Genomic DNA, 70632 nt, shown 5'->3' on the forward strand with positions numbered 1-70632 from the left:
TACAGAGAAAATAAAGAAACCTAAAGAGGCCATCCCTAAATCCGACGAAGATTATAAAACTGATATAACGATTCACATTTATATTTCCGGTGGGTAGTGACAGGTGGGTATATAGGCACCACCCGCTGTTTATAACGGGCTCGTATATATAGGCACCCACCGGGCCTGTTCCGTTGGGTGCGGTCGTGGGCGGGATGCCGGGTAGGCCTTCCTACACGAGCCCGCTCACTAGATTCCGTGGTGGTGGGCGGGGACTTCCACTCTTTGCGTGCGACCGTATCAGGTATAATTCCCAGCTCTAGTAGAATTACACCATATATAGAACAACAAATGAAATTGCTCACACATCGGAGACAATTTTCTCCCACTCATTCTATTTGTAAAAGATGAGATGCAAATACACCTCCATCTTGCATTCTAATGGGGAAGAAAACGAATTTAACCGTTGATTCTAATGAATAATAAAGGATTAGGATATAGACCCAACGGTGAGGATCGCGTGTGTTGTATACTTCGTGGGTTAGCTAAACACTTGATGCCGGACAACAAATAAAACGGTAGAACCCTAATTAAAACCCCAGTGGTTCTACTTTTATTCTTCCCGCGAGAGTGCAAAAATCCCAAATAGATCAAATTACAAAACCCTAAACCTCTCTCTCTCTCTCTCTCTCTCTCTCTCTCTCTCTCTCTCTCTCCCCGTCTCTAGACGAAAATGGGGAAGAAAACGAAGAAGCCCGGGAAAGGTAAGGAGAAGACAGAGAGAAAAACAGCCAAAGCAGAGGAGAAGAAAGCTCGCAGAGAGAACAAAAAGATCTCAGAGGAAGATGACATCGATGCCATCCTGGTAATATTATGATTCAAAAAGTTGTAACAAAAATTAAACTCTTAATTATTTGATTAAATTTTGGTATTAAACATCCAATTCAAACTAAAAACAGTTCATTTGGATCCAAATAGGGTTGTTGCCAATTATGCGCTTTTGGGTCATTTATCATTTGAACTGGTGGTTGTTGTTTGTTTTGTCCATAGATGAATATACAAAAAGAAGAATCTAAAAAGAAGGAAATTCACATTGAAGAAAATGTTCCTAGACCTTCTCCTCGATCAAACTGTTCGGTACGTGCATCATTACTTACCCATTATTCTCAATTGGTCATCCAACTCAAAACCAATTGGCAATGAGGGAAGAGGACCTAGACATTATAGTCTTGGTTGCTAGTTACCCCTTTCCCATGTGGGACTATTCTCACACGGATTAACATTGGTTGCTAATTATATGCTAAAATTGCTTAGATGAACATCAATCCACTGAAGGAGACAGAACTGATCATATATGGAGGTGAATTCTACAATGGAAACAAGGTGATGATTCTAGCTTATAGGAGGTGTTGATATTATTGTTTTTCTCTTTTGAGGATAATGGATTTTTGATTTTGATTGTTTTAGTACGTTTAATGACATTGAAAATGTTGATGCAGACTTTCGTATACGGTGATCTTTACCGTTATGACGTCGATAAGCAGGAGTGGAAGTTGATATCAAGTCCTAATAGTCCGCCGCCTCGTAGTGCTCACCAGGCTGTTGCTTGGAAAGACCATCTTTACATATTTGGTAAATAAAATGGAGTTCGTATATTGATGGGTTGTGTTAATCCCTTTGTAATTTGTATCAAGTTTGTAACTGCTGGACTTCGTTTCTCTGTCTAGGCGGAGAATTTACATCCCCAAATCAAGAAAGGTTCCATCACTACAAGGTAACAAATGAACCCTGTCTTCATCTCTGAGAGTATACATTCAATAGGTTCTCTTTTTTGCTTGCCAAGGTTCTGTGTTGTTAATTTTCAGATACTAGCTTACTAGACGTTCTAAGTTGCTTCTTGCTTATAATTGTTACAGGACTTTTGGACATTAGACCTGAAAACAAATCAGTGGGAACAACTAAATTTGAAAGGGTGTCCTAGTCCTCGTTCAGGTCATCGCATGGTATGTTATGAGCTTCATATAATCATGTGACTTTTTGAGCATTCGCTATCAATTTGAATATTGGTCTTCTTTGACTCCATTTCCTGTCCTTCACTCCTGATACTTTATTTTTTGTTGGGAGCTGCATGGCAATTATAATTAAAAGTTCCATTCTAATTTGTTTACTTCATCTTTGTCTGTTCCAGGTGCTTTACAAGCACAAGATAATAGTTTTTGGTGGCTTCTATGACACTCTTAGAGAAGTGAGGTTGTTCTTTTGCTCTTTGCAAGCATCGGTTTTTTTGAAGGTTCCTTTAAGTTATTTTTTCTTCTTCTAATACGGGTTGGTTTCTTATCCAGCAAACAACAGCAACACCCCGAAATCAGAATAAATTAATTGGTGTACAAAAGATAGCGGATCTAACCTGATGATGAATTTTCTTGTGCAGGTATTTTAATGATCTGCACGTATTTGATCTGGATCTATTTAAGGTGAGTTTGGAAGCTTTTAGTTGGTTCATTTTGGAGGTTTTTCTTTTTCAGTTAAATGTTAACAGAATGAGTTGTAGTGGCAAGAAATAAAGCCCCGGCCAGGATGCATGTGGCCAAGTGCTAGGAGTGGTTTCCAGTTTTTCGTTTTCCAAGATGAAGTGAGTTTGCAAGTAGTATATTGTTATTCTACTATTTATTTCTTACATTTAACTTCCTGGTTTATAATGCTTGTTGGAACAAGCTATTACATAATTTTTTTGTGTACATTATAGTGATCACTTTGTTGGTACAGATATTTTTATATGGAGGATACTCCAAAGAAGTAGCATCTGATAAGAATAGCTGCTCTGAGAAGGGAAATGTTCATGCCGATTTGTGGTCCCTTGATCCTAGGACTTGGGAATGGAACAAGGTTCGCACAATTCTTTTTTGATTTTAATCTGAAGAGTGCTACAATCTCCTACTATGAATCAAATTAAAGTTACCTCCTTTTCTTGTAGAATTTTTTAATCAGGGAAGTTAACAAAACCCAACTATGTAATCCACTGTGCGGATTTACAAGCATCTTAGTAAAGTTTCTTTTAAATTGTAAAATGAAAATACTAGGGCGATCTTAGTCCATATATCTTCTGATATTGAAAGTTATCTGTTTCTGTTTTGTTGGCTATTTCTCTTACGGACCATATTTTCCATTTTGAGTAGGTAAAGAAGAGTGGGATGCCTCCTGGACCTCGTGCCGGATTTTCTATGTCTGTGCATAAGAAAAGGGCCATATTTTTTGGGGGCGTCGTAGATATGGAAGTTGAAGGTATATTTCTTTGTGAGAGATTGGCATAGTGGATTTAGTTACTGCCTTTTTGTTGAAATGTTAGTTGTTTTAACTTACAAACATCTAGTTTTTATAAATTCCGGAAGTTAACAAATTGGTTTCTTCTAGCTGTATAGCTTCATAAAACTCAGAATTGGAAATAAATGCTTGTGATATCAAAAGATGTTATACTAGGAGAGGTTGCAACGAAACTGAATTCGTCATATTAAAGATACTTGTTTGAGAAGTTATAGTTTGCTAACGTAACGTGTACTCTTTCCTTTCGCAGGTGATGTCATGATGAGTTTGTTCTTGAATGAAATTTATGGATTCCAGATGGACAGCCATCGATGGTGTGCTTTATTCTTGTATTTATAAGTATCATGCTTTTTGAATTGAACTTACTAGTGGTGGTGATAATAATGTTAGATTTTCTGAGAGATCTATAAACTGATATAGGTACCCCAATGATATATCATCCAATGCCCATTTGTTACATCTAATGCAAAATCTCAATCTCACATTGTATTTAGGTACCCTTTGGAGTTGCGGAAGGAGAAATCAATAAAACAAAAGGTATTTTTATTAATATGTTTAATGTTCTTGTAGATTGTATTACTCAAAATTTAAATCTACGACACGGGTATAGATGTATAATTTTGTACTTTCATGTACATCTAGTGAAGAGGTATTTTTGTTGATTTTGCCTGACATGGACTCATATTCATTGGTTGCTTCTTGCTAAAATCTATTGATATGCTTGATCTAATCCTGTTAAAAGATCAGAATGAAACTGAAATTATCATTATTAGTTCTTCTATATCCGTATGGAAGAAGGCATATTCAACCATTTAGCTTCCTAGTTTTTTTCCTTAACTGGTGCTTAAATCTTCTAGTCTTCAACTTCAACACATGACTGCAGATAAGTGAATAACCTTCTCAAGATTTTCTATTTAGTTCTCCTTCACTTACCCTTTCTGCGTTCATACAAAGCGAAATGCTTGCTTGGCAACACCTTCTGGGTCAAAGAGTCTCCCTCTTTCTGTTCTACTGTTTCATCACATGATTAGAATTTGCAAGACATTATTGTCAAGGAATAACCACATGGAGAAAGAAATGCAGGTAAATGGATACATTGAGGATAAAATTGATTGGCAAACTTAGTTAGGTTTCGGTTTTGATAGAAATTTCTGTAACCATGGTGATGTAGGACAAGAAAAAGGGAAAGAGTACTAATGAAAATTTCAAACTTGATTATAAGATAGATAACCACTAGTATCACACTAGTAAAAGCCAGGAATCACTCCTAGAGCCCTTAGGCATCACACCTTTGGGTATATTTGCATCACAGTAATACACATAGCTTGAGTAGCTGCTAGAAGACAATATGTGTGTCCTCAAACATCAAGAATACAACCCTTATATAGGCATTAAACCAACCTTTGACATCCTATACTAGCTTTACTTCTAGACTTTTAAACTTCTAAACTGCTAGGACATTAAAAAGACATCATAAAAGACATTAAACACATTAAAGACACTTAACCATCCTAATTAATACTTAAAAACTAGTAGAATCTCCACAAAGACATGTGGATCAAGGCCCACATTATTCAAGCCTAAGTGGGCCATTCATGTAAGACATTCCAAATTAGAATTTGGGCATTGGAAGCTTTCTTTGGACATCTCCCATTCCATATGCACAGTTGCTGCCATTCATCTCTATCAATTCTCCTGGGCTTGAGAAAACTTGACATCGGTGAGTTAAATGCATAAAACTTCTCATAAAGGTCTTCGTCAAGTACTTTGAACTCGTCATCTCTAATCCATGTATAATCAGCAAGTGGGTGGCCCCTCCATTGAATCCAATATCTTTGATGGCCACCCTCGTCGATGAAATAACTTAGAGGATCGACAATGTTTTCAATCTCTTCTTTTATACTTTTAGAGATGTGGTAGTGAGTGTAACAACAGATACATGTGAACTATTTTCTTTATTCTCTTCTAGGTTATCTGAGTCACGGGCTCCATTATCAAGTACATTCTTATTTTCTTGAGATTTCTCATCATCATTTCCAGCTTGCTCATCGCTTCTCGCTGTTTCAGAACGTTTAGCAAGATGGTATGTTCGAGTTTCCATCTTAGCTAGTCTGGTTTGTATGTCATCAAGTTGTTCTATAATCTCAAAACGATATCGTCACGTTCATTGTCAGTTTATCTCCTTCTAAAACTTATTCCGGATCTAGTTTCCATTACGTAACCTCGCTCTGATACCAAACTGATGTAGGACAAGAAAAGGGAAAGAGAACTAATGAAGAAAAAAGTAACTTGATTGTTAGATAGATAACCACTAGTATCACAGTAGTAAAACCTAGGTTTTACTCCTAGAGCCCTTAGGCATCACACCTTTGGGCATATTTGTATCATACAAATAAATATAGCTGAATAGCGGCTGGAAAACTCTTTGTGTGTCCTCAAACAGCAGGAATACAGACTGCCCTTATATAGGCATAAAACCAACCCTTGACATCCCATACTAGCCTTACTTTTAGACTTTTAAACTGCTTGGACATTAAGAAGACATCACAAAAGACATTAAACACCTATTTAGTTGGACTCGCCCGAGAACCTCGGGTCTGGGCTCGGTCTCGGCCCTCTCCCGAGACGAGACTCGGCCGAGTCCCCGAGTTAGGGTTTGGACGAGAATCTCGGATGTCTCGACCGAGACCAAGCATCTTTTAGTTTTTTGGGACTTCATTTTGAAACTTTAAATCCTAATTGTATACTACTATGTTCCTAATCAATCTAAGATAAGTAGCAATAATATTTTGTAGATATTTTAAGTCTTTTGCCTTACAGAAGCTTTAAGTACTTATAAAGTATGAACTTCATTATTTACTTATAAAGTATGAACCTTATTATTTACTCATTTCATTGAAGTGAACTATGATAAGATTTTGTATACTATGAATGTTTGAAGTAATTTTATGGTTAAAGTCTGGAGAATTATAAGGTAATGAACAGTCAGGCAAGTAAACTTATTACTTAGTACTTATTGGCTATACATGTTGTCTCGGACTCTCTGCCGAGTTTCTCGGTCCGTCTCGGTCTCGGTATCGGTCCGACCGAGACCAACTATAGTTAAACACATTAAAGACACTTAACCATCCTAGTTAATACTTAGAAACTAGTAGAATCTCCACAAAGACATGTGGATCATGTCAAGGCCCACATTATTCAAGGTTAAGTGGGCCATTCATGTAAGACATGCCAAACCAGAATTTGGGCATTGGAATCTTTTTTTGGACGTCTCCTATTCCCGTATGCCTTTAACAGTTGTTGCCATTCAATATATCTGTCAACTCGGCCGAATATTTCAAAATTTAATTCCTTGGTCTTATTAAATATGCTTTTCCCATTTAGGTCTGGTTCTGTATCACTCTGTTTTTAAATGGTTTTTGAATGACTTTATAGACCCAGAAGAATTTGGACCAACAATTGGGTGGTTGCTCTCTTGAAACCAAAAATAGTAAAAGCGATCTTGATAAAGGAGAAGCAAATGAAAGGGATGTAAGCTTAAATTATGATGAAGACACCTTCGATCCTGCAAGTGCCAGTGGTGTTGTTGTTAGTAACAGTAACGGAAAAGAACATACTGATCCAGAAACCAGCATCTTACCTGAGGTTGGTTTCAGTACAGGGAACATGAACGTAATTCTGTATACCACTAATTTGTTTTCTTTTTAATAATTGACTCCATTAAATTTTTTAATTCAGGTAGTGAAACCTTGCGGACGTATTAATGCCTGCATGGTAGTGGGAAGAGATACATTATATATTTATGGAGGCATGATGGAGGTCAAAGATCAAGAAATAACTCTTGATGATTTATACACTCTAAATCTCAGCAAACTTGATGAGTGGAAGTGCCTTATACCGGTTCGTTAAATTCCACTTTCTGCTATGTTAAATATGCATATTGTTTTCCTTAATTTACTTGTAACATTTTACGATAAAGTGGCTAAGGAGTAAGAAAATCTTCTTTGCCTAAAACCTGCAATGTTGGTTTTGGTGTGTATTACTCTTTTGCTTCTCCAACCTCGAGTTCCTTTTCATTCAATTAACTGATACCTAGCCTTGTGTTCAAGGTTTATGAGTTTATTTTCTGTCTTCTCTGGTCTTTCGCACGACTTTCGGCTCTTCAGATTTACGAATCCACCTTTTTCTTTTCTTCTAGAAGGACATGTTTTAGTTGATCTTTCCATATATGAATTATTTGAAATAAATCAAAAGTGACTCTCGGATGTTATAGACTGATTTTCTGATTCACTGTTGCAACTTAGTACAATTTCTCTTGGAGTTTTTCTTTAGTTCTTTTAATTGTTGAGGATTCTGTTTTTGGAAGTTTTACTTTTTATTGTTGCTTTTTGGTAGTTCGAGTTTTCGTTTTCCTTTTTGCTGTCACTCGTGATTACTATTCATACGGGGTGTTGTTCCTCTCTTTCTGTTCTTTTCTATTGTTGAGAAAGGACAGTTTTGAGAAAATAACAAACAGAAGCCTAAAAGGGGAGAACACAGAAAGCTGACTTTTTCTTTAGAGTAGTTTTCACTATGTGAATTAACAGAATAAGTAGCAGAAGTAAATGGGTACGTGTTGGATTTGTAGGAACTATCTTTATTTATTTATTTTTTATTTTTATATACTTCCAGGCATCTGAATCTGAATGGCTCGAAGTCTCGGAGGATGAGGATGAGGATGAGGAAGATACTGACGATGATCAAACCAATAGCGAGACTGACAGTGATGAGACAGATGAAGATGATGATGTCGAGGTAAACAAATCAGGAAGTAGTATTTCTACATTTTTTTGTTGAAATGAGTTTAATTACTTGAAATAATCTGTCTTTTCTGTTGACTTGTCACTATTGTTTTCTCTTTCGTCACTTATCTACAGACTAAGAGTGGTAAAAAGTTACTTGAAACGGGAGATGCTGTTGCTATACTGAAGGGCGAGGGGAAGACTCTTCGCCGGAAGGAGAAACGAGCTAGGATAGAGCAGATCAGAGCAAACCTCGGTCTTTCAGATTCACAAAGGACTCCTGTGGTATTTTACAATATCTTCAAAGCTCACTCTGAACTCCATATAATTTTTTCTTGGCTATCCTATATTTTCATTGACTTATATCCCTTGTACATCTGTTGTGAAGCCTGGAGAATCTCTGAGGGATTTTTATAAACGTACAAACGTATACTGGCAAATGGCTGCTCATGAACACACCCAACACACTGGAAAGGTCCGTTTTGATGTTTTTATTGTGATTGATTGTGATTTCTAGAGGTCTTTTTCTAATCGCCAAATTTATATGTCGCCGGTGACCAAATTCCCTGCGTACAGTCATTTATATGCCTGTTTCCATCATGTTCTTATTGTGAACTGTTTGCTTGTCAGCCTGTGTTTAATTGTAAGCTATAAATCACTAGAAAGACCTCTTTATGAAACATTAAACGATCATCTTTTTGTAGAAATTTTGGAGGAGAAACATATATCTTTCTTGCTATTACAGTTTTCTCTTTTCACTCTTATAAGATGTTCTCTTTTCACTCTTATAAGATGTCTTCTCTTTTCACTCTTATAAGATGTCTTCTCTTTTCACTCTTATAAGATGTTTTCTCATTACTGTTTCATATGCAGGAGCTACGTAAAGACGGTTTTGATCTGGCTGAAAGTCGGTACAAAGAACTCAAACCAATCCTTGATGAGGTGATCTTCAACTCTAGTTTTGTATGGCATTAAAAGTTTTTTTTTTGTTGAAATATGCCATTAAAAGTTGGTGAATACTCTACATTTTTCTTACTTCCCGGAGGAGAAAAAAACCCAATTAATCCCTTATGCCAATCGAAGGAAAAAGGAAACCGACTAAACTAGTTTTAAGGAATTTGTCTTTTCTTCTTCTTCTTAGAAGGATGGAAATAATATGATGGTTTATATGTGGCTAGGCTCTTAGTCCCACATTTTTGCTTAGGAAGGCCTTTCGACCTGGGTTATAATGGACCAACTTTTCTTACATACCGGCATGCCCTTTTGGGTGCTTTTGGTGCCTATATTGGTCAAGTAGAGAAGCCTGGGATGGTCAAAGAAAAACCTTGTACCATATGAAAATGTGTTACCAGGCCTCCAAGCCTAGGAGGGGTCTAAATAAACGATAGCATGACTGGTATTAAGACGAGTTTTATATCATAATACCAACTCGTTGTTTCTGCTTTTACCAAAATAAGAAAGCTTTTGAAAGTGTGAAGGTGGAATATTTTGGAACTTTAATTTAATTGACATCGAGTAGGAATTTTAACGAAAAAGATCGAAGATTTCTATCTGAGGCTAGTTTTTCTCTGTGACTAAAAAAACAGTTGAAATACTATCCTTGTTGTTTCTTTTGAGCACTTCGATCTTTCATTGTTGAATATTGTATATGCTCTATGTATGTTCAGTTGGCAATACTGGAGGCAGAGCAAAAGGCAGAAGAGGCAGAAGGAGCTGAAACTAGTTTGAAAAAGAGAGGTAACAAGAAAAACAAAGCTCAAGCATCACACAAGTAGTGATTCAGCTTACCCATTATGGACTCAGTGTACCACATCGACAAGATTGGTTCGTGCTTTTTGGTCGAAAATCGTTTTGTATCTGCTGAATTATTCATTTGTAACTTCCATATTATATTTATATTATTAGTACACAGAACTGAAATAGACCATGTATTGCATTTTATCTCTACATGTCAGAGCTCTCTCTCTCTCTCTAAAAAACTTGCTGCTGAGATTCCTATATTTAATGAAGATATGGGTTTTCAATATGGAATATACTAGTTGCAATGATAATATATCAAGGATAAGATTTTTCTCTAAAATTAGAATTTGTTATGAATTTAATAGGTATATGGGGCCGACCGGACCCTAGAGGTGAGCGTACGATGAGTTATAAATGTAGTTCGTTGAGTTTATGTCAATGTTATTCAGTTCTAGAGAGAGCAATTGATGTTCATATTTATTTTCAAGCATTCTTAAAGAGTCTATGTTCGTTTATTTGTTTTAAGAAATGTTTTGAACTCTAGTTGAAGTTGTTATGTAGCAACGATAGCAAAACCTCCTTTGAAGCTCCAACGGACGAGTTTACATCACTTTGTCTAGAGCGGGGACTGTAGGCATGCTATGAGAAAGAGTAATAGCCAAACCCCCAACAAGTTGTGTTGCTTAAGAGAGTAATATTACTTACATTTATGATATTATGGAAGTGAAACATGAAAAATGTTTGATTATATCGTTCCAACGAGCTGATTAGATAAATCTCTGCAGCTTTCCACTCATTTGTTCTGTTCTCATTTATAAAGTACAAGACATAAACAATCTGAAACCCAAATTGAGCCAATTAAGACCTGGAGTCAGATGTCCGATCTGACTTGGAGGAAAAAAAAACCAAGACTACTTCGAATAGTATTGAAGATATAAGGCAATCATCAGTGTTCTTTTTCGCTTTTTGTTTGTATGCTCTGGGAAGTGAAATGGGGTGAGCATGAACACTCAGTACCTTAAAGTAATATCGGAATCTAACAGAAGTTCTCTAAGAGTTGGGGTTGTTTGTATGCTTCATTTTAAGACATCAAAATCTCATATTCTGACATGTTCAATAATATCTATATATATCTCTCACATCTCTACAAACTAGTGAGAAGGATGACAGACTTCCCTTTATTATGTAAGGAGGAATCGGCTACTGACAATCAGCTTCTTCCTCCACCGTCTCTCTCTGGCACGAAACTCACTCCGCTGAATGGTGGATCATGCTATAATGAGATGCTGATCCCTTATCGGACATTTTTATCATATAGGTGACTTGAAAGTTCAGTTATATTTTCTGGGTCATTCAAGCTTCCTCTGTTATTGAGCTCAACAGGACCGAAGTAATCGTAGTCCTGAAGTGACCATAGCTGCTGGTCTTCCTCCGAAGATGCAGAAGTTGAATCACTTCGCTTCATGAAGTTTTGTTGGTAAGATTCCAAAGGACCAAATAAGTTTTGATGGAAGCTGCTAGTTTTGATGCTCGATAACCTAGTGCACATATCACCAGAGGCTTGGGTACTGATATCAGATGAAACCGAGTTATCTTTGCATTCTGTTGGACATATATTTCCAAAATGCTCGAATGGCGGTCTAAGTTTAGGAGGAACTCCTGAAACTGTTTCTTCATTAGACGTTGCGGAAATCATGAAAGGAGCCGATTTGTTTACAGGTAGTGGTTGATTGGTGTACAAGTATTGTTCCTGCTCTTCTTCTAATAGTTCCGAAAACTGAAGAGTTGGAATTTCTGTACTACACCAAGAGATCTGCTCAAGAAAATTTGCTCTAAAAGATGTATAGTTTATGTCTTGACCTAATGATTCAAATGAATCCATCAGACTCATTCTAGAACTATTGCTTGCTTTCCGAGGATGAGCGATATCACCAGCTGAAAGTTCGGTCCTAGCTGAGAAAGGACCGGTGCATAAATCTTCAAGCACTTTTGGACTCATATCTTCCATAACGATTTTATTTGCAAAACTGCAGGTTGTCGAATTATCTCCGTTCACTGAGATGGGGCTCTGATAGCCGAAGCCTGATGGAGGATTCTTGAGATCCGGTTGCTTCGGCACACAAAAGGAATTCTTGGGTTCATTTTGCTTCTTCAATCTATCCAAGCACATACGGTATTTCTGCACAATGCAAATGTCTCTTAAAAATACTTCCCTAGATGTCCAATGATATCAAATCTGTTTCTTACGTTATTTGGTAGGATTTTCTTAGTATATTTATATGTATAAAAAGGAAAAATGTCGAATAAGTTCCTGTAGAAGATAACAAAAATAGGGAGAAATCGATAAGTAAAATTATCGGTTGAAGAAGAAAATTCGGGGAGAATGTCTACCTGCAGATGGCTAGCAACATTTTCTCTTGTCAACCATGGAACGTTCATCAAATCAAGTATTTTCTTAGGACCAACTTCTGCAACGAAAAGAAAAAAAATGTTCCTTAGTACGAGCGAACTACATAAATATCTTGAAAGATTTGGAAGTCTGAAACGAAACGGAAGGGCAAAAACTAAGAGTATGTCACCCATTCATTGTCTTTGCTTCTAATGCATTCAATCTCATTTTGATTTGCAGAAATTCATTCTAATATTAATGATCAAACTGGAAGTTAACTAAAACTCACTTTCAGATCCGCTTTGGTTCACGGCTTGAACGAATTTCTGGTGAAGATCCACTGACCATACTACTCTGGACTTCTTCGACGAAGAAGAATCCATAAACTCATAGTCATCATGTTCTTGATTTTCAATGTCCTTTCTTTTCTTTCTTGAGCTAAGATCACTTCCAGTTGCCAAGTAACTAGAATCAAATTCATTTAAGTAGTTTCTCATCTTATGAGCATCTTCATTGATTTCAATTTCCTTCATTTCATTCATCTTCTTTCTGAAAACATGTTGCCATATAATTCGAAGTTCTTTCATTCTAACTGGTTTAAGAAGATAATCACAAGCTCCATGTTGAACTCCTTTCATCACTCTACTCGTTTCTCCATCGACGGACATCACTAAAAGGATTAGGTAAATTTGTTTAAGTTCATAATTTCATTTCATAGAGTATAAGAGAATAAAGAATTAGAAAACTTACTGATAACAGGAAGGTCCATTTCGAGCCCGACAAGTTCAAGAAGTGTAAAACCATCCATATCAGGCATGTTTACATCGCTTATCACGATATCGAATTTATTTTTTCGTTCTCTAAGTATGTTCAGAGCTTCTGTTGCTAAACAACTAGTAGTGACTGAAAAAAGAATTTCAAGAACCCATAAGATTGTGTTGAAAGATGGGTCTCATTTGAGAATGAAACAATAGAAGGATATAAGAATTGAAAGACACATAAAGTTCACCTTCATAATGGCATTTTATAAGCATTTTTTCAAGAATTTTCAACCAAGTTAGATCATCATCAACAACAAGAACACGAAGACCGGCTGGGAAGACATTGAATCGAGACGAAACAGAGAGTTTCTCCATGAGTCAATCAACTAAATTGCTCAAGTTTCTCCAAGTGAGAAAGCAAAATTTGGTAGTAGTAGTAGCAGTAAGTACACAAAAACAAGTTATTTTTAGTTTTGTATGTGTGATGAGAGAGAGAGAGAGAGAGAGAGAGAGAGAGAGAGAGAGATGAATAATGGACAAGGGGGATTAGTTAATGGTGTCTATTGCTCATGCTACTCTATTTTATTTGTCACTAGAAATTTATAATGATTTTGGATGAAGTGGATTGGAGAATCTAAGGGGCCTAAAACAAAGAATTTATTAGGTACATAAATATTCCAAATTTGGAAAACAAAAACCTATACACAATACTATATACATATATACTTTATGGGACCTTCTCGAATTACGTGTTTAATTTTAGGATTCATGTTGAACACAAAAATTAGGCAAAGGTCTTGCACAAATTATGTGCAAATTTCTAAACATGGGCTCAAACCTTACGTGGAATAAGAAATCGATATTTTAAATGTTTAATTGGAACATGTAATTAAGTGTACACTTAACCTATAGGTCGTGGTATACTGTCTTTTATCTTATGTTGTATTTTTCGTTTAACATAAGAGATAATTTTAGATAAACTCTTTTTTTCTTCTTTCTACTAAAATCTTTTATTTTACCTAAAGCACCATTTTAAAAATGAAGGTAAAATTTAGAGAACTAATTATCTTTGTAGTTTGCTTTATTCTCCCTTTAAAACATGTATTTAGAGATGGGATGGGATAATGAATCTTTAACCTTCCATTCTCCAAAATTTATTAAATTTGTCTTGACCAATTCATTCTGTTACTTCCCTTTATTCTAATTTTATAGGGTTCTCTTAGATTTTTAGGAGGAATCTTAATATCAATACTGTGAATGTGGATGGTTTGGGGATTTAGGGATGGAAAAGGGGATTCTTTAGGAATTAAGAATGTACTCGATTGCCCAACAAAAGAGGGAATGTTATTTCTAAAGAAACACTAAAGTATTGGTTTATTTTTTAAACAACACTAAAATATTGGTAGTGGATGAACTTTTTTTATTTTCTTAACTTGCTCAATTTAAAAGTTCAACAAGTGTTTGATGTTTATTTGAATTTTAAGTGGATGTAGTTAGTTCAACAAAAAAAAAAAAAGTGGATGTAGTTACAAGATGAAGCCTTCGATTCAATTATTTTTATGGTTTTGTACCAATAAATGAAAGCTAAGAACTTAGGGTTTTGATTGTTTATTCAAATAACATTGCAAGTCATAATCATGAAAAGAAATTTATAATTTTAAGTGCCCTCACATGTCCTCTCAAAAAGTTTACTTATGCTCTTAATTAGTGCTTAATTATTAGTCGAACCAACTTTCTATACTGATTGTGGAAATTTACGTAAGAAAAATCGAGAGATTATGTCATTTAGGTTTATGTTTACCCAAATTAATTGAAGTGCATTTGCCCCTATTACGAGAACAATTTGTTTTTGGCTTTTAATTTTTTAAATCGTGAATCAACTATAACAACTAGCTATATCTTCAGTCAACTTTAACAACTGATATTTTTATGTAAGGATCATTTTTAAATTTATGATAATTAGGGAGCGAAAAAGAAAATAGTCTTTAATTTAATCTTTTATGATCTTGGCCTAAATATTTTTGTAACTACAAAATCAATCCCAAGTATGTTCATAAGAATTTGGGATTTAGAGCATCTCCACTACAAAACTCAAAAAAATCTCTATTCATTCTTTGTGTCATGTTCCAATTGAGATTCTCACTCCTAGGTGGCGTTAATAGAGATTCTTAAGTTTTGTATGTCTCCAATACAAAACTCTAAATTTATCTTATTTACTTATGTGGCATAGTTATTTTTGTAAATAAATAATTAGTTATTTTAGAAAATATAGAAGACTCGATTTCTATTGGTTGAAAATCAAATAATTGATAAGTTGGACAAATAGAGATATCTCAAGAGGACGCTCTAGAAATAGAGTGTCCTCTTGATATCTCTATTCCACCCTCGACACGTCATCATAGAGATCCAAGTAGAGTGTTGCATTGGAGAGGATTTTTAATCAAAAACTCAAAAAATCCTAGGTGACACTCGGAGTTTCTAAGATTGAGTGTTGCATTGGAGATGCTCTTATAGAGGTGAAGTCTATTGTACAGGGAACAACTTTTTTGTTGAAGAATCTTGATTTTTTTTAATTTGATATGAGTTAAATTTAACAGAAAATTGGGCCGAAGATTTAATTTTAAAATATTTTTAGTTAAAAAGACAAGATATATTTTCTTTTTTTGTTCAAAACCTAAAATTTAAATTTTTTTTGTTGCAAAGCGGTGCGAAGCTGTCTTAAGGCGTTGTAAGTTTAAAAAGTATGATGAAGCTAAAGACAAATAAAAATTGACTGATATTTTTTTCATCAAATCAAAAAAATTAATTTATGGGGAGTTTTGGTCAAATTTCCATAAATTTAGATCTCATAATTTTAGAAGACTTAAAGTTAAAACTTCTCATCTCCAAAAAAATTATGTTTTCTTTTCTTTTGTCCTATTCGAAAGCACTCAAGTCCACCGTATACCCTAAATTCTAAATCTTGGGGTTCATATGTTTCTTTAGGAGTTACAGAAAATTGTGTTACGTTGTTTCTTTTCTAAATTTCAAGAAAAATGATTTGGTTACGTTGTTTCTTTTTCAAATTTCTTTTTTTTTTTGTTGAACAGTTTTTCAAATTTCTTTAGCAGTTAGAGAAAATTCCCTAACATAAAAATATAGTTCATTACTTTTCCTCGACAAATCTTATTGTTCGAAAACATTTTACCAAATTTTCTACTCTTGTGAAGAAAGTTGTTGTCTATTTCTAGATGAAAAATTGTGAAGGGAAGGGTGAAAAATCTAAAACTTTACCTATAAATTCGTTGAAAGATAAACAGAAAATACTATTTATTAACCCCTCGAGAGACATCTTGACCTATAGTCATTATTGGACTTAAATGGTGGTTTTTTGTTAGATTGGAAGGCATCATCCTAAGTTAAAAAATCATCATCATTTCACCACTTGATGATTATATTACTAGAGTGTTAGGTTAATCCCACATTGATTGTGGAAGGGGCAGGGGGTGCGTTAATAAGTGTGGGAGAAGTCATACCTCTTGAGCTAGCTTTTGGGGTGAGAGAGGTAGTAGTGGTTTCAGGAGGAGTTAATTCTGAAGAAAAATGAGGTAACATTTATGGAGTTTGTAGGGCAGAAGAAGAAGAAGAAAACAAGAGTAAGAGGCACAACTATGAGATTTTTTTTTTTTTTTTTTTTTTTCCGTTTTTATAAATTTTTATAATTGTTTTTAAATTCTTCAATATAGCTCCTAACAATAAAAATTTGGTTAAGTTTGACTGATATTTGCTTAAGTTTTAAATTCTCAACTATTTAAACTTTAGAAAATTAGAATTAGCATATTAATTTAGGGTTTTATGATGAAGGGGTTAATCCTAATAGGATCACTCTATAATTATCAATTATTTAATGTATGTAAATAAGTCTAAATTTTTTATCTTTGTTTCAAAAATTGTGTTAGTTGAGGGGGCTTGCTCATGAAAGTGGTGTTGTAGAGGGAAAAAAAAGGCTTCAAAAGCATCAACAAGGGTCCAAAAGGAAATGCCCACTTCAAAATTCTTTTTGGTATAAAACTCCGTAAAGGTTTAATAGATGGAAAATCTAGTATGATTAGAAACAAAGAGATGAAAATGACAAGCAAGAAGTTCTACCTAAAATGACAGGGTGCTTTTTTTTTTTTTTTTTTAGTAGCAAGACAACTTCAAATTCACCGATAGATGTTCTGCTAAGTAGAATTTACTACTGGGAAATTCTACTTTTTTCGACAATTAACTTCTCATTTGAGAGATATTTGTCACTGAATCTTATTATTCCCCGTGTAGTTATTATCCCTAAACGACAATCTTTTTATGGCTATTTTTGTAATAGGATGGAAGTGAGATAACTCATTATTTCACGTCTGATGAATTTGTACTAGTGAAGAAAAAGTGTTGAAATGGACATATTTTCTACGTGTCTTTATAGGTTGAAGAGTTATGCACAATTGACGTGTCGAGTTTGAGGGGCTACTTTGAGTCACATTCATAATTCTCTTTTAATTTTCAAGAGGAATGAGAATATCAATGTTAATTGGGAGCTTAAAATGTGAATGGCTTAAAGACTTAGAAGGGCGAAAAAGATAGTTCAAATGGAATGTCGAATACTAATATGTACTAATTAAATAACTACACACCAAAAAAAAGGGAATATTGGAATTGGGAAACTTGAAAGATTCATCTTCTTAATTTGATCAATCTAAAAGTTGAATTAGAGGTTTGATGCTCATTTGAAATTAGAAAACTTCTCTCATGGATTTGCTTGAAATAGGAAGCTTTTGATATGACTAATTTTATAGTAGTGTTCCAATTAATGAAAACTTGAGAGCTTTACTACCTATAGTAAGGGAGATTTGAGATTCTCAATTTTCTTCTAAAATTTACTCATCTAATTTATACACTTGGTAGGGTTACATTCAATTTTCTTTTTTTTTAGGGTAATTGGGGTAAATAATTAATTGTTTAAGATCTAATAGACAAGTCAAAGTGCACTTGTACTCTTGCATGCTCTAAAAAATGTTTCTAATTAAGAGAGTAGTAATTGGTTAGTACTCTTTCTTTTTGTTGACATAATTGGTTAATACTTGAATGCCCTCCCTTATTTCTTTGGATATTTTGGATAATAAATATAAAACATTTGGGCCACTCTTGTCAGATATACCCATATGGATTAAATGTACAAACAATAATACAAATGGACTTACTATAAGGTTCTTCAATTATTTATAATTAGGTTTTAATGTTTTGAGGTCCCAAATTCAAAGAATAGTGTTGTGATGGAATTGCTTTTGAGAGTAGAGTTAAGTGGAAGAACTTCAAAAGCATCCTACTAGCTTCTAAAGGGATGCCCACTTTCAATTCTTTTTGGTTAAAAACCCTCCATTACTTTAATTGATGGACTTATATGATTGGAAACAAAAAAAAAAGTAACAACACAACACTCACATACACGCAGACAAATATATAGAGGCAACCCTGAAGTGTCGGAAGCACGAAGCTAAGTTTTAAGAATGTGACCCACATGCATGAAACTTTTTTTATGTTAGAGTTCTTTACATTTTCCTCACACCTAATATGGGATTTAAATATATAAAACATGTGTTCATAACTATTCTGTCAGACTCGGACGATCCGATTGAGTTACTCAGAATCAGTTTGGGTTCGGAACCCTTATTGGTCCTTAGTCAAACTCCTGTCCATGATTCTCTGGAAAGACTGAAGAACAAAAGACACATAACAATAAGATATAAGAAGTACAATTCAAGGAATTTTGTTTTTGCCTTGTGATTGAACTTGTGTTGATTGGTCTAACCTTCAACCAATTGAGCAAAAGTAGATATTTGTTGTCTTCAGTAATTTTGTCTATAGATAAGCCACATCGGGGGCCTTACTTTTTTCTTTGAAATCTTCCTCCCTCGAGGCCCTTCGGCAATGACCCGAAACAAGACTTCGCTCGCTTGGCCCTAGAACCGCCGTATATTTATTACTATTAGCTAATTCTTAAAAGCACGACAAAATCCAAATTTGCTATTGTGGTATATGATTTTCTCCTAAATTATTTCAATTATCCTACAAAAGTGGAATCTTCAAGCAGCAAGTTAATTTTTTTCTTTTATGGATTCAGCATTATGGACCAGGCGAGGCTGCCGTGATGGTGCTTAATGTACCCGTAGAGAACTAGAGATAGAGAGAAGGAATCTAGGCTGCCAATCGCGAGGAAATTCTATAATCACCCTCAGAATTGGTAAGAACAACTCCCACAATTTCAACAAAAAAAAAAAAAAGAACAACTCCCACAAGTTTTAGCAAATCTCTCAGTAAGCTACATGGGGTTGAGCATCGAGAAGTTTGACCATCAAACTGGATCAAATGACCATAGAGAGGTTCTGTAGACACCACAAGAACTGCAAAGCCCAATTACTGCTATGCTTTAAAATTCTTCACCAAATGGGTTGGGCTTTGAAATTAGAACTTCCCTGTGACTCACTAGACCAGTTCAAGACTTTAGGGAGTGGGCTGCTCGATGAATAAATAGGAGATTCGCGTGATATTACTAGACACCACTGAACGCATTTCACCCTCAAACTCAGGCCCGTGAAGTCGCAGGGGTTTGTTAGACAGAAAATGTGTCATAACTATATAAAATTGTCAGTCATTTGTCAACACTTGGTTTCTCAAGTGGTCTATAGTATAGACATAAACTCCAAAACTCTAGAAGTCTCAGGTTCGTTACCATAAGATCAATTGGAATCCATGGTTATTGATTTTGGTTTATTAAACGTCTAAATAATGTAATAAATTTATCGGGCTTTAGACCTCTTTCATGTTGTTGGGCTTTAGGCGTCTTTCATGTTGTTGGGGGTTTAGGCCACTTTCATTTCTTGGTTTAACCTAGGCGGTTATCGTGCTTATCACATCTTCATGATATATTAATGTCTTGTAAGGACTAACACAGATCGTACTCGATTTCTCAAAATTTTTTCAGTCATTTAAAATAATTTGACTAATTATCGGATCATTTTGTAAAAAAATCATTCCAAAAATACCCCCATCCCCTTCAATTTCACTTTTCTCTTTTCACCTTTACTTTCTCTATCTAGAATCAAAACTGATTCTAGCCTAAAGCGACTAAAACTGTCGTTTTGGACTCCAAGTTTCAAAGGGCCCTGATGGGCTAGCAGTAAATATGTACGTATGGGGGAAGGTTTACCTTTGGATGTCATAGAAGCTATAGCGGAGTGGTTTAGGTGCCGTTTGGCAACCAAAAGTAGAAGTACTTTTGCTTGTAGTAGAAGTTCTTTTGCTTTAAAAAAGTAAAAAAAATTTAAAAGTATATTTGGCAAAAATGTTACTTATAAGTAAAAAAAGTCAAAAAGTTAGTTTGGTAACTCAATTTGTTTTTGATAATTTTATTTTCTTTCTCATAGAGATACTTGATTTTAATTTGAATTTATTTATGATTTCCACGATTACTCTTGTATACGAAGTAGTGGTGATATTGGTAGTAGTGGTGGTGCCATGAAAGTATGGTTCTGGGGTCTGGTGGTGGTTGAGGTTTGATGGTAGTGGTGGTAGAGAGATATGATGGTGGCAGCGGTGGTGGTGGAGGTATGATGGTGGCGATGGTGGTGGAAGTATGGCGGTGGTGGAAGTACGATGGTGGTGATGGTGGAAATACGGTGGTGGTGGTGGATAAGGTATGTGAGTGATAGTGACGAAGTTATGGTGGTGGTGGTATGGTGATGGTGGTAAAGGTGGTGGATAATATATGTAGGCGGTAATGATGGAGGTATGGTGGTAATGATGGAGGTACCATGGTGGTGGTGAAGGTATCGTGGTGGTGGTGAAGGTATGGTGGTGGTGGCGGTGGTGGTGGCGTCACGGTGGTGGTGGTGGCGTTACGATGGTGGTGGTGAAGGTACGATGATGGTAGTGGTGGTGGAGCTACGAGGTGGTTGTTGCCGAGGTGTGGTGGTGTATGGTGGTGGTGAAGATATCGTGGTGGTGGTGAAGGTATGGTGGTGGTGGCGGTGGTGGTGGCGTCACGGTGGTGGTGGTGGTGTTACGATGGTGGTGGTGAAGGTACGATGATGGTAGTGGTGGTGGAGCTACGAGGTGGTTGTTGCCGAGGTGTGGTGGTGTATGGTGGTGGTGGTGGTTAAGATGTGGTGGTGGTAGTTGAGGTAGGGTGGTGGGGAAGGTGCAATGCTTGTTGTGGTGGTGGTGAGGGTAGAATGGTATGGTAGAAGTTTAGTTGTAGTAGTGGAGCGGAGATAGACAAAAAAAATTCGTCAAGAAAAATTCATGCATGACTAAAAGTAAAGTTACTTTACTTTGAAGTCAAAAGCTAAAATTTTTAACTTCAAAAGAAAGTCAAATTTTAACTTAAATGAAAAAATTTTAACTTAAATGAAGTCGATAATTTTTGCGTACCAAACTAACTTTTTGACTTTTCTATTTAAATATGTAAAAAAGTAACTTATTTTAGTATTGCCAAACAACACCTTAGTGTTTGTTTATTGTCCTATTAGACGTTGTTCGAGTCTTCCACCCTATTTTCCATTTTTTCTCCAACACCACTGCTGTGTTTGATAGGGGATTTTCCTAGGAAAAAAGAAATAGTTTCTCTAAAAATGCTATTTTCCGACTGTTTGGTGCAAATATTACGGAAAGTTTTAGTTTCCCTCACGTGATCAATTTTTCCAAAATTTCCTCAAAATTAGGGGAATTTTTTACCCACCTCCCACAAGGGAATATTTTTCTCCAGATAAATCTCGGGAATGCTAACTCGTCTAAACCGCCCAACTAACGATCCCTTATTTACTGCTTGTTCTTTGGCATTTAAAGATGAAGTAACTTGAGCTTAAAGCTTGCAACTCAACGAAGAAGAAACTGAAGCAGAGTCATAGAGATTCAACCCAAGGAGAAGATAATCAGGGAGATTGAAGATTCACACCAGGTATCTAATCTCCTTCTATCTCTCTCTTGAATCCAACTTATAGGGATATACAAAAAAAAAAAATCAATGAGTAAAAGTTGGTATTTCTCTGATTTTTAGATTCAAATATTTATTATTTAGATTGAATCCATGAAATCCTAGTCTAGTTCTTACTCTCCTTGCACTTGGTTATATTATACTCTAATTTAATCTCCATGTTGTTTGTAAAAGCTTCAAATCATGAAAAAAAAAATTCACAAATCCCTGGACAAATATATGCCCTATTCCGTAAGTGGCAAGATTCTTCATGAAACCCTAAGAGCTATAAAATGTTGATGACTTAAATAATCAACAGTAATATATTCTTAGAAAAAAGAAATTATAATAGACCAGTATCGAAAATGAATTTTCTCTAACTAGCATGATCAGGAATTATGAGTATACATGAAATTGGGAAAAAAAGTGCATGAACAAGAATCTGTTGATGAATAGTCAACTAGATGAAGAATTAATAACAAGAAGAACACATCTTTTGAAGCTAGACATAATCTACTTTTTTTTTCTTGCTTAACCTTCTGTCAATTGAAAGTGAGTTTATTTATATGGTGAAACTTTGAATGTTATTTGACTGTTATTTATTTGGTGAGAATTATCCACTATCCAAGCAACTCCTCACAATTATTTTTCTTGCTTTAATATGTCATGAAGGATTATCATCCATAAATCTTTAGTTTTCATCTCAAGATGATTAGAATCCCATGTGAACTTAATTTTTGAGATGAAATTGAAATTTAAAGTTACATTACCAACTAGTATAAGATTTTGGTGATCAGTGTGCATAATGTTTTAGAGATATGTGGGCTAAGAAATAGTTGGTATGTAAGCCATTTGATTATCTTCGTGAACCCAAAGATTTTGTGTGTTATTCAAGCGATCCCATGTAGGTATCGAGTCTTAGAAGGATGTATTCAAGCTGTTTTTTTTCTAGTAGGTTTTTTCTTATCCGTCCTACTGTTGATTGTATGTTTAACAATTTTTTGTTCATATTCATAATGTGATTGTAATAGGATACATTACATAAGACGGATCGAAAATAGGAGATCCGACGGTCAAAGATAAGTTGCAGAAATAATATACGTGTGTAACACGTGTATGTACGTGACAGATCGAGAAGACGAGATCCGACGATCAAGAAGAATTCAGAATATTGAAGATATTTGAAGATATATTGAAGATATGTGAAGATTTAGTTTCTTATATTCAGAATATCTCTTGTAACTATCTAATGGTAATATTAGATAGATTTTGTATTATTTCCTAGTTTAGTAATTAGAAACTAGGAAACCCTAAACCCTAAGTCATCTATAAATAGGAGAGGGTTCTAGGATTCAAAATCATCGAGTTATGTCTGACCAATGTAACCGATCAAACCCACATACAATTGTATGTGGTGAATTATAATAAACAAATTGTTCTCCGTGGATGTAGGTCTTGAGTATTCGACCGAACCACGTTAAATTATCGTGTCTTTTACTTCATGTTCATCTATCTCCGATTATTATATAATCGTGAATTTAACAGATTGGTTTCAAATTTATTTATATTATATTGTTTGCTTCAATTTTTATGTATGTTTATCGATATAGTGAAATTTATCTTATAGATTTTACTTCTCATTTTAGTTGACTGCTAAAGTATGTTGACACGACAACTACGATTACGTGTTGCATCTATGATGATGATAATCATTATTTATGCGTATTTACGTATTCGTCGTAGAAATAATGAAATTATTGATAGGAGACCTTACGTAAATCGAGATCAAGAGAGAAATAAGGTTTTACAAAGAATGTACTCTGAAAGTGATCGATATTGCCACGAACAACTTCGAATGAAACGAGGTCCTTTTCAACGGTTATGTGCACGTTTACGGATTTATGGTTTAGTAGATAATCGAAATGTCAAAGTAGAAGAGCAAGTTGCAATATTCTTAAACACTGTTGGGCATGATCAACGTAATCGTAATTCAGTTCTCCAGTTCATTCGGTAGGGGGAAACAGTGAGTAAGTATTTTCATATAGTGTTGTCAACAATACTTATGCTCTATAAAGATATTATTAAACCAGCAACAAGTGCTAACTCTCCATCTGATGGAAACCGACGACAAGCCTGGCACGAGTACTTTAAGGTTAGTTTAGGTTTACGAGCCCATAGTTTATTCAAATTTAAATTATGTGCATGCTTTAGTTTACATCCTATTATTTTATAGGATGCTGTTGGTGCCATTGATGGTACACACATTCGAGCAAAAGTTCCTATCAAAGACCAACCAAGATATTGTAATAGGAAAGCTTATATTTCCCAGAATGTTCTTGTCGCATGTGGATTTGATATGAAATTTCATTATGTACTTGCTGGGTGGGAAAGGTCCGCTCATGATGGTCGTTTATTACGATGTGCGGTCTCTCGTTCTGGACGCAAGTTAACCGTTCCACCTGGTATGTAATTGTATTTTACTATAACTATTGATATAAAGCAGTCAGATGTATAGTTGATATAATAAAAAGATCTACGTCCATGTAGGAAAATACTATCTCGCTGATGCTGGATTTCCACTTGTACTTGGATTTCTCACACCATATCGTGGCACACGTTATCATCTTCAAGATCATGCTGGTCGAAGACCTCAAAATCCTAAGGAACTATTTAACTATCGACATTCCTCATTACGTAATGTTGTCGAAAGGACTATTGGATTGTTAAAGAAAAGATTTGCGTATTTGAGAAATGCACCATTTCATGATATTGACACACAAGGCAAGATCGTAATTGCATGTTGTGCATTACATAATTTTTTACGAGATGGAGACCCTGATGATATAAGTAGTGGAGATGATAGTGATAGAGACGACGATGAAGTAAACGAGACGGTGTAAATCTCACAGTGCAAGATTCAGAAATCAATATGGTTCCGTCACAAGTTTGGACTGCCAATAGAGACCTCATAGCAGAAGAGATGTGGGCAGATAATCCAAATTTATAATTGTTATCTTATTTAAAGTTGAAGTCTGAAAATTTCACTCATTTTATATTATTTATCATCTTTCGACTATAAGTGTGATATTTTATTTTGTTAGTTTTTTAAATTAAATTATTTGAAATTCAATAACGTTATGATTTTTTTATGATTAAAGATGGCTTCTCAGTCTGACATCACCACTTCAAACAAAAAAAAGTAAGAGACCTACTGTAACATGGAGCAATTTAATGGATGAAATCTTAGTGAATACGTTGTACGAGTGCATTTTAGTTGGGGAGAAGAACGGAAATCAAAAAGTGATTAACGAAATATTTAAGAAGGCGGCGGTTGTTATTAGTGTCGAAAATATCAAGGCTCGCATGAAGACATTTAAAGTACATTATTCTGCAGCGAGAGACGCAATCAACTCTAGCGGATTTACCTTCAATTCTGAAACTTTTCGCATTGAAGCTGATGACGACGCCTGGGCTGATTACGTCGCAGTAAGTTGTATTTGATTTTTCAATTTTTTAGTCTTGAAATTTTAAAAGAAATGTAATTTTGTTTTTTATATCTGATGTTTGACAGGCACATCCTACTGCAAAAGGCTTGCGCACAAAGAGTTTTCCGTATCAGGAAAAATTAGGAGTCATAATTGACACTGAACAAGCCACTGGTAATAGGCAAGTAGAGGCGGACGACATTTTGCACGAAACTCGTGGTTAGAGAATCATCTTAATTATTTGACTTATAAACTATTAATTGTTTCTATGAATTTCACATTTATTCCACTCCCAATACAGGTGAAACTTCTAATACGGAGTCCATCAATTTGAATGAAGATGAAGGTCTTTGTTCTCCAACATCTAACAGTCGTAATCGATCCATAACACCAAAACGTAGGCGACGATCAGAATTTGATGATACATGTACTATGCTCGCGAAAGCTGCAAACAAGCTTGCTGAAGCATGTCAAGCTCCTTTAGTTCGTGGAGTAGAAGATGCTCTAAAGGCTATTCTAGATTTGAACGAAACTGAATTTTATGGTGCTTTGGATATGTTCTCAGAAAAACCTGAACTTGCGCAGTTGTTCTTTGAATTTTCAGAAACAACAAGGGTGACATGGCTTAGAATGAAACTAGCTAATTTTCAGAGACAACAAGGGCAACATGGTTAAACGAATGTTAAGGAGTTTAATTTCTTGTTTGAAGGTGAACGCTTTTATTCTTAATAATTCCCTGAAACTAATATTATATTATGACTTAATTAAATACTTGCAATAAATTTTTGAAGTGTGAGAAAAACATATAAAGTCTATTTGTGTTTTTTTTATGTTGAACAATACAAAATCAAGCATGAGAAATGATTATCTTGCGTGCGTCTCCTTCTAATCTTGTAAGGTCTTCGAGAAATTTTTGGTTTGAAAATATAAATTATCACAAATATATATATATTCCATGTAGGATAAGATCTTGTTTTATAACTGAAGTGGTTTTATAAAATTGGAAATCTAGAAACAAAAGGAATTTTCCCTTGGTAAAACAAACAGTAGAAATTTTTTTTTGGAAAATAGTTCTTTTTTTCGTTGGCAAGTCAAACATCAGAAAATGTGGAAAATAATTATGAAGAAAATGTTTTTAGGTGAAAATGTTTCTCGGTGCAAATATTTCTCTATTTTTTTCTTTCTCCTAAATCGCTATCAAACACAACCCACTATTAAAGTTTTTCTATCACATTTCTCTTATTTGAAGGAGCATCGATCATTCAACATTTTTTTTTGAATGAACTAGTTGTGAGTGGATTATTCTATACCCAGAACTATGCACGTCTAATTGACATAGATAACATTCCCAACTTCTACAAAATTGTTTTTTTTAGATTTGTTACACCATAAATCATGATTTTACATTACATCACATATTATAAGTTACTTCATACATTATAATTTACATTAAATAGTATGGATACATCAGATGTGTAATTTTTTTTCTATTTTCTTTATATTAAGCAAATCATGTTTCAAAATATTCATCCAAACAAATTGATACTAATGATGGGTTCTAACTATTTTCGATTTTTATTCTTTATTTTAGTTTATATTAGGGTATAACCCGTGCCCGTAGGTCACGAAAATTTCTTTATTTATGTTATACGGAATCATCAAATATTTTGGTCCTTTACAGATATTCAAGTAACAAAAATATATTAAAAATAATAAATTATACTTTCTGAGTTTTTGCAAAACCATCTAAGACAGAGAGAAACAAAGAGTTTGGAGGGAGAGATGATTGGGAGGGTGGGAGGAAGAGATTTAATTCTTTCATTCATATCATCTCTCTAAATTCTTCAGTATTTCAGTTTTCCAGCTTTGATTCAATCATTCAAATAATCAAAAATTAAAGTTGTTTTAGTTTCTTCTTTGTAAAATTGTTTTAGGGTTTTATTGTTTTTCTCTTTTAGTTAGTTTAGTCTTTGAACGATTGAACTTATGCAAATTAAATTCTAGATCTGTAATGTTATAGCTTATGGATTCTATCTCTAAATTGTTTTAGGATTTTTTGTTTCTCTCTCGAAATTTTTATTAATGAAATTTGATTAAAAAAAACTTGTATAAAAATCTATGCAAAACCTAGATAGTTCATAGTATAATAGTAGAATTTGACTCAAAACGGACTTTCACTTAAATTGGTCTCTCAAACCTTAAATCTAGATAAGTAAACAATTTGAAAAATACTCAAAGGGTTACCATTTGATTAATAGATTAATTTGTCTGGGGCTAATTCTACAAGTGTCTATAAAGACTATTGAACGGGCATTTTAAGCAATGAAATTTGTTAAAACAAAACATCACACCGAGATAAAGGATGACTTTCTTAGAGATTGCATGGTTATTATTAGGAGACACTGACCCGGCTTCCACTCGGCCAACCGAATGGACTAGGTCCATGTAATAATTAGGAAGTTATTTCTTGTAAATTTTAATTTAGATACTGTATCTCTTGATAAGGAAACCCTAAATCCCTATAAATAAAAGTTATGTACATTAGAATTATTCTCAATACAGAGAGAATCATTTTAACAGCTGTCTCTACCTTCTCTTTGTACTTGATCTCTCTCTCTCTCTCTCTCTCTCTCTCTCTCTCTATCTATCTCTTGATCTCCCTCTCTATCTCTCGGTCTCGCTTATTCTCTCTATTTTATTATCAAGAGATTCATCCCTTTTCACAATATTTCCTCGGTATAGAGGTTTCTCGATCCTCTAAAGGAATTTTTCTTTGTCAACGAAAATATGCCCTCGATATAGTCAAATATTCTGGATTCACTGCTTCCCGTCCCTCTGACTTTCCTATAGAACAAAAACAACGTCTCAGTCCTTCTAATGGGATTCCTTTACAAGACCCATCCATTTACTGCCAACTCATTGGCCGACTCATTTACCTCACGGTCACACGTCCCGACATCACTTATGAAGGTAGGTGATATATGCCAACGAGTGAAAGCTGAACATAAAAGTGAAGCGGGACTCCTCCAGTCACTTGAGGTACCAGAACGGAAATGGGAACGTATAATGATGGATTTTGCGACCAAAGTTATTGAAAGCTCAGAATATATTTCATGTCTCAGAACTAAGGAAGTATCAACCATCCCACCTCATGTGTTTAGTTGGTACGAGTTAGATATTAATGAAGATGCGATATATGAGGTCAGCCAAATTATTATGATTTAACACAAACTGCTAAAGGTACCAAGGAACAAGGAAATCCCGTTAGTGATAGTTCTATGGAGGCACAACAACATCAAAGAATCACCATGGGAGAAGGAAGCGGAAATGTGAGAACATCCAAAACTCTTCAGAGATTAAGATGCACGAGGAATGTAAGGGGAGGGTCAGAGATATGGTGTTTAAAGATCTGAGGTCTTAAGAGGGTAAAGGAGAATTGAGTATGTTATCTGAATAAGTTGATAAGCACTGGAACAAGAGACGCTCTTGGAAGGTCGTTAGATACAGTCAGAAGTTCACGATTAGAGTTATGGTGTGATTTGGTTAAGAAGCGATTGAAAGGAAGACAAATCGATTTGAGAGTTTCACTGGGAGAAAGTGCAAGTTAATCCAAATTTCGAGGACGAAATTTCTTTCAAGGGGGGAAGATTGTAACATCCCAAGTTTTCGGCTTAAATAAGATAATGTATAAGGTGTGATGAAGGACTATTTGACAATTGGGTCGGGTCAAAATAAGGGCTAAATTTGCAAAACGTGGAAGTTTGGGGGTGTTTTGCAATCTGAACAAATCGAGGGACTGGAGTTAAATTTCGGCTATTTTAGGGAAGAAATCAGAATCGACTTCTTTCTCTATTAAACTCGTTTTCACTTCTAGGGCTGGCTTTGGGAGAGAGAGAAAATCGATCAAACGGATAATTTCGAGTGCAATTTGAAGGGGAAATCTGATTTTTTGTTGAATTCAAGCTTCAATGAGTTGGTTCAAGCTAGGGTTTGTGGAATTTGGTAAGTAAAATCCTATTTCTCTCTCTAGACAGAATTTTTAGCTTTGTTTGATTTTAATGGAGTCTTGTTACTACGAATTTGTAGGATATTGGGTGGAATGGATGAAATTATGAAGAAGCAACCCAACACCATCTAAATCAAGGTAGTATTCATGTTTGATTAGCTTATTCTTAAATTTTAGGGTTTGGGGTAGAGGTGCTCAAAAGGCCGGGCCGGCCCGTTCCGTACAGGCCCGGACCGGCCTGGCCCGTACGGAAAACGGGCCAGGTCAACCCGGGTTCTATCCCGGGCCCGGGCTGGGCCTCTATTTTGGGCCCAACGGGCTAGGCCCGGCCCGGATTGAGCCCGGTAACTTTTTTTTTTTCCTTTTTCTTTCTTTCTTTAAATATTTCTATTCCTCCTAATCATTTATATCCTATTTAGAAAATATAGCAAACTTAAGTTGGAGAAGAAATTTTTGGTAAGCTTTAAAAAATCTTATCTAAAAATAAATTTAGGTAAGTTGTTGAGTTAGAAAGAAATATTTATATTTATGTTAAGGATTCATATCCTTATGTAAGTTTAGAAAATCTTTTCCTTTTTAAGTTAGTGAATATAAAAAGAATATAGGTAAGTTTCATTAAACCATCTTTGTGTAAGTTTTAGAAAATCTTTTCTTTTCGAGTAAGAGAAGAAACTTTTAGTAAATACTATAAATTTTTTAAGTAAGTTCCTTTTTGTTTTAATTTACTTTAGGTAAGTTCGATTTGTTTAGGTAAATAGTCATTACTTTAATACTACGTGATAAGTTTTATTTTCTTTTAAGTAAGTTTTATTACAAATAGTTTTATATTTGTAATATTACTTTTTAATTTAATTTTAGGATTAGTTAAGTTTTAATTGAGTTTCATATTAAAAAACAGGAAAAAAAAAAACAGATTAGCCTGGTCAAACCCGGGTTTGGCCCGGCCCGGCCCGGATAGGCCTGGCCTGGGTCCAGTCACGGTCCCGGGCTGGGCCATAGGTTTAGCCAACCCGGGACCGGCCCGGCCCGGGGCTATTCCAGCCCGGGTTGCTTGGGCCCGGCCCGCAACCCGGCCTGGACCGTTCTATAAAAGGCCGGCCCGGCCCGGCCCGGCCTTTTGAGCACCACTAGTTTGGGGTTTATGGAATTTAGGGATTTTCATGATTCATGTAGTTCCAGGGTCTATATGGTTGGGAATTAAGCAATTTTGGTATAAAAGCAACTTTAGAGTGATTATGTGATATATGTGATATAGCTTATCGATCGAACGACGACTTGAGGGACTGAATACAGCCTACTGTCCGAGCCATTATGGGATTGATATATTGCTCGTACGGACTTTTCTAAAACACGAAAGTCGTAGCTTAGGTTGTTAGCTTTCTGAAAAGGTATGGTACAAGTTATTCCGATCTCGGACGAGAGAGTTACGACTGTTATAGTGCGCAGCGTGCTGTTAGGAAATAAAGATTCGCTGCTGTTTGTATTTTGCTATTTTGAGGACCGTACACTTTAAGTTTGACCGAGATACTAAGTAATGAAATGTTAGAAATTGAATTAGCTTTCCATATATATATGGTATGACCGAAACCGATCAGAGTTAAAATGGGAATGAAGCTAAGACGTGATAGAGTCATTCGGGTTCTTCCGACGTTAATGCGAGTCAAGTCTTATTTGTATTTCTTTTTCTTATCGTTCTTTCGGAGTTATTTCTGTTATGTTAAGATTCTTCTCGAAGAATCTAAGGTTTATCTTTGTCTAGGGTGTCGGAAGGAAAGCCGAAATGAGTTGGGGGCGAGATGCTCGAAGCAAAGCGGATGAGGACGGAGTCCTGAATCGCTAGGTAGGGGATACCTCTTGTTTTCTTTTATACTATTGTCTAGATGCATGCTAGAAGTAGGAGATATGCATGCATCATTATATGTAGATGGTAGGTGATCATATATGCATGATTTAAACCCTGATTTCAATGAAAGTTGTATCGTTAGTTTGGATTATTGATTATTGATGAATTAACGATTTAGACTCAGATTTCAATGGAACTGTTATCGTGAACTTTCCTTATTAATGTGATGGTTTATATATGAAAAATATCTTACAAATAATTTCCAGAGAAATGGTTTTCTAAATGGATTGTATATCGATGTTTTGATAACGTAACGTTTTCGTATGTTGTATGTGATTGGTGAAGTGGACTGAGACGAGTCATGAGGGTCTTGGCAGTTGTAGTGCTCCACTCTCTGGTCAGGATTCTCGTTTAGGTTGGACTCTCAGGGCTCAGGGATTTGCTATACTTGACCGCTCGATTGGACTGTAAACCTGTTTGTTCTTACCCTCGGGGCTCAGAGGCTGTACACCTCTGACCGCCCGACTGGTTTGGTTATTGGGATCCCTCTGCAAGTTATGATATGACTCTTGGTTGTGCCACTTCTGTGTGTGATAAGATAAGTAATGTTTTAAAAAGCCTATCTCAGTCGAGGGAGTAACGGGCGAGTTCCGAATCTGCTGAGATTGTGGGTGAAGGATGTTTTCACAAGAAAAAAGTATTATTTCGACTGTTGACACAATAAACGCTTTCCCAAAACCAGAAGAAATAGTTGCATGCTAGGGTACCGATGAGAATATGTTTTTCGTCCCAACACGAATACTGGAGGGACGACCTGACTATTCAACTTCGGTGAAGCTAAAACGTATCTAGTTAAGCTAGGTGTATATATTTATCACGAGGTTAGCTTTTCAATGATTGTGGAGTCGCCTAGTGGGAGAGGGGCTTACCTACCTAGGGGTAAGTCACTTTCTCGAGAGAATTTGAGTACCTTGGTTAGTGCCGGTATGGGACGGTACTAGCCAAAGTACTATAGAATTTTCTGGGTAACTCCTTGTTAATTGAGAGGCATACCAAGGGTGGGCAGTTAAGTCTGCTATTGTATGCTAGTATTAGGATTGATATATATTTATATGTGTGCATGTTTTACTCGAGAAAAGGTTTATCGCAGTTTTATTTTGGGACTCCTCTACCAGTTTAACTCGTGTCGGTGAGTTACTGACCCCCTACCAGTTCTTAGTGTGTAGGTTCAAGTTATATTTTAGAGTTAATTCCTATATGGCCCCCTACTTTGTGACCAGCTTCCTTTATGGCCCCCTTTTTTTCGTAAATTCAAATATGGCCCCCTATTTTCAAGTAAATGTCATTACTACCCTTCTTAATTTTAAATTTAAAACATTTAAAAAACATTATTTCCACCTCACCCCTCTCTCTCTCTCCACCTCATCTCTTTCTACAACTCACCCATCTCTCTCTACAACTCACCCATCTCTCTCTCTCCAATTCACCTCTCTATCTTTCCAACTCACCTCTCTCTTCCAACTCACCTCTCTCTCTCTATCCAACTCACCTTCATCTTCCCCGATTAAGGTCGCCGGCCGGAAAATTTTCCGGCCGGCGACCTCAAAAAAAAAAAAAAAAAAAATTCCTCTCATCTCTCTCTCTCTAAAAGCTCCGGCGAAGGGGGTTTCCCTTCGCCGGAGCTCGTGAACAGACCAGATCGGTCTGTTCACGAGCAGACCACTAATGGTCTGTTCGTGAACAGACCGATCTGGTCTGTTCACGAGCAGACCATTAGAGGTCTGTTCGTGAACAGACCAGATCTGGTCTGTTCACGAGCAGACCATTAGAGGTCTGTTCGTGAACAGACCAGATCTGGTCTGTTCACGAACAGACCTCTAATGGTCTGCTCGTGAACAGACCAGATCTGGTCTGTTCACGAGCAGACCATTAGAGGTCTGCTCGTGAACAGACCAGATCGGTCTGTTCACGAACAGACCATTAGTGGTCTGCTCGTGAACAGACCGATCTGGTCTGTTCACGAGCTCCGGCGAAGGGAAACCCCCTTCGCCGGAGCTTTTAGAGAGAGAGAGAGATGAGAGGAATTTTTTTTTTTTTTTTTTTTTTTTGAGGTCGCCGGCCGGAAAATTTTCCGGCCGGCGACCTTATTCGGGGAAGATGAAGGTGAGTTGGATATAGAGAGAGAGGTGAGTTGGAAGAGAGAGAGGTGAGTTGGAAAGATAGAGAGGTGAATTGGAGAGAGAGAGATGGGTGAGTTGTAGAGAGAGATGAGGTGGAGAGAGAGAGAAGGGTGAGGTGGAAATAATGTTTTTTAAATGTTTTAAATTTAAAATTAAGAAGGGCAGTAATGACATTTACTTGAAAATAGGGGGCCATATTTGAATTTACGAAAAAAAGGGGGCCATAAAGGAAGCTGGTCACAAAGTAGGGGGCCATATAGGAATTAACTCTATATTTTATTTCACGAAGAACCATATAACATATATATGTATCACATAAGTTGTATAAGGATGTATGGATTTGTACAGGATGAGTTAAGTGAGTTCTGGTGGTTCGGTTTTGAACCAGAGTCTGTTAGTATAATTTTAGTTTCATTTTAGCTTCCGTTGTGTTTGTGTATGCGAATGTATGGTTTGCATGACAGGTTCTACAGGTGCGACCGGTTCGATTTACAGAGGAGATGCTGCCGAATTTTCGGTTCGTCTGTGAATTGCCGGGGCGTGCTCGTGCCTATTTATGGGGCATGGGGCGTCATAAGTGCTATTTATGCAGACTCCAAGTCAAATCCACTTAGATGCTGCTCATCGTGTGGTTCGTTACCTAAAAGACTCCCTTAACAAAGGAATTTTTCTCTCCGCTGACAGCTCTCTTCACATTACTGGTTATTGTGATTCTGACTGGGTTGGTTGCCCATCTACTCGTCGCTCTACCACCGGCTACTTCACAATGCTCGACTCCAGTCCTTGATCCTGGAAATAGAAAAGCAACACACCGTTGCCAAATCTTCTGCAGGATCAGAATATCATATTCTTGCTATTCTCACTTGTGAGCTCCAATGGCTCAAGTATCTCTTACTCGATTTTGGTACAGACCGTTCTAGCCTGATGAAAGTTTACTGTTACAATCGAGTAACTCTTCATATTGCTGACAACCCTGTCTTCCATGAATGCACTAAACATATTGAAATAGATTGACATATCGTTCGTGAGAAGATTAAAGATAACGTCATTGCCACGCGCTACACATCATCCGACAACCAGCTCGCAGACATATTTACGAAGCGTCTAGGTGCTGATCCGTTCAAGAATATTATTGGCAAGTTGGACATTACTTCGATTACTGCTCCAACTTGAGGGAGAGTATTAGGAGACACCGACCCGGTTTCCACTCGGCCAACCGAGTGGACTCGGTCCATGTAATAATTAGGAAATTGTTTCTTGTATATTTTAGTTTAGATACTATATCTCTTGATAAGGACACCTTAAATCCTTTGTATCCCTATAAATACAAGTTATGTACATTAGAATTATTATCAATATAGAGAGAATTATTTTAACAACTGTCCCTACTTTCTCTTTGTACTTGATCTCTCTATCTCTCGGTCTCACTTATTCTCTCTCTATTTTATTATCAAGAGGTTGTTCATCCCTCTTGATAGTTATATACATTGAGAAAGAAGTTGGTGAAAAAATTGATTCAGATTTAACAATAGATGAGTTTTACTCTTTGGAATTTGAACTTTAATTTTCTCCTTTAGCATTTTCCTTTGTTTTTCTTTCTTTTCTTTTTTTTTTTTAATTATTTTTAAGTTTTAAACTTTGTACAAATTCAAAACCTTTTTCTATTGGAGAAATTTATAGTTTAATGTTTAACTTTAAAGTTTTCATAAATAAATGAATTGTTAAGTTTAACTAACTACTGGTCAGTTAGATGGTTAATATTAACTTTCGGTTAACATTTTTTTTTGTTGCAAAGAAAGTAAATTAATAAAGAGAGTACTATTACTGTATTTATGACGAATAAAATTGGGAACAGACTCTCAGTTATTACAATTGTTAGTTATTCTAGCCAATTTAGCTAGAGTGTCTGCAAGATCATTGCCTTCGCGAGGGATGTGATTGTAGGTCACTCACTGCCTGAAATTGCTGGATAAGCTGCTTGATAGAAGACATATGGGATTTGGTTTGCCAGTGTATAGGAGAACTCGGGTTCTTCACATGATTTATAATAACTTGATTGTCACATTCAACGTTTAGAGATGTGTGATTTTGTGATTGATTGCCCATTGGGATTTCGCCTTCTTCAGCTGATGTAGTATTTACCAGAGCGGTGTGCGCGTATAAGAAGATCGCTTCGTGGTTGTGAACGATAGAACTGATACCTGCTGTTGTAGTGATGATAAAGGGGTGGCCCTGGGCCAAAGCGAACAAAGCGTCGCTTCGGGCCACCGACTTTTAGGGGCCACCGATACATTAATTTCTGTTAGAAATATATAAGAAGTCCAACTCTCTAAGAAAATTATAAGGGCCCCATTTGAAAAATGTTAAGTAAAAAGGCCACCAAATTCGATGATCTTTAAATGAATGGTGGGCTCAACAGTTTGTTTGATTTATGGGAAAGTAGAGTAGAAAGTGTTGATTCAAAAAGTGGTGGAGACAAATGATGATTACGAGAAGCTTAACCCATTTAAAAAATGTTAAGTAAAAAGAACCACCAAGACATTAGGTTTGAAGCTCCACAATTACGAGAAGCTTTAGAAGAGTTGGTGGAGACAAGTGATGATTCAAAAACAGTTTATGATGCCGAAAATAAATTAAAACAAGACTTTGAAAATTTTGAATTCCTTTTGAGCATGGTTATTTGGCATAATATATTGTTTACGGTAAACTCTGTTAGCAAAACACTTCAAACTGAACATATAGATATTGAAGTTGGATTAGAGAAATTGAATGAACTTATTCGTTATCTTGAAGATTATAGAGAAGTGAGATTTGAAGAAGGCATGGTTGAAGCTAAAGAGATTGCCATTAAACTGGGAGTTGAAACAACATTTCGGGAAAAACGTATTATTCGAAGAAAGAAACAGTTTGACGAGAATGCGTGTGAAGATCCATCAATGTCACCTGAAGAAGCATTTAGAGTTAATTATTATTAAATATACATATTAGATCAAACTCTTTCAACATTTAAGAGCAGATTCGAGCAAACTAGAAATACAATGAAATATTCAGTTTTCTGTTTGAGTTAAAAAAGATAAACTCCCAAGATGATGGTGATTTGAGATATTCATGTGTTCGCCTTGAAACTTTTTTCAAGCATAATGAGTCATATGACATAGACTGACTAGACTTATTTTCTGAACTGGAAGTGTTAAAGCGTCTTTACCAAACGAGATCAAAAGACCAACTGAAGTGCTAGATTTTTTTAAAGATGTGAAAGGTTGTTAACCAAACACATGGGTTTCTTATGGAATTATGTTAATGATACCAGTTATTGTTGGCTCTGCGGAAACAAGTTTTTATAAGTTGAAGTTGATTAAGTCTTATATTCGATCTACTATGTCAGATTAAAGGTTAAACGGGTTAGCTACATTATCTATTGAGAAGAATATGGTACTTATTGTTTTCATGTAAATACATTTATACGTTTTACAATTTGATAGAAAGGGCCACATATTCAGACCTCGCTTCGGGCCACCGAAAAGTCAGGGCCGCCCCTGAGTGATGTCGATGAACGAGACATCACTATTTAGTTTTATGAATGGATTTGTAGGGGGAGTCAGGTGACGTTGTGGTTGTTATAAGCTCTTTCTCCAAAATAACTAAAGAATTAGCCAAGACAATCATTTTGTTTGCCATAGAAAATAACTTAAAATAACCTAGTGAAAAATTAAAATGAAGTGTTTGGTCTTATGTTGGAAATATGATATTATGATTAAGGTTTCGTGGATAAAACTGAACTCAAAATTATAGGCCGCGGCTTTGGAGAATAAACAAAAATTTTCCGGGGAATCCAGATTTTTTTTGAAAATTCTTCGGAGAATAAATTTTTATGCGGAATACAGAATACATTTGTTTGAAAGTTCTCTTCCATCTCATCTGTTGTCTCTGTCACTTCATCTTCTCGCCACCTCATCATCTTCTCTGGCGAAGGTCGTCGGCCGGCCGGCGACCTTCAAACATTAAAAAAAATTCTCTCTTCCTCTCTCTCTCTCTAACACTCCGGCGAAGGAAGACCTTCACCGAAGGTCTGGTCTGTCCATGGACAGACCTTGGAGATCTATCCGTGAACAGACCAGACCTCCGGTGAAGGAAGACCTTCGCCGGAGTGTTAGAGAGAGAGAGGAAGAGAGAAAAAGAAATTTATGTTTGAAGGTCGCCGGCCGGAAAATTGGCCGGCCGGCGACCTTCGCCGGAGAAGATGATGAGGTGGTAGAGAGAGGTGATGAGATGGAGGAGCCTTCTAAATTTTGTTTTATTTTGAACTCCCAAAATTAGAAGCCCCTTAGCAATAAAAAGAAACATAAAAGTCAATCTTATTTGAATAATTTTAAGAAAAGTCTTTATTCCCCGGAGAATTTTCTTTATTCCCCAAAGCCGCGGCCAAATTATAGGCTTGTAAAAAAATTCCGAAGTTTTAAATTTTTTTTTATAAGTTACTATATAAACCGAACTTATCTTTTGTAAAACTTTTCAATTCTTATGGTTTAGATATACGATTTAACTAGTTTTAACAAAAACAAATTCGTCTGATCTCAAGGTATGTTCACACAAACTCAATTTAGACCTGTCTTATTTGGTTGTTCTCAAAACTAATCATAACAAACTCCATTCAGATTAGCAAAGACCCAGAAAATGAAACAACAAGAAACATAAGTATTTCGTGATTGATTTTGTCTTTTTTGTTACTTATTTGATTTTCTGATCCAACCTTCCTCGATTTTAAGATTTGTCCTTTAAAGTTGGAAGAGGAGAAAGATTTTTTTTGCCTCAATCTCCATTTGGTAAGTTTTTAGTCTAAACTGCCATTTAGTCATATAATTTTCACTGAAATGGCTATATTTGATATCGTAGTGCTTTTTTTACATTGAACCAAATTATTGTGGCCCAAATTGCTATTTTTTAAAACTAATTAAAAATAGGTAATGTAACATAAAACCAAAATAATTGTCAAAATTTCTAAACAAATTACAAACAATTTGTAAATTCCTATACAACATTTTGAAAACAGGACAACAGGAAATTAGGTCGAATGGATTCAACTCCGGGGGTTGGTGCTTTCGGCTCGGCATCACCAGTGCTTAGAGACCGGATTCCCCATGGTTACCCGATTTTAAAAAGAATTAGTTAAAAAGACAAGATATTTTTTTGTTAAAAATCCAAATTTTGTATTTCTTTTTGTTAAAAACTCAAATATTGGTTTTTTTTTTATTAAAAACCTAATATTTTTTGCAAAAGGATCCCAGGTGTTGCAATGGGCTCCAAAATTGTTGTAAAGTTGTCGAAAAGCGTTACAAAGCTGTCGCAAGGTGTTGCAAAGTTGTCGTAAGGCGTTGCAAAACTGTCATAAGGTGTTGCAAATAAAAAATGTACTCAGGGAGCTAAAGACTAAAAAAAATTGATTGATCCTTTTTAACTAAAACAAATTTTTTTTTGAGAATTTTGTCCAAATTTTCTTATTGAAAAAAAGAAACTAAAATAGGAATTTTACCAATAGTCATTTTTTTTTTGGGAAATTGACTACGATGTATGATAGTCATTACAATGGCGTTGATACATGAAAGATGTGCACAATACTGCTAAATTTTTAGCAAGAACAGGCCTAAAGCCAACTAACTATGGCCTAAAGCCCAACTAACTATGGTCTAAAGCCCAACTACATTATTTATATCTTAATAATCTCAAATTCAATAACTCAAAGATTCCACCTCTTCTGAAGATCGAACACGGAACTTTCAGGAACTTTTGGAATATATGTGTAACACTTCAAACCACATTTTTTTTGTTGAATTGAACACTTAAAACCACTTGGGCTACCAAGTGTTGACACAAATAGTTTTGTAAAAGTAAAAACAGTAAAAGGGAAAAATAAAATTAGATCTTGTTTAACAAATAGTAAAAAGCTAATGCCAAAGTTATATATATTGCCCAAAGCTGACTTGTAATGGAATAATAATTGAATTAAGTTGAGAGACGAAATATCACGCCTACCCGATTTTGTGGTCAATTACAATTTTCTCCCTAATTAAAGTAATTTAATTAACGGTAAAAAAAATATACATGGGGTACATCAAATACCGAAATAGTACTAGTTTGTAACTAATTATGATAGTTTTGGTCAATTGTTAATAATGACACTTAAAATTTAGATAAAATAGTCTTAAATCTAGTATTTTGTTTCACGGTACATGTATCACCCTTTGATCCGACCCTGGTGGACGGTGGTGCATGAATTTCATTTTGGTTAATACCAACTTTGTTGGCTTCTTCTCTTTACCTACTCTCCCTTCTCTTTTTCTCTCTCTACATATATTCTTCTTTTTGCCTCCCTTAAGACTCGCTCTCTCTCTCTCTCTATTCTTTGTCTTTGTCTTAGATTTCTCATCATCTGGAATTGGAAGCAACTACAATCCTTCGTCCATGGCATCGGTAAGAAATAAAGTTTCTGTTATTATTTTAATTCTCCAAATTTTCCATTTCAATCTTTTTCTCATTAATTATGTCAAGCTTTGATGATATATAGTTTCTTTAGGAATGAGGTTTTATTGTTATTGATTCTATTTATCAGGTATAAATTTCTCATTAATTATGTTAATTAATGATAATAGTTTCTTACAGTAATTCTTTAATATAAACCTTTCTTCTTTACAATTTCAGAAACTCATTGGTTACTGTATTCCCATAAGATTCGACTCTTACAACATCTTTCTATTTAGATTAAGCCTGCTTGACCGCCTCCCCCGTCTCCATGAACCCCAATATGTGAGAGAAACTCTTGTTTGTCTCTCCACGTGACGTGAGTGGACATGTGAGAGGAGAGAGAAACAAGGGTTTCTCTCACATGCAATTCTAGTGGCGGTTCGTGGAGGCAATTTGGGTAGTGTTTTTTTTTTTTTTTCTAAACAAATATTACGTCGCATGGAAACCAAGTGGAAGTAGAAAATGCATCATTTATTGATTTTGTGTTATTAGGGTGTAAGTAATGGTCTTTAGGGTATATTGGTGTTTTGTGATAATTTTTGGCACTTACATCCTAATTAATGTATGATGTACATGTCAATATTGTCTTTCAACAAAAAAAAAAAAAATGTAACAATATTGTCAAAAATAAACGATTAATATATTTTGTTTAGTCATTGTTGAAAGAATATCTGTGAGGAAATAATGTAGGGCGGGAGTTGCGACGTATGTATTCCTTGGGTCGGGCCAGACCAAGCTGATAACTTGAGTTGACGCCTCTTTGCGTGTTATACTGCCATGTAGGTCAAATGTGGGAAAAATACTACTATGCTTTGAGTCGGTTGTTACAAAGGCAGTTGGTATAGAGTAGGGGTTGGGAATCAAAGGGGACAGACGATCTCCAGACATCCACCCGGGACAGACGGTCTCCAGACATCCACCCTTTCGGTCCGGGTGGAATGGACACATCTCACCCTTGCTCGCTTGGATTGCCAGTCTAAATGGACCGACATTTTGGAATTTCCTGCGTGAAAAAGCCCATTTATGACCATTTTTTCATCCGATCTTGAAAGACACCGGGTAAAATGCCAAAATAGAATAAAAAGATAAGCTACAAGTTAGAAAGTAAAAGTACAAAGATCGTCCTAAGACGTACGATTTTGATATTTAGTTTCAAATTTTTGACTCGCCATTATGTTGCCAATCGAATCCAGTAATCGAGTGACCGACCGTTAAAGACTTAAAGATTCAAATCTAATGATTGCAATATCACATATAGCATAGGTTATAGTCAAGAGTCTAAGTTATAGGTGATGGGTTCGCCTTAATCATATTCAACAATGCCATGAGCCGGAAGTTGCATTATCTTACCTTCCTCCTGTTAAAATACATGCTGTTATAAATTTAGATAATGTAAAAAGTATTTATCAACTACTTTATCTTGTTTACTTTCAACTTTCTCTGTTCAAAGTTTTAATGATCATATCATGCACTCAACATTAAGCCATTAGCATTAGTGATGGATAGAAAAGAAACAAAATGGAATACAAAGCTTGCTGTCTATGTCTTTTTCTCTCTAAAAGGTCATTATGAATTATAGAAATGGCATCTTTCCATCAATTTAATCATTTAGTTAACATGTTTGTGTTTGTATCTATAAAGGGTAGTCGGCATTGCTTACGTTTTTTTATTCCTCGTAAGAAGGTTTTCTTTATGCCACTAACAATAGCGCTTGAGTCTCCTTAAAGAAGGCCGAGCGTTTATCCCTTAGCTTATAGTTTTAAGCTTCGAGCAGCAGGACAAGGGTCGGGCGTTGCCCAAATTCGGAGAGTGGGATGTAAATAACCCAGCCTCGGCTGACGGATTTACAGTTATATTTGCTAAAGCTAGAGACGGGAAGAAAACTAATGGTGGAGATGCAGTTTCGCCGAAAAAACAAGCTGAGGATGCAAAGAAACAACAATCGGAGAAGTACCCTTCTGTGGTATTTTTCTTTCTTTTCTTCTCTTGAGTTTGAATTGATCTCAGAAATATTACTTACTCTGAGTTCCAAATGCAGTGGAAGTGGTTTTGCTGTGGTTGAGTTCAAGAATGTATATGCTTCGACGGCGATAAACTTTTGAGAATGTTGCAGTTTACATTCTTCGAAATAGCTGCACAGTGCACAGTTTATGCGATTAACTACAGAGAGAGAATGGAGCGTAAAAGCTTTGATGATTATTTGTTTCTTTAACTTAGATTTTCCTTCTTCATCTTGTGATTATCCTTCTCCTGTGCTTGTATCAAGTTCATGTCTTCTTTACTTCTTAATATATGTACCTGTAGGAGGAATGGCAAAGTAATAGACACAAATGAATATGAAAGTTGATGCTTCCTTGCTTTTCTTTACTGAGTATTGTGATTTTTATCGATTTTGATGAAGATTATGAGCATGGAGACGAAATCATTTTCACAAAAAATAGGAAAAACTCAACCCTAGATTTTTCAATGTATAGAAGTTTAGAATCTCTTTCTTCACCTTAAGTATTCGGATTTAAGGTAAAGATGATCAATCACTCTCAATAATTGATATGAATAAAAACATCAATAGTCAGAATTATACTCAAATCGGTGATCAACAATTCATCATCAAAAATAGATCAGAGAATGAAAGAAGAAACAGTTTGTTTGGAATTTGAAGCAGTTGCAATGGGTTTTCAAATGTAAACTCAATGGCCCTCCTCAATAAGCCTGTGAGTCGAACAGATAACGAAGTTTTAAAGAAGATAAACTTTGGGCTAATCCTTCCCTCTATCAATTGGGAATGAACAATTTGATCAGCCACAGTTAATTCACAACCACACAACACTATCCTTTCCTTTTTCTGCATGCATTTCAGTCTATCCCCTTTTCTTCACTGAATGACCAGTCTTCCGTTTGTGACGACTAAAATCCGACACGAACCTGAATGTCTGGCCGCAACCTGGTTCATGGCAATGATAAGGCCTTGCACCAGTATGCACCCTCAAGTGCTCGGTCCGAGCCCAAGCCCACTTAAAACTCATCTTGCACCCTTTCCATGGACACTTCAAGGGCCTATCATCCATGTGAACCTTCCTGTGCTGCACTAAGTATTTGTGAGAGAAAAACTTCTTTCCACACCCCTTAACAGGACATATATTCTTCTTGTGCAACATGAATTCTTGCTTTGTGTTGAATCCCATTGTGCATCCATCCATATCACACTGATATTCTGCTTCTGCATCCTTCCATTCTACTTCATTCTTACTAGTATCTGAATTCTTTGCTTTTACGTTCTTGGTTATTTTCCCACTCGCTGCTTTCCCTTTCCCTTTTCCTTTTCCTTTCCCTTTCCCTTTTACTGCTACTTCTTCCTCAGACGGCTTCGAAATTTTCCTTCTTCTGAGTCGCGTGCTAGGACCACCTTCATCAGTCTCATCTTTTATATTTGAGTCATATTGCCTACTGCCCCAATAGCTTCCGCGTGGTGTCTCATGTTTCATTTGTTTGTTTCTAAGTTTCCTTGCAAATCGTTGAGGGGAATCATTTGAAAGGGAATCTTCAGCACTCTCAACTTCGACTTCAACTGGGCTTTCCGGCTCCAGCTGGTGGGCCTTCGGTCTCCAAGTGGCCCTCATCTGTTTGCTTCTAAATTTCGTCCCACGTCTTAGAGGGGAATCATTTGCAGGGGAATCTTCAGCTGCCTCAACTTCGATTTCTACTTCATCTGGGCTTTCTGGCTCCGGATAGCAGGCCTTTGGTCTCCTGGTTGCCCTCATCTGTTTGCTTCTAAGTTTCGTCCCACGCCTTAGAGGGGAATCATTTGCACGGGAATCTTCAGCTGTCTCAATTTCGACTTCCACTTCAACCGGGCTTTCCAGCTGAGCAATCTCCGGGCTATTGGTTGCCCACTTTTCTGATTTTCTTTTCCTCTTCTGGGCAGACTTCCTATCTGCAATAGTTGCTGAACCTCGGAAAGAATTGTTCTTTGAAACCACTAGTTGTTCAGTTAAGTTGCCGGTGTTCGGTTTTCTCTCCAGCTTCATACTTGTTGGGGCTTGGAAGGTTATCGACTGATCTTCTTTGTTTTCCCTCTGAAGTAGATAAGGATGAACCTGATGGGTCATCCAGACCTTCCCGCACCATCTACTTGCAAGAACTGTTTTCTTCTGCTTTACCCCCATCGAAGAGTATACTGATTTTGTGGGGGAGTTGGCTGGAGAATTCAAACCAAACGCCTTGTATATAACTGAATTATATGGCATCTGCTTACGGTAGAGAGGTGATTGGCTGAGACTAGCACTGAAATAGAGATTGATGCCTAGCTTTACTGCCCAGTCTCCACTATCAGGTATGGCTTCCTCATCATTCAAAGCCGATTGAGTTCTCTCTATATCTTCATTGCTGGCTTCTCTGAACTGAATACCCTTCCAGCAATAATCTACTCGCATTTCTATTGCCAACGATTTCGCCTCAGTTTGAACTTTCGGGTAGTCTGAAAGAGAAAAAAACGGGGCGTAAAGTAATGAATCATAAGGAAGATATATAGATATAGAATCTTGATATAATGAAGGTAGCAACAGTACTTACTGAAGTTATTAATAAGACTTAGAGAACTCAAAAATGTAAGAGTTACGACTTAGGAGAAATGAACAGCTGAAGATAAGGTAAGATAAAAAATATAAGAATGAAAATTTATTTGGGTGAAAGATATCGATGTTTACCTGGATGACAAACGAGTAGCAAATCTGCTCCACCTAGCCGTCTAAGATGCTTTTCTGCCTCCACGGCATGCTCAAGACAGAAAATATGCTTTCTAATAGAACTGTCATCAGGTTTTTGCAAAATCGACTTGTTTCTGTTATTAATCGGTATCTCAAACTCTGAATGCTTGCTTGTTTCACCAAAATGAGGTTCACTACTTGAAAGACCCCGAGTCGAGTAAGAGTGCACAGAGTGATCTGTCAATCCATATTCTACTCCTTCCATCTCCAAATGACTTTGATGTACTTTAGCTGATGTATTATTGATCTTTCCGGTATCTCTACATGAACCCAGAGCTTCTTGACCTTTAACCGTGATATTGCAACTTCTCCAGCTTCGAGTCCAACCAGAAGCATGAATTGAATCATCAGATACAAATCCGCTTCTTTGATCTAGTGGTGAAGAGTCTCTTCTATTGCTTTCATCAGCACTCACATCCTCAGAGTCCGATGAGTTCCCATAAGCAAAAGCTAGTAGATCAAGAGATGTAATGCCTTTGTTGGCTCCAGTATCTGAAACCACTTCTACCTTTTTATCTGGAACCACTTCTTCGCTATTATCTGCAACTTGGACTTGGTACTCACCAGATTGGACAGGTACATCATATAGCCCATCTTGGTTACTTTTTTGTATCCTTCCTACAAAAACAAAAAACATGTATAGGTGAGTCAAAAAGTTTGTTTCATCAATGAATCAGTGACATAAGAACAAATCCTCACTCATGGATCCTACCAGGTGAGTTGGTTATCTCAAGATTATTGTCTTCCTCGTCAGCACGGTAGTATTCATCATTATCTAGTCCAGAATCAACAGTGAAATCGTCCAAGAAACCGTGTTCAGCAGACATTAAGTATCTAGCAGTGGCTTCCTTGGGTTGGATAACAGCTGCACATGCAAAGCACAAAATTCCACACGAGACACATGAAAACAGTCCTTGCCCTAACAATCCAGCACCCTGAGAAGTACTTTCTCTCTCATTATCAATCTCTCCTGTCACGGAAGTTGAAGTGCACGAATCAGCATTACCAGATTGACCTGTTCTGCTTGAAGATGATGAATGCCTGTTCCCTTCGAACATAGAACCAGTTTTTCTTTTCGATGAATTGAAACTAGTATAAGACCTAACGTTAACGTCTCTTTCTCCAATATCATCAGAAAGTGAAACTTTCGAGGGTTCCAGTACTTCCTTGTCGCTGCATAAACCAAGCGACAACCTGGGCCTTGTTTTGGGTCCAAGTCGCAACATATCTGAACACAGAGACTTTTCTGAAGGATCTTTTGGGAGAACAACACATGAAGATCCTTGTGCAAGAAGAAGATGAAGTAGTTCATTATTTTGCATCATATCCTTCAGAAACAGATCTTTAATTATGGGATCCCCTTCACCCCTTTTCTTATCTTTTAGTCTTGAGCTTCGTGGCTCATTACTAATGCTTGCGGGTATACTGCAGACAGAAAATAAAGATTGTCGTCTTCAGGAACACCTTGTCCAACCTCAGTTATCAATATAAATCCACTTTAACACGTACATACAGAGGTAAAGATAATCCTTTAACTTTCTGAAAAGAAATGCGACCATAAAACTATGTCTATTTCACCCATTTTTGAACCATAGGTTCACAGGTCATTTTGCTAAAAAACTCTCCGACATGATATGTAGCATATACTCATGGTACCAAGATTATATTAACATATACTTTGTTAGCTAAGAGGCGATACACGAGATATTCAGATATATTGGCGAAACATCAGATATTTTTGCTCATTAGTGAGGGAGGATAAACGATATATTGTGGATCAACTACATAGTTTAATAGAACAAGTAATATATGACTATGTAAAGTTAACACGAATTTAGGTGGTCGAATTTTAACAAACTTTTTCGTTATGCATCTTAATGAGAATTTATTTGAAACCCTTGAAGAGAGAGGAAGATCAAACCTTGAACATAGTGTCAGTGCTGTTGCATATAGAAGCTGTAAATGAGACACCATTGGTGGATAATTTATTGAAGCCCTACGAATTGCAGCTTCTTTCGCAACCCTCAACCATTCAGGTGTGGCAATATTTGCTGCCTCTCCACAATTAAATCCTATGGTACAGATTCAAATTAACTAAATTAGCATTTCAGCCAGTAGAAACACAACTCTTAATTACAGCGCAACATGTCTAAGTTTTTAGTATATCATGCAAGGTGAAATTTTCTACTAGAATCGCGTCATGATTTGATTAAAATGGAATTTTGACCTATCAAAATAAGGCATAAGAATTCTCACCAAAAACATAACTAAAAAAGAAAGGGATTTCAAATCAATATGATACCTCAATTATTGCCAAAGGTTTTACTAAATCAGAATAGTAGTAAATGTAACATGACATAGAAGGACAAAAACACCCCATGTATGAAATTCGGTAGATGTGATTCGCCTCAGAGGCGATACCGTCTGTTTCATCTCGATGCGGAAAAGTTCTACACTGATTCTTTCTATATAAATGTGGTCTCATTTTTTTTCTTCTAAAAGAATTAGTGTACACCTTTCACGCATCGAGGCGCGCGCGTCAAGGCGGCGCTTCGCTTTTTTGGAGCAAACCACCTTGGAAAGGCGTTTTTTCAACATTTCAACACAGACCAATAAGAGCGAGTCATAAGACATCTGCAAAGCAGCAAAAGCCTCTCTATACATCACATGGAAGAATGAGAATATCTTTTCACTGGGTCCAAAATAAAAGGCAAATCACTGTGAAGTGACGATTATATAGAAAGAAGTAGCTTCAGAAGACAATCGACTACTTATGGTTGCACAGTCGGAGGGGAATAAACAGGCAGATGGAAGTTTTTAAAGGATTGGTGTCCTATGCAGTCGGAAACGGGGCTCGAATTAATTTTGCAAAAGATTAAAGGTGTTGTCCTTAGCTTCTACGTGAAACTTGTCCTTCTATGTTTGCTACTTCTGTGAAAATGGCCATTAGCTTTAGAGTGCTATTCACTTAATGAGGTTCGAGTTGGGATCCCAAGAAGGAATATTAATGATCGGGAAGTTGATGACACGACAAATGGTATACATGTGCTTGATGTAGACATATAGTCTCATTCCCGCTGAGTCAAAATAGGAGTGTCTCGATTAAGGATGTGGAAGGAAAGATTATTAGTAAAATCTTGTTACGAGGCATCGGCGGGTGGTATTAGTGGGCCCTTCATTACACGTACAATGTATTTGGAAGGCGGAGATACCATTGAAGGCTAATTTCTTTTTGTAGATGGCTTGCCTTAAGAAAATTCCTAACGAGGATAAACTACGGAACCAGTGGTTATTATGGTGAATTGATGCATTCTGCGTAGGAAAAATGAGGAGTCTATTAAACATCTTGTCCATCATTGCACAAGTTCTAGAAAATTTTGGATTCTTTTAGCTAATGCTAGTGGGGTGGTTTTGACAACTCCTAATACAACACTGTCAGATGTAGAAACAGAGCTATTATGAAGGGAGAAAGGGTGGATTTCGATAATATCATAATGGTGATTTCTTGTTACTCTACTTTTTAACATAAAGAACTGGAGACACTCAATCTCTTACATCGATATTATTTTAAATTTCGAGCTATGTTTGGAACATTGTAACATTATAGTTTTTGGTTTTGGCTTTAAGATTGTGCTTTATACTTGCAGATTTCCATTAAGACAATCATTCTCTCTTGTTAAAAAAGAGAGAATTATTTTTTCAGTTACAAATATAACTTTGACTCTAAGCTAAGTTACATATACATACATACATACACAAATACGTATATAACACCGTCCAAACTACATGTGCAAGTCTACACAATAACTAACATGATAAGCAAAAATAATGTCAAGTGAAGAATGTCTAACCATGGCTAAACCCTGAGTGATAGGCTCTTGGGAAAGTGACTACGAACTCTCCAACATTTTGCACCAATCTGATTTGATGACAAACAATATAGGAAAAAAAAAGCAGATTTAGCATATAAGTAACCAAAAGATTAACTTTGAAAGGAACCACAAACTCCAAGCATGTTCTTATAACAATATATAGAAATCACCTGCAACAAGGAATTCCTGCACCAATAAATACTTCAGGGGACATGACCGTCGTCTTCTCACCAAGGGTCGAAAAAGTTACTGCATTAAGTTGCAACTTATTAGAATTCAAAAATGATAACAACGGACAGAAGTACAGACAAAAGAAATAAACATAAGTAACATCACCAAGCAGAAAAACAATGTAGAGAATAGGAAAAGAAAACATGGAAAGTACAACCATAGACAGCACATCAGATGATTGATACTGCAGTACAAGGGTTATTTTGGAGAAGAAGTTAAACGTACATCCACTCCGTACGACCCAGACAGTATTTGCTCTTAGCAAGAATCTAGAAAATATCTTTGCTTGATATTTTGGCTATCAAGAAACTCCGTTCCAAAAGAAGAAATGCATCAAGATTCCAGGTAGACATCACAGCTCAACTAATATGAACACTATAGCAGCAAGAGGAATGATATTTAGCACTTCTCCTGTCTATTTCTTCCACACCTACGATCGCTATTTGATCATTTGCTCACGTCATTTCATGTGGGATAGTTCTGACTTCTCTATAATCTTCACCCAGGTTTCCCGCTTCTCATTATATCCAAGCAAGTCCTGCCCATCATTTTCTACTCAAACAACTTTTTTTTCCAAACAAAACAGCGAACCGCTAAAATAATAGCCAAAACCAGTAAGTGCATGACTTAACCTTAGCACATTTCCACCAGAAGAGTTGGATTACAAGTTCAGCAAATTTCCACCAGTTCTCAACTAAAGCATTTCCTAACTTGTTCACCCTAAAGGATAAAGATCTTATCCGTCATCCCCAGAAGAGTTTTTAGTTGGCAACTTGCACCAGCTATACAACCCCCCCCCCCCCCCCCCCCCCCCCCCCCCCCCCCCCCCTCTCTCTCTCTCTCCATCACTACCAATAGCACTCACTTTTTCTCATCCCAAACATCCGAAATGAAGTAACTGGAAGAATCCTCTCTGACCTGAGACAACTAATACCATCTCTTCAGCTTGTCATACCATACAAACCAGTAATCCGATCCATCCACTTCCAGAGACGTTACCAAGAATCATAAAGCATTTATCAAAAAGAATTCATGCTTTTCTGGTGGAAGCCCAAAAATTGGTCCTTTTAGAAGGCACCAGTCCTCGTCTATCATATCACAATCCGCAGAAGCAATAGACAAGATCTGTCAACTAAAGTTTCTGCTCATTTTGAGCCTATTCTTTCAACACTTACTAAACTTAACAATTTAGCTTGTGAAAAGGAGCATGAACTACGCACACGCTAATTACGGACATTAACTAACATGACATAAACACATAATCCTCGATGGAAACTCTAGTTTCCATATAATACAGGAGGCAACCCTTTATCTCCAAAATAAACTTTTCTCTCCCCTCACCTGTATATATAAGTAAACCCAAGTCTGGAAATGCTACTTAATGCTGGAAAGCTCAAAACCGACAATACAAAAACGCATACGGGTGATCCACTCAGATAGGGAAAAAAAAGTCACTAACAATGAAAACATAGAGAGAGTAATTGAAAGCAGAGAAGTTCCTTCTGTAGTAATGCAGAAAACCGACTAAATGCAACAATCAAAGTATAATCCTAGAACATAGAAAACATAAACAGAGGACAATTTTTATTAATTTGAGTAATCAACTCACCAAGAGGATTGACCTCTCCTCCATATCCTTGAACTCTAACCACATCTTCGAATGCGACTGCTGCATCCCTCGGTACACCATACCAAGTCTTCCCTGCCCCCATATGCAAATAGTTCAAGCTATGCAAGTCATGATCTTCAACATGCCAAGCAAACCAACTAAATAACATAGCTATATACACCATTGGAGAAGTAACCCCACGAATTTCCTCCTTCATGAATCTCAACAATGAACCTTTCGATCTTGAAACACCTCTCATATTCCACACAGTTTCTCCAACTGTTGATGCTTCCCCTGCTTCTCTCAATTTCTTCTCATTAATAGGCACGAAAGCTGAACCAGGCATGTCATTTGCATACTCGACAGTAAATGCTTTCTCTGAATTAGCCTTCCAGAAAAGGGTTTCAATTTCAAGTGGTGAAAACCCTTTTTTCCCAACTTTCTTCAAATGGATTTTCTCAAATTGCTTTGCTTTTGCCTCAAATTGCTGAACTGTGTAAACTTCACCACTCTGCCAAACTGGTTTTTGAACAGGGCGTGGCTTCCTAGGACCGTACCCGATCTGTTGGCGCCTAGTAGTGAATGTGGGCGGAGATTTTGACTTTGGTTTAGGGTTTCTAGCGGCCAAAGAACGATTAAGGTTTGTAATCGCAGTTTTCTTTGATGGTGGTGAAACCGGAGGAATGATCTTACAGATTCCATATTGTGAAGCTTCTTTCTCAATCTTGAGAATGTAAGAAATTGGGTCTTGAAATTCTTCTAGGGTTGGTTGATATTCTGGGGCTAGAGGTAATGTTTTTAGCCATACAGGGACCTCTGGAGATGACTCTGCTACTACTGCTTGTACTGTTGTCGCCATGAATAGATTAAAAAAAAAAATTACAGAAACAAATTCTTCACTTGCACATCTCAGATCGATAACATAGAGAAGAAGAGGGAGATTGAGGGTTATAGAGAGGGAGAGAGATAAATTTTCTAGGGTTTACGGTTTCTTTCTCGCTCTGTTTTATTTCTCTTCACTTCTTACTCTGTATAAACAGAGGAAGGGAAAAAATGAGGGCAAGTGGGTGCGGGAGAACAGAGAGAGAAATATGAGAAATTTTTTTTTCTCTCTGACAAGTTTTGGAAATCGATTTCATTTCTATTTGCCCATTAATAGTTTTCTACTTTAGCAAAAAGATTTTTATATTCTTGTCAAGTGTTGGCCTAAGGATTGTATTTTTTTCTATAAATAATATTTTACGGATTTATTTCGATAATGAAATAAAGTTAATTTCATTGGTGATACTTGTTTTTTTTTTAAGCAAGTGATACTTGTTTACAAAATTACATGACAGATGAAAAAGATATACGTAATTATATTTAGGTGTTGTTTGACAACATACTTTTGGTTGCACTAAGAGTATGTTCGACTCAAAAAAATTATTAAAAATATATTTAACAAAATTATTACTTATAAAAAAAAATGTCAAAAAATTAGTTTGGTAATGTAGTTTACTTATCTATTTTGTTTTTATTTTTCTCATAAAGATACTTGCTTCTAACTAGTTTTATTTATGATTTCAACAATCAGCTTGTGGAAGATGTGGTGTTGATATTAGTAGTAGAGTCTTGAAGGTACGGTGATGGAAGTATGCGGGTGGTTGTGATGTGAGTGAGGTATGGTGCCGATGGAGATATAGTGGTATGGTTAGGGTGGTGGTGGAGGAATGACGGTGGCGACGGCAGTGGTGGTGGTAGAGGGATGATGGTGGTCGAGGTACAATGGTTGTTGTGATGTAATTGTCCAATTGAGGTATGGTGGTGGCAGAGGTATGCTTGTAGGGGTATGGCGGTGGTGGGGGTATGATGATGACGACGGTGGTGGTGAAATGATGGTGATGATGGTGATGGTGGTGGTGGTGGTGGAGGTATGGGGATGGTCGTGGATATATAGGGATGGTGTTGGTTGAGTCGTTGAGGTATGATGATAGTGGATGTATGGTGGTGGTGGAGGTGGATGTATGGTGGTGGTGGAGGTGGATGTATGGTGGTGGTGAAGGTGGTTAAGATACAGTGGTGGTGGTGGTTGAGATGCGGTGCTAGTGGTGGTTGAGATGTGGTGCTGGTGGTTGGGGTGTATGGTGGTGGTGATAATGATAGAGGTATGGTGGTGGTGGTGGTACAAAGATGGTGTTAAGGTGTGGGAGTGGTTGAACAATGGTGGTGGTGGAGGTGCAGTGGTTCTTGTGGTGGTGGTACAATGGTGGGGTGGAAGTTTAGTTGTGGTGGTGGAGCACAGATAAACAAAAAAGGGAAATTGGTAAAGTAAAATTTATGCATATGTTGAACAATAGTTACTTTTTTTTTTCAAATCCGAACAATAGTTTCAAAAGCTAAAAGAAAGTCAAATTTTAACTTAAGTGAAGTTGAAAATTTACACGTTACCCAACTAACTTTTTTGCTTTTCTACTAAGCAAAACAAGTAACTTATTTTAGTGTTGCCAAATGACATCTCAGTTTGTATTTTGAACTTTTCACCTTCCGTTAGTACGAGAAGATTTTCAACATACCATATTAATCACGATGTAAAAGAGTTTCAACATACCATATTAATCACGATGATATTAATCACGGAAGATTTTCACCTTCCATTACACTAGAAGATTTGTATCCTGTTATCTTATTTTTTTTCTTATTGCCTAAAGAATTTATTAGAGTACAAGAGTTTCAACATACCATATTAATCACGATGATATTATGCGTTTGTAAATAAAGAACTTGTTACTTATTAAAAACGTTAATCTATGTATTTGGATTTTTATTCTCACAATTGACATTAATTTTAATGTGATATCAGCTTAACTTGTTTCACGATATAACTCTTGTGAAGAGTTTTCAGATACAATGGAATAAGGAAGAGGTTATTTTGAGGTGATCTGAACTTTTCACCTTCCGTTACTACTAAAAGATTTAACTGAAAATCTTAATCAGACCCAAATTTTTGATAATTTTTCTACTTAGAGTTTAGAATAATATAATGGCACCCCAAGTCAATCTTTTGTAAAATATTGCTAATTAAGCCATGTCATAAACTACAAAACAAATATGTACAAAGAAATAAAAAGGCCATGCTTCCACCACGGGATTATCTTCCTTAATGTGTTTTATAAAGTTTTCATTCATAGAGGTTATTAGTTAAGTGATCTTTGAAATAATTGTTTTCTTTCCGTTATATCAGAAATTGGAATGGTAAGAGAATTGACCATGAAGCACAAAACTTATTCCTTACACTATGTGGGGCTCCTACACTAATTAGAGATTAGAAAATCAATATCTTTAAAAAAAGAAATTAAGAGATCTAGTTCAATCTATTACTCAAAATAGATCAAAATGACTAGGACAAAATAAATGTTCATCGATGATGATTTTGACTACCATATGGACAAAAGCTTAGTGGGATAGAATTAATAAGGACAAAGTAAGTGATCGTAAAATTTAAATTTTGTTACTTTAATGTGTCCACTAACTCCATACATCCATTCAATATACCCATCGAAATTGGGCCGAAGACTAAATTTTTTTTTTAGTTAAACAGACAGGTTTAAATTTTTTTGTAACTTCATACATCCATTCAATACACCCATCAGGAAATTGGGCTGAAGACCCAATTTTAAATTTTTTTTAGTTAAAAAGACAAGTTAAAACTTTTTTTTGTTAAAAACCCAAATTTTGTTTTTCTTTTTTTTTTTTGGTTAAAAACTCAGATAATTGTATATTGTTTGGTTAAACACCCAATATTTTTTACAAGTTGCAAGGCGTTGCAAAGGTGTTGCAAGCCGCTCCAAAGCTATTGCAAAACAGTTGTAAAGTTATCGCAAGGCGCTGCAAAGCTGTTGCAAGATGCTGCAAAGCTGTTGCAAGGTGCTGCAAAGATGTCGCAAGGCACTCAAAGATGTCGCAAAGCACTGCAAAGCTGTTGCAAGATGCTGCAAATGTTGGGTTTTAGACCCTTCTACTAGTGTTTATAGCGGAATTAAGACATCTAATGTCTACACTAGTATTCCCAGGATCACATGCATAAACCTATGATAATCATTAATTAAAACTAGAAAGATAAATACCTTGTTCGCTAGTTTTCCCTCGAACCTTTCCAATTGCTTATGAGAAGATCAAGAGCTTCAAGTGTAGCTCCTCTACTTGGGACACGAGCAAACAATTTGATCTCCCACCTTGTTGTATAGCTAGCACACCAATGGTGGTTGAAAAGAAGAACTCCTTTCTTCTTGACTAGATAGATAGTTAATGGGAATTAGCTCACTTTCTCCTCTCTACTTGATGTGGTAGAGTAAGAAAGCTTAGAGAGAAATTCCACACCTTATTCTCTGCCCTAAGAGTGTTTATATAGAACCCTAATAAGAATCCACCTCCTTTTAGGTTTCCTAAAACACCCTTTAGAATAAGATTTAGGGAAATAGTCGAAAATAGCAACTATTGGTATTTTCTCAATTCCCCAAGGAGGAGGTGTCCAAACACCACGAAAATTGGCAGATATAATTTTTATTATATCAGCAACTAACCCTCCAAAATTCAGCCCAATCCGAGTCCTAGAAGTACCCGAACCGGTCTAGGTCCAAAAACCCTGTTTTTGGCCTTTTTGTACTATCTTTGCCTAATTCCTTTTTAGGCCTATGAGATATGTTTATGGGACACTCCCATGATTATATCTCACTCCCACTAGTCATATCCAAGATCAATTTGTCACTCTTATGTGTAACCCGTTGTAGGATCCGATCGAAGTTAGCCGCGAATTACTTCGTAATTCGACGATCGTAGTTGGTCTCTAGCTACAACTCTACGATCCCTAAATCAATCGGACTTGATGATCTTCCACATCAATTGTCCTATCCGACAAATTGTTCGCATTGTCACCTTGGTCGAAGGACATCTCCTTCAACTCCTTCAGCAAAGATGTCGCAAGGCACTCAAAGATGTCGCAAAGCACTGCAAAGCTGTCGCAAATTAAAAAGTACTCAGGGAGCTGAAGACTAAATAAATTTGACTAATCCTTTTTAACCATAGTCCAAATTTTTAGGGAATTTTAGTCAAATTTCCCTAAATTTATCTTATAACTCTACGCATGTGCTTAATTTAGACAAATACAATACATTACAAGTAAGGTTGTGTATAATATAGTATACATTAAATTATTGACGAAATCAAACTCGTACTATGAAGTTTATAATGATCGTTTCAAGGCCTCAATTTCCTAGTGAATTTTTTTTGATACACAAGCAACATAACAATTAAGTAATTAGACTCTTAGATAATCAAAGAAAACATAATGAATATTAGAGATGATACTCAAAACATGCAGAACTAAGATTTCATGTGAGAATGCGCTAACATAAAACTTTTTGTTTTTGATGAAAGGCTAACATAAAACTTGAAATCTTGTTAGATAAGCATTTGGATTTGAATTTAGTTTGTTATTTGTTTGTATAAGATAAATCTTTTGAGAAAGTTTGATGCTCCTTGAGACATTTTTGTGGTGCTCTTGGAGAGTTTCTTGGTGATACATTAAAAGCAATTTAAAGTGGACTCCTTTTGGAGGAATTTAGCCACGTTTTTAGGCTGCCTTTGCCACGCTTTTGGAGCTGCCCTTGATAAAGCTCGAGTTTTTTTGGCTTTTGCATGCCATTCGGCCAAGCTCGAGCTTTTGGGAGTTTTAGGTGTTTGCACGCCCTTCTGGCAAGCTCGAGCTTTTGAGTTATTCTGGCTTTTCCACGCCCTTCGGTCAAGTTCGAGATTTTGAGTTTTTTTTTTTGCTTTCGCTTTTCGTCCATGTTTTTGTTGTCGTCTCTTTGACCATGCTATTAGGGGCACCATTCCGCCACGCTATTTGGGGTACACTTTTGTTATGTTATTTGGGCTACTCTTACGCCACATTGTCTGGGATAACCTTTTGCCATGTTGTATGGGCTACTCTTTCGTAATGTTATCTGGTCCAGTCTTTAGTGACGCTGTAAGGCTACCCTTTTGCCATGGTGTCTAGGTTACTCTTTCACTACGTTGTGTAGGCTACCCTTTCACCATGATGTCTAGGCTACCTTTCGCCACGTTGTTCGGGTACTATTTCGCGACATGTAGGTAAGGCTACCCTTTTCGCAGTATGTTGTAGGCTACCCTAGCTGTGTGGGCTACCATTTGTGGAATGTTCTCGTCGTTATGTGGGCTACCCTTTGCGGCACGCTGTGTGGGCTACCCTTTGCGACACGTAGTGTAGGCGCTCTTTTGCGGCATTTTGTGTGGGATCCCCTTTCGCCACGTAGTGTAGGATACTCTTTTGCGGCATGTTTTGTAGGATCCCCTTTCGCTACGTAGTGTAGGCTACTCTTTTAGACTACTTAAGGTCACATTCTTTTTCCAACTTTATGCCACGGTACATATCTTTCCTTTAGGCTACACAGTATTTTATTCATGGTTTTGGGATCACTTTGGCCACAATTTATAGGGCGCTTAAGGACATGCTTTTGGGAACCTTTGGTAGAACTAAAAAAATCTTTTATCTCGTCTGAAATGACCTCTACAAAAATTTTGCACTACGCCTCTGAGTTGTTAGCCACGGCCTGGTTAGTTCTTAGTCTTCTAGATAGTTCTCACTGTACATGGACCAATTCTACTATACTTGGTTATTTGTTTTGAAATTTACGTGCTATTAGATGTCTCCTACTGTCCAAGATATTATTATAGGACGTTTCAGATGTGTCCCGATATCTAAGGTATCGGTTTGGGACGCAATACCACAAATATCAGAGACATTTGAAGACATGTAAAAAAGAATCGCTTAAATTGGGGTAAAATTTCTTTAAAAAAACACTTTTGAATATCTTGATTAAGAAAGAGTATAATGATAGTAATTAGCAATGATAATGATGATGACGATGATGATGATAATAACAATAATAATAAATGTATTATTTTGATAGAATTTGATATGCGTTATTTTATGATAAAAAAAAATTTACTTTAGTAATAACTGTTCTTATATATAATATCTTTTATAAGAATAATGCCAGTACCAATGATGAGTTGTTTTGAAATTTTATTACTAAATATTTTGTTTGTAGACTTAATGAATCTCTTGAAACATCTACTGATATTGTGAAATGTCGTAAAAGAAAATGGCTATTACACATTCTATATATCTATGACTCCGATGCCTTGAAATATACACTAATATTGTGAAATATCGTGAAAGATGTTTACGTATACTTTGTCTGGATGTTTGTGAATGTTCATAAATATCTCAATTCAATACACTCTGCTATAGTGTTCTTATAGATGTGAACATTATCCCTTGGAGTTATACCGAAACACCTTACTAGGGGTGGGAATCAGGCGGGTTCAGTCGGGCTCGGGCACTACTAGTTGTCGGGCGGATCGGGTCGGACAGATTCACCCAATTGAGGGCCCGTAGCCCGTCCGAGCCCGCCTGCCCGAGCGGGCTCCATCGGACTCGGGCCGGACGGGCCCGGGTAATTTACTTATTTAAAAAAAAAACCAATTATTTAGAAACCCTAGATTATCAAAGGGTCCAAAAAAACGAAATTACATTGCTTTCAAAAAGAAAAAGGAAATTACATAACCCAACAATAATTCCTTTTTTGTTATTTTAATATTATGCCTCTATTAGTGAGATACTTAACCCAAAAACAACAGATCCTCATCAATTAACATAAAAGGAAATTTACAAAATTTACATAAACAAACATTAGTACACCACAAAAATAAACTTAAAAATAGAAACAAAAAATCAAATGACAAAGAACAATTGCATTTTCCAAATCTTGTCCAAACATTCCAACTTTCATCTGCAAAAAAATGGTGCAAGAAAAAAAGAAGTTAATACCAATATATGAATCATACAAGTTTCCATCATCAACACCATGAAAAAAATTATAGATCCACATCATAATATAAATCTCATATGTTTCAGATAAATTACATCATAACCATCAACTAAATTACATATATTCACATCAGATCCGTTATAGAATCCAGATTTGTTTCATAGTTTTTACATCATAAAAAAAAGATCTAGAATAGAGATCATACCAAAAAAATTCACAAAATACACATCATAAACAGAGATCTTATTTATAATCTTCATCTAGAGAAAACAAGGGTAGTTTCCATACCGTTTTTCTCCGTCTCTTTCGTACTTCTTCTTTTGATCTTCATCCAAAGATGGAAAGCATCCGAGTCAAATACTATCTCTATCTCAAAGAGACCTTAGAATCTTGATGTTCTTATTTTGAAGGTTTTTCTCCCTATCCTTCTTCTCCAAATCCATCTTTTCCTTAGTCCTCCTTCACTTTCTAGTTCGACCTCTCTATATGATTCTTATTCAGAAGTTTTTTTTTCTCTCTCTCTAAAAAACCCTAAGGGATAATGAAGCTGAAGTAAAAAATTTGGGTTAAATACCAAGTACTCTAACCCTAAAACTAATGGGAAAACGTGAGGGACATGATCCGTTGGATTAAAGGAATAATAAAGTCGGGCGGTTGTCGGGCAGTCTATAGACGGGCTCTCGAGCGGGTGTAATGGGCCGAAACTCAGGTAGAAGGCTCTACCCGAGTCCCGACCGCTTGAACCCGAGTTTTCGGGCCGGGTAAGCCCGAGTCGGGCTCCCTCCGGACTACGAGTCCTCACGGACCGTGCGGATAGGGCCGGGTTTCGGATTCTCGGACCGTTTTCCCAGCCCTACACCTTACCATTAAGGTAGGTCCTCTTCATTAATTATTTACATACGTGAAGTACATCAACTATTTTTTCCCATGATTTGAGGTAGAGTTGAGCAACCCATGTGTTTTTCACCTATTTCTTTAGTTGGAGTGGATGGGACTGTGCTCGTTTGGTTATTGGAATCTATCTTCCCAGAGAAAAAAGTGCATTGTACTTATAAACGTAATCCTCTTTTTTTTAGCAGGGTAAAAAGCTTGTCTCCCTCTAGTTACTGTTATTGATTTGCGATTTTGTTCTACTATTGATTTGTGAATTGATTTATCAGTTGCGGTTATCTGTTCGGGTTGCACTCAGTTTGTGGACTAAAAAATAACCCACAATTTTAAGACTTCAAAACAAGTTTGTAACAAAGGCTTGATAGCTGAATTGTGTTAAATAACACTTATACCCCCCCATGAATTAGAAATATTCTCATATTTAAATATTTTACGACCACCACCACAAGTACACACCAGCTAGACTGCCGCCACTACCACCACCATATACATCACCACCACACGAGGAAGATTGGTATATCCTCGCCTGATCTAGTGGGGGTTTACCTTTGACGATCTAACTCAAATTAATTCTATCACAAATAACTTTTGCGATGTAACTTTGACCACACCACATGAGATTAGTTTGCATTAAGTTTATATACATCTAACTTAAATTAATTATCCACGAGCAAAGTGATCCAAAAAATTATAATTGGTGGTACAATTTTATTTCATGTCTGGATGAGCGTCGTGACATTTTCATCTTTACAAATGAATCCTAACATCAATTTGGTCTGGAGAGACAAAAATGAAACTACGTGAAATTGACAGAAATATTGTCTTCATTGCAACCATAAATTGTGATTTACTAGGAACTTAAGGCCTTGAAACGATCATTAGATACTTCATACTACGAGTTTGATTTCGTCAATAAATTTAAGGATTTTTGAGTTTAAGGTCCAAAAATAGAGGTGGTAATTAGTTATATATCCACTCCTAAATTAATAAGTAATATAAAATCAAAATAAACAGAAATTGGAAAATAATTCCGAAAATTTACTATTTAGTGGGCCCCATGGATCAACCCATTTATTTCCTCCCATTTTTACCCTTTCATAAATATATATTTAACTATTGGTAAACCAAAGGTTTCTAATGGTTGAGTTAATACATTTATTCTTTCCATAAATATTAAGAGAAATTCTTATGGTGGATATTTATTGTCAATATTTATTTCCAAAACTTATATTTGTCTAAAGTAACTTACCAAAACAATCGTGATTTATCTAAAACGAGCTCCTCTCTGTCTCTAACTCTATGTTCTTCGAACTTGAGAAATTGCGAATTTGGCTTTTTATCTCTACCTCGATATTTGCGTCTCTAAAACATATTTTACTTTGGAAATCATCAAGGAAATTGTATATATGTCTATTAAACTTAGAATCTTGTTTAAAAGTTAATTATAACAACAAACTTAAAATGTAGCACTTTTTCGTACACAGTGAATTTTGAAATCTCTATCACTATAATCTTGTTCTCCTACAAACAAATATAATCTGAATTTGTTTTTGCTACATTTTCAGTATTTTACTAGCATTTTCTTGATTCTATTAGCATCTGTTATGAATATGTTAGAAGTAGGTTAATAATCATTTTATTTTATTGATTCTAACAACATTCTTATATATAACAGAATTCTCAATTTTTTTCTAGCATTTTATTTATTTTAAAAATTCAATAATATACTTACAAAAATAAATTCTTCTGAAATTAGGATTACATCTCTCTAGCATCTTATTGATTTTAACATCATTCTAAAAATTTTATTTAAGAAGATGAACCATTTTTTTCTCTACAATTTCTTTGATTCTCCTGCAATTATTATATTTGTCTAGCATCTAATTGATTCTAACAAAGTTTTTCTGAAATTATATTATGTTAACCAAATTTTTAATATTTCTCTAGCATTTCACTGATTCTCCTGCACATGTTTTAAATTACGTTTCTCTAGCATTTCATTGGTTCTCCTACAATACTTATATTTCTTTAGCATCTTATTTATTATAATACAATTCTCCTGAAATTATATTATGTTAACCAAATCTGTATTAAAAAATGTTATAACTAAAAGCTTGGTCATTCGGATAAACAGAAAAGGAAACTTTTGTTGTGGAAGGAAATTTCTTTGTTTTTTTAGATAATGATTTAATAAAAATTTAATTTGAGTTATTTTTTTTAACTTAAGACAGGTTAGGTAGTAATAAAAAAATCAAAGGTTAAACATGTAATTTACTCTAAGTAGATTTATTTTCTATTTCAGAATATCTTTGGGCTCTAGACCCATTGATCATTCAATTTTGGACTTAAAACCCATCCTCCCTTTACTTTTTCCTTATTAATTTTGTCCCACTAAGCTGATGTCTATGTGGTTGTCGAAATCATTATCTATGAACATTTATTTTGTCCTCTTCATATTGATCTATTTTGTGTAATAGATAATTTTGGTATAAAACTGAAAACTATATAAAAATTTCAGTACAAAAAAGTTAAAAATATAAGAGGTATTCATGCTCACAAAGTCTAATTTGATTTGTATTAGTTAAAAATATAAGGTTGAATTTTCCCCAAAACCATGAAACCCCTAGAATATTTAGAACCTCATTAAATACAACTAAAACTTAAGGAATTAGTAAGGTGCCAACAACAGTAAGTTAGGGCGCTAATAAAACCACCCTAAGAAGATAATATAAATGCCACTTATGGGAGTCGAACCCGTATCCGTTGATGCGATAGACGTGCTTATCTCCGCTAGACCAAACCCATTACAAGTATATCACTTCAGTTATCCTTATTTAATATTGAGAATTTGTCATTGAGCCCCTATTTGGTGGGGGCCCAGGGCAGACACCCCCCTCCCTTCAAAACACGGGGCTTAAATCGATATGAAGAGAGAATCGTGAATCTGACCTCTTGATCAAAGGAAGTTCATCAAACTCTTCTTCTCAACTTTTCTAACATCATCATCTCTTCTTAATGCTTCTATAATTTGAAGATTTAAAGTGAAATCTACTAATCTTGGATTCTTCATCAGTTCATCTTCTATTTTGTTCATAAAAAAAATCAACTAATCAAGGGATTCAACTTTTAAGGCTTTTTATCTACTATCTAGTTAGGTTATTAATGTTTATTCCCTCTTCTTTTTTATTCTGGTTAAAGCTTCTAATGCTTCAATGTTGAGTATTTTGGGTATTATTATTTAGGTTACTGATTTGATCTTTCAGGTGGATTATTGATTTTCATTAATTCATTGTCCATTACTTATTTTTAGGGTTCCTGATTTTGATAAATTGAGATATTAATTTAGATTATTTGAGTGATTGGTTTTGTTGGTGGATACCTTATTTTGATGGTAACTTTAGGCCTTTATGAGTTTCGGGGATATTTGATTTTTACACAAAACTTTTACCAAATAAATATGATTTTTTTTTGTAACTTTAGATAGTATGAATTCATTTAAATTTGTTTTGTTTTGATGTTGATTTAACTTTAGGCTAAAATGCCCGAAGATCCTCAAGTACCCAAGAGAGAAAAAAACTCTATATTCGTTTTTTACTTCGACAAAGAAAACAATAAAAATGATTTAGAACCTTTACCTTCTATACCTAACATTAAAAATTTAGTTGTTGATGGACAACCTTCTTTGAATGCTTTAGAAGAAGAAGATAATGCTACATCTTTTATACGTGATTCTAGATTGCGCCTTTAAATTTGGAAACATCCTATTAACAAACAAGATGAGCTTTGACGTGCATATCTTAATGCGGGACCTTATCAACTTATCCTTCAAATTAGTGTACAGTCTAAGGAACTAGTGAAGAAAAATCAGCTAAGGCTCAAGGCGTCTATTGACTGTTTACAATATCTTGCCTATTAAACATGTTCGTTTAGGGGTCACGATGAACAATGGCGGATCTAGAATTTAATTTTAGCGGGGGTTAAATTTAGTTCAACTTAAAATTAGGATTTCGATGAAAATCAACAGATGCTAACAAAGTTTTTCAAGAGTATCTTAATCTACTACAAGTGTATAGTACATTAATTTTTATTTAAAAATGACAAACAAGAAAGTAACATTATATTTCCTTTTATATGAATTAAATTGATTGCATAATATAGGCTTAGAATCGTTAAGTTCAAATTGATTGTATAAATATACAATTTAAGTATAATATATAATAGTAGAGTCTACATCTTTCATTCTTTGGAATGCATCAAAGAGCTAAATATACGATCTCTGAAAGTTAGAGAGATAAGCATGAGCTAAACATTCCAAATTAATTTTTTCTCTCTATACCGTGTCGGTGCTTGCTCAAATCCACTGCATGATTCCTCATTTGCGTAGAAGCTAAAGACATCTTAATCATGGGTAGATGCTGCAAATTTATAGCAACACATATTATAAGTACTTAAGAGGTACATTACAAATGGACAAACTTTGCAACTTTATGAAACTACCATCTCCAAATCCAAAGTAGAGTATTAAGTTACCCTCGTTGAAAGCAGATAACGTTTTTCTAATAACATACATTGCTTGCTCATGGGGATTTTTAGCGTCTCCAATGCGATGCAAGCATTGTTTGCTGAATGACCTTATACCTAGACCCAGAAACTTGGATAGGAAAGACCTGTCCACTTGCTTCTTGTGAGATAGATTCCGACAATTAGATTAAAAGACTTGAAACAGCTTGTGGAAGAGCTTGAGTAACCTGCAAAAATAAGATTATGTACAATCAGATTATAAAGTCAGTGTCATTTATGAAATAAATAACAAACAAAATAACTGGGAAAGTTAAAAAATGTATTTTGTGAAATAACTAACAAACAATGATGGATATTCTAAATAAGAATTCTATGAAGTTGTAACAGGTAGTAATAATAGTCAACCCAATGAGAATGTAAATAAGTTTAGCATAGAAAAAGATCACCATATAAGATATGTTTTAGACTAATCCAGGTTCTAGAGAGTTACGGGTTAGTGGCGTCAAATAAGAGATAAACCAAAAAAGTTAGGACTCGCCCTCGGTGAAAATGTAACGTTGACTGGGGTGATTGCAGTTTTTGAATGCAAAACCTTTACAGGGTAGTAGCCAAGCATAATCCCTGCCAAACTCAATGCAACCCTTGCACCATCGAAATAAGCATGTAGCGAAGAGAAGAAATCAAGTTTAAATGTAACACCATGTCGGAAATTCTTAAAAACTCAAACAAACCAAGAAAAGTAAATGGAAGTATAAAGGTTGCAAGAGATACCATCATCAATAAACTCGATAAAAGCAAAACGGATAACAGAGTTTGGATCACGACAAATGCAACATCAATAACCTTCAGCCAGAAACAGAATTTGTTCTTACAAAATAAGGATTCGTACCAAGATTACTGACAAATTACCTAATAAATCACTTATATTACCTGCCCACAGTTAATGAAAAGGGTAGCAAGTTGTTCTTCGCTATCTTGGTTCCAACTTCCAAACAAATAAAAAAGTTAGCTAGTTGCGCAAGTGGATAATGGAACCAAATGTAAGTAAAGCATGGAAATAACACAATCCTTCTAATTACTTGGTGATCAAGCTCAAATACATACACGGTCCTTCTAATTATCTCTTCTCGTTGAGTCATACTCGGCTACTACCTAGTAATATTCTTCTTCTGAAAAAGAAAATAAAACTAAAGCATAAAGGTTGCAAGAGATACCATCATCAATAAACTCGATAAAAGCAAAACGGATAACAGAGTTTGGATCACCACAAATGCAACATCAACAACCTAACTCCAGAAATTTGTTCTTAAAAATGCAACACCCATAGTTGATGAAAAAGGCAGCAAATTGTTCTTCAGTACCTTGGTTCCAAGTTCCAAGCAAAAAGAAAGACAGCTAGTTGCGCAAGTTGATAAAGGAACAACACAAAATACAGATCAGATACGTACATGTCCCTGTAATTATCTCTTCTCGTTGGGCCACCATACTCGATCTCTCCCGCCTCCCTTGGCTAGTAATATTCTTCTTCTGAAAAGAAAATAAACGTAAAGCACATAAATAACAGTACACACCCAGATTTTCAACCAAAAAATGTTCAAGAAGTCATTATTTCATCATACCCTTGTATTAGTAAATTGAAGTGTCCATCACCAAGAGTACTTTGCATCAGAAAATTGTTAAGGTAAAAAGCAGCACACCAACTGATCTCTGATTAGATAGTGAAGCCGAAAGAAAATTTCAAATCCTAGATATTGGGAAGATGTTCGTACATTTAGGGTAATCTATATAAGCACAAACAACCCTAAGAGACTTTGTATAGGTCAATTTTTTCTTGACAAAACCCTAATAATTACTGAATAGAAGCAGCAAAAACCCTCTACAAATCCTAAGTGACTTTTTCTTGATAAAGACCTAAATTACTAACTTGATAAAAGTAGCAAAACCCTCTACAAATAGACTTTTTCTTGATAAAACCCTAAATTACTAACTTGGTAGAAGCAACAGAAACCCTGTACACATCCTAAGAGACTTTTACTTGATAAAACCCTAAATTACTAACTAAGTAGAAGCAGCAAAAACCCTCTACAAATCCTAAGTGACTTTTTCTTGATAAAACCCTAAATTACTAACTTGATAGAAGTAGCAAAACCCTCTACAAATAGACTTTTTCTTGATAAAACCCTAAATTACTAACTTCGTAGAAGCAGCAGAAACCCTGTACACATCCTAAGAGACTTTTACTTGATAAAACCGTAAATTACTAACTAAGTAGAAGCAGCAAAAACCCTCAAATCTAGCAATTTGATAAAAAAGAAGAAAATGATAAGATAGAAAATAGTTAGAAAGAGAGAGAGAGAGAGAAAGTGATTTACAAAGAGAATACTTACGGGTTTGTGTGGTGTGATGAGATGAAATTTTGAGGAACATGAGAGATGCTAGAGGAGATTGAGAGAAACACTCCATTTCAAAGATTAGCAAGCGGGAAAGAGGAGGGTAAAGTTACTTCATTTCAGTGGAGACGGGAGAGGAAGGTAAAATCACAATGGCATCTTTTCAAAGATGCTCCCTTTTTCCCTCTTTCCTCTACAACCCTCGGATCATTTGTTCTTCTAATCCCAATCACTAAACTTCGAAAAGATAGATCTGGACCGTCTTTTATATATGGGCGAAGATAAATCTGGACCATTGGGAGGAGGGAAAAAGATACCCTCCTCCCTTATTATATAGATTATATAGATATTAAGGTAATTTTGATCACAAAAAATGAAATATATTTCTTGATGACTTCCTTTAGTTTAATGAGCTAAAGTCAATTACAATTAGTTAGGGGTGCAAACTATATTACAAATGACTGTTGAGGGGCAAAATAAAAATTCCAACTGTAGACGGTCAAAAACCTACGGGTCGGAAAGTCTAACAGGCAACGGGTTAACGATCATAAGTCTTGATGGCTCGGGTCGAATGCTGCGGGAACCGGCTACGTGACGAAAGGACCTGGAAACAAAAAGAAGACAAAAGATGGTGAAGCCTCTGGGACACCGGGATGGTGCCGGCCTAAGGGGGCTCCGACGGTCAAGTTAGTTACTTGGTTAACTAAAATAAAGAAAGTCAAAATGAGCAATAAAGAGGTAACCATCATCAGAGTACTCAGGTGCTTCGACTCGTAAAGTTGTCGGAAGAGATCTCTACGGGAAGAATACACTTTTTGTATGTTCGGGAGCAGCAAGGATGGTGATAACAGTATCATGGTGATAACCTCCTGGCTGTAAGTTCATCTTGCAGCAAGGTTCTGGTCGTAAAATGATGATGCGGTAAGACGATCTTCGTAAATGGATGGTATTGGTACTTCTAGCACTTTAGTGCTGGATCTTAGATCGTTTAGTGCTTAACTCCCAACTTCTAAGATGATTGGTCAGAGTTTTTGGGAGGATGGGAAGCTTTTGCGAGATGATTATCAGATAATAAGTGAGAAGAGAGGAGATGAGAAGCTAGAGTACTATTGTCGAGAATTCGATGATCTAGTTTGTGCGTTACCTCCTCTATTTATAGTGTCAGAGAGGAGGTCGACTTGATGACAACCAACTGGTAACGAAAGTATTTATTCCGCAATGGTTGCTCGTGGGAGGTGATCAAGAGATAAGGATAAGAGATTTGATCTTATTGCGCTAACCTTTTCTTAGGGACGGCTAGGATGTTACGCCGTGTGAATGATAGCCTACTGGCTAGTAATGCTCATAATCATGGTGTTTATACAAAACACGTGGCGTTCTGATGATTGCAGATTGTGCAATCTGGCCGTGTGATGGCATCGTAGGTGTAGGTAGTAATCGCATGACACGTTTTACGTCGATGTGGGTATAAATTTAACGACTAGAGGTTGGGTGTGTGGGTAATAATTCGGACCCGTGTCAGGCTAGTTACGGGTCTCGCCACACAATGGACACCCAACCCACTATTAGGCTTTGCAGATTTTATCCTTACGAAGTGAATGAACGTGGAATTTAAAGGCACCTTTGGCAGTTGTCGCAACGTCTAACATAATCAATAGAGCCTGCCGTCGCCAAGTAATAGCCTACAGTAAATGCACTGTTGGCTAGGCTGCGACCGCCAGAATAGTTATCGCATTCCCCATCGTGTAACTCCTTAAGGACGTACTTGGCCTCCTCTTGGGTGATGTATTTCAAGTAGGGCTCAGAATATGATCTTCTAAGGAGCTGGTCGTTCATGATGCAAAACCTTGCTGCTTTGGCTTTAAGCCTTCTAACTTCATTTCTATCCTCTGGCAACTCGTCGTTAGTTGGGTACCTGTTGGTGTCATCCAGGTCTCTTCTGCTCCTGTAACTGCTATCTCTGATGGTTTAGTTTTCCACGCCGCTAACCATTGGAGTAATGTGAGAGGAATTGTTTGCGCATCCTTGGTTGGAATTGATGACCCTAAATTGGCCAAGGCATCAGCATGTCCATTCTCGATTCTGGGTACCTGTTCAAAAATAATCTCGGCGAGTTGGTTTTGTAGTTCTTTTATATGTGTTACATAAACTGCCATCTTTGAATCTATGGCCTGGTAGGTTCCTTCTAGCTGGTTAATCACGACTCGGGAATCCGATCTTATTGCAAGTTTCTAGACTCCCATTTCTTTTGCTAGTTTCATTCCTGGGATCAAGCCCTCATATTCTGTTAATCGTTGGTGGCTTTGAACCCACACCTTATTGCTTGTTCGATTAGGTCACCGTCTGGGGAAGTGAGAACTACACCAAGTCCCACTCCGCCTAAGTTGCTAGAACCATCTACCGATAAAGTCCACTTAAGTTGATTATGCTCCTGGAGATGAAGCAGCTCTCCTTAGGCCTGCATTAAGGTGTTAGGTGTAAAATCAACAATGAAATTATCTAGTACCTGAGATTTGATTGCGGTCCTTGGCTGGTAGGTGATCTCGTGCTCACTTAGCTCCACCGCCCATTTCATTAGCCTTCTAGACAGCTCTAGCTTGTGGAGAATATTCTTCATTGGGAAAGTTGTAACCACTACAACTGGGTGACATTGAAAGTAAAGTCCGAGCTTTCTGACTGCAGTAACTAAGTCAAGGGTTAGCTTCTCCAGCTGGTTGTATCGAGTTTCAGCGTTTAGCAAGGACTTGCTTGTATAGTAAACAGGTAGGTGCTTATTGTCTTGCACAAAAAAAAAATAGAGCCAATAGGGACAGGGCAAAACCGTCCAAAAAACCCTAAAACTGTCCAAAAACCCTAAAACCGTCCTAAATAGTAAATTGGGGACGGTTTTGTTCTGTCCCAGTAAATGGCGTCCTAGCTAGTATTCGGGACAGATATAAGGACAGATCAAGTCTGTCGCAAATACTATTTAGGAACAACTTCATATTGTCCCTATAATTGACCATTATTTGGGAAAATTGTAATCTGTCCCAAAAAGTTTGGGAATAATTACCTTTGGGACAAGTAATTTTGGCAGGATTTTCTCCAGCTTGCGTTTGGAAAGCTCTCATCTTCTTCGGGATAAAGTTAATGGAATCTAGTTCGTGGGAAAGCGATCCAGGTATTCTTCTTTTAGTTTCAAGTTCATTATTAGTTCATGCATAGGATCCTGGTTAATTAATGTTAAACATATGATGTTTGAGATTCCACTTACAACACTAGTTAGATGATTAGTATGTATTAGATACATACAAAACCCAACAATCAGATGCACCTAGAAAACATCCTGGATGAATATGGGGCACTGGATGCGAACCGATCATACGCCCCTAAAGCCAAAGGAATCGGTTAAGGGTGCACGAACGATCCAACGGTGTGCGAGGTGCTCATACATCAAGTAAGGAGCTGACTCGAGAGAGAGAGAAAGGGAGAAACTATGGGGAAAAGCGATGATCCATCAACCCCCTCTTAGTCAAGAGATATTGGAGTCAGTAAGGCTAAAGAATTTCAAGTGTCCACCACTTGACCACTACTACGGCTTGGAAGATCCAGGGGTGTTCATCAACAATTACACTACAGTAATGAACCTCTACACCACCAACCAGAACGTATGGTGTGTGGTCTTCGCCACCATACTGAAAGGGCCGACCCAAGCCTGGTATCAAGCGTTGGCACCGGGCTCAATCAAGTCTTTCGAGCAGCTCGCCTAGGTATTTTGCGACGCTTTCCGAGGCAACACAACTGCTGATGTAAAAATATGGCCTTCCGTTATATCGGCATGGAAAAGAGAGTTGACGCATGATAACCTCCGATATGATGGTATATTCTGTTATTTGAGATAAGATTTTTGCGCCTGTTCCTGCTTCCAGCTCTGGTGCTTCGTCTCCCCGCTCTAGCTTTCTGCTCCTTGCTCCAGCTCCTGATTCTCGTCGTCCAAGCTCCAGATCTCCAAACTTCTGATCTCCAAGCTCCTATTCGCCGGTTCCCAAGGAGGAGAAACCTGCAAAGAGTTCGAAAACTGCTCCGACGCTCAACACAGTCAGGGTGTTCTTTGTAGTAAAAGAATGAATGTTGATCGATCCTTTTAGGGGCGAGTTATGAGAACTCAGAGTTAATTGTGATCTACTAGGGTTAAGAGGCGGCGGTGATTGCCGTGGAGGGAAGCTTTCCCTTTATGTTTATCTCAGATCTAGGATAGATTAAAGTTCCTAAGTTTAAGTATCTTTCATGGATATCCTGGCGATGCGATAGATCTTCAGGGAGAAGTTTCATCCCTTAGACGCGTGAAGTCCAAACTTGCATAAACATTTCGAGATCTGTAATCGACTGAAATCTTTGTAGATATTTCGAGATTAAGTTGGAAGGCGGCTACCCTCTGAGATTAAATTAAAGTCTATGAATGAGTAGAGATATAAGTACTAAAAAGATAAATAA

The 70632-nt window shown here is 36.2% G+C and overlaps 4 protein-coding genes and 3 long non-coding RNA genes across 10 annotated transcripts; 3 read left to right on the plus strand and 4 right to left on the minus strand.

Moving 5' to 3' along the window:
* Positions 1 to 342: 342 nt before the first annotated feature.
* On the plus strand, positions 343 to 10161 carry LOC147567502 (Galactose oxidase/kelch repeat superfamily protein). Of its 2 annotated transcripts, XM_086654122.1 has the most exons (21): positions 343 to 488; positions 582 to 844; positions 1030 to 1116; positions 1294 to 1362; positions 1479 to 1611; positions 1707 to 1753; positions 1896 to 1982; positions 2168 to 2229; positions 2411 to 2453; positions 2531 to 2611; positions 2746 to 2865; positions 3156 to 3261; positions 3551 to 3614; positions 3795 to 3837; positions 6736 to 6945; positions 7039 to 7200; positions 7972 to 8094; positions 8217 to 8366; positions 8470 to 8556; positions 8955 to 9023; positions 9749 to 10161. In XM_086654122.1, the coding sequence occupies exons 2-21, from the start codon at positions 713 to 715 to the stop codon at positions 9854 to 9856; spliced, it is 1983 nt and encodes a 660-aa protein (XP_086510248.1). In that variant the 5' UTR covers positions 343 to 488; positions 582 to 712; the 3' UTR covers positions 9857 to 10161. The 2 variants fall into 2 exon arrangements, with proteins under 2 accessions (XP_086510248.1, XP_086510249.1); XM_086654123.1 differs by lacking the exon at positions 343 to 488 and having other exon boundaries at positions 499 to 844.
* Positions 10162 to 10588: 427 nt separating this feature from the next.
* On the minus strand, positions 10589 to 13550 carry LOC147567503 (two-component response regulator ORR26-like). 2 transcript variants are annotated; one of them, XM_086654124.1, is made up of 5 exons: positions 13220 to 13550; positions 12961 to 13113; positions 12500 to 12880; positions 12213 to 12289; positions 10589 to 12000 (listed from the first exon to the last, which is right to left on the minus strand). In XM_086654124.1, the coding sequence occupies exons 1-5, from the start codon at positions 13344 to 13346 to the stop codon at positions 11116 to 11118; spliced, it is 1623 nt and encodes a 540-aa protein (XP_086510250.1). In that variant the 5' UTR covers positions 13347 to 13550; the 3' UTR covers positions 10589 to 11115. The 2 variants fall into 2 exon arrangements, with proteins under 2 accessions (XP_086510250.1, XP_086510252.1); XM_086654126.1 differs by having other exon boundaries at positions 12213 to 12286; positions 13220 to 13542.
* Positions 13551 to 24168: 10618 nt separating this feature from the next.
* On the plus strand, positions 24169 to 25087 carry LOC147567504 (uncharacterized). The gene is made up of 2 exons (XR_015239595.1): positions 24169 to 24419; positions 24505 to 25087. It is a non-coding gene; the product is annotated as an uncharacterized LOC147567504 (long non-coding RNA).
* Positions 25088 to 25188: 101 nt separating this feature from the next.
* Positions 25189 to 26117, plus strand: LOC147567505 (uncharacterized). Its single transcript, XM_086657431.1, has 3 exons — positions 25189 to 25443; positions 25529 to 25661; positions 25744 to 26117. The coding sequence occupies exons 1-3, from the start codon at positions 25189 to 25191 to the stop codon at positions 26115 to 26117; spliced, it is 762 nt and encodes a 253-aa protein (XP_086513557.1).
* A 16499-nt stretch (positions 26118 to 42616) lies between these two features.
* On the minus strand, positions 42617 to 51673 carry REF6 (relative of early flowering 6). The gene is made up of 7 exons (XM_086654128.1): positions 50466 to 51673; positions 48796 to 48874; positions 48605 to 48672; positions 46675 to 46825; positions 45466 to 46178; positions 44694 to 45371; positions 42617 to 44464 (listed from the first exon to the last, which is right to left on the minus strand). Exons 1-7 carry the CDS (start codon positions 51322 to 51324, stop codon positions 42849 to 42851), a joined length of 4164 nt encoding a protein of 1387 aa, XP_086510254.1. The 5' UTR covers positions 51325 to 51673; the 3' UTR covers positions 42617 to 42848.
* Positions 51674 to 58014: 6341 nt separating this feature from the next.
* Positions 58015 to 58897, minus strand: LOC147567507 (uncharacterized). The gene is made up of 2 exons (XR_015237729.1): positions 58646 to 58897; positions 58015 to 58318 (listed from the first exon to the last, which is right to left on the minus strand). It is a non-coding gene; the product is annotated as an uncharacterized LOC147567507 (long non-coding RNA).
* Positions 58898 to 63401: 4504 nt separating this feature from the next.
* Positions 63402 to 66262, minus strand: LOC147567508 (uncharacterized). Of its 2 annotated transcripts, XR_015237736.1 has the most exons (4): positions 65825 to 66262; positions 65429 to 65513; positions 63779 to 64917; positions 63402 to 63663 (listed from the first exon to the last, which is right to left on the minus strand). It is a non-coding gene; the product is annotated as an uncharacterized LOC147567508 (long non-coding RNA). The 2 variants fall into 2 exon arrangements; XR_015237734.1 differs by lacking the exons at positions 65429 to 65513; positions 65825 to 66262 and having other exon boundaries at positions 63779 to 63996; positions 64700 to 65038.
* Between the last annotated feature and the right edge of the window lie 4370 nt (positions 66263 to 70632).

Source organism: Eschscholzia californica, unplaced genomic scaffold (genome assembly GCF_041429995.1).
Source record: "Eschscholzia californica isolate CP2 unplaced genomic scaffold, dmEscCali1.0.p SCAF_1, whole genome shotgun sequence".
In the NCBI taxonomy this organism is placed as follows: domain Eukaryota; kingdom Viridiplantae; phylum Streptophyta; class Magnoliopsida; order Ranunculales; family Papaveraceae; genus Eschscholzia; species Eschscholzia californica.

Bases quoted from the DNA above. Each gene is read 5' to 3' on its own strand.
- LOC147567502 (XM_086654122.1), top strand. From the start codon at position 713: ATGGGGAAGAAAACGAAGAAGCCCGGGAAAGGTAAGGAGAAGACAGAG. The intron at 1,612-1,706 runs GTAAATAAAATG...TTCTCTGTCTAG, and splicing joins AGACCATCTTTACATATTTG to GCGGAGAATTTACATCCCCA. The intron at 3,838-6,735 runs GTATTTTTATTA...ATGACTTTATAG, and splicing joins AGAAATCAATAAAACAAAAG to ACCCAGAAGAATTTGGACCA.
- LOC147567503 (XM_086654124.1), bottom strand. From the start codon at position 13,346: ATGGAGAAACTCTCTGTTTCGTCTCGATTCAATGTCTTCCCAGCCGGT. The intron at 12,881-12,960 runs GTAAGTTTTCTA...TAATCCTTTTAG, and splicing joins AATGGACCTTCCTGTTATCA to TGATGTCCGTCGATGGAGAA. The intron at 12,290-12,499 runs GTGAGTTTTAGT...TTTTCGTTGCAG, and splicing joins GAACCAAAGCGGATCTGAAA to AAGTTGGTCCTAAGAAAATA.
- LOC147567505 (XM_086657431.1), top strand. From the start codon at position 25,189: ATGGATGAAATCTTAGTGAATACGTTGTACGAGTGCATTTTAGTTGGG. The intron at 25,444-25,528 runs GTAAGTTGTATT...GATGTTTGACAG, and splicing joins CCTGGGCTGATTACGTCGCA to GCACATCCTACTGCAAAAGG. The intron at 25,662-25,743 runs GTTAGAGAATCA...CTCCCAATACAG, and splicing joins CATTTTGCACGAAACTCGTG to GTGAAACTTCTAATACGGAG.
- REF6 (XM_086654128.1), bottom strand. From the start codon at position 51,324: ATGGCGACAACAGTACAAGCAGTAGTAGCAGAGTCATCTCCAGAGGTC. The intron at 46,826-48,604 runs GTTAGACATTCT...TCTGTACCATAG, and splicing joins TCACTCAGGGTTTAGCCATG to GATTTAATTGTGGAGAGGCA. The intron at 45,372-45,465 runs GTAGGATCCATG...TTGTTTTTGTAG, and splicing joins TGAGATAACCAACTCACCTG to GAAGGATACAAAAAAGTAAC.